Here is a 70,640-nt window from a genome sequence, read left to right as displayed (position 1 = left end):
ACGTCGTTTAAGGGTAAAAAATACATTTTAATATTTAATTAATTAGTTCTAATTAGCAGAGTTATCAGACAAATCACTTTATATGTGAAAGTGTCATATTTATTATGTAACAGTGTAATTTTCTGTTTTTCTTTTAATATCATGGACAATATGAGTACTAAAAGTCTATCATGGATATTAAGAGGGATTAAAGTATAATTCTAAGATTTGAGAAAAAAAAAAAAAAAACCTACTCCTGAACTGGGTGGCTTATACGTAAATATATATAATTAAGCAAACTCGGAAAAAATAAAAAGCTGATAATACTTATTAATCCAAAGTTAAACACTAAGCATAAACTTGTTTGATTAGTCAGTCACGCATACAACAATAGTTCCTTGATCTATCTGAAACTGAATATACACAGGTCATCCAATTGTCTTGACAAAATGCCAACAAATTAATGCATTGTGTCCTGCGAAACCTATGACTTTGGCATGTTCCGTTTGGGATTGTGATGTTGTGACTCAAAACAGTGAAAATTTTGATTATGAAATAACACTTGTCATTAGATTATAGATTATAGCTATTTTTATGGATTAAATCTTATTAGAAAATTGCAAATATTGTCACAAAATTAATCTAATGTGTAAAACATTTTTTATTGTTGACTTATACGAGCAAGGAGCACATAAGTAAGTCGACATAACCGAGATTCAAAGAGTATATTGACTTAAGCGAGGATTGTCGGGATAATCAAGAAGCTGCAAATTGAAACAACAAAGTAAAATTAATATAAAAAATAATGGCCGTGATATTGATCTTGTCAACACTACCAGTTAGAGCTGTACAAAAGATAATTCGACTATCCGCTCAAATAAAAAGCCAAAAATGGCTAAACCTTGCTTTCTTTTTACTTTTATCGTGTCTGCGCCATCAAGCATACCGTAGATTTTGCGGAAACAACTTTGAACAAAATTATTGTAGTTGGCACTTGTCATTTTCTATTTGCTCTATTGTTCAAAGCTGCCGGTTGTTACTAAGAATCAAGTTGAAGATTTGAGGAAAAAAAACTCATTCATTGATAAGTGACTTGCTTGAATTCTTAGAATACATATTACGTGGCAAAGAGAGTGGTAGGAGATGGCTGAAGAGAATAACATGCACAAGAGGTGTTGAATGGTAAAATAAGGACTGACGATGATATAATCTTAGTCCATACAGATGGACAAATAAGGATCAATTGCATCAGTAACTATGCGTGCCAGAAAAATATGATATTTTAATATAATTCCAAGAACTTTATTGGACTATACTTCCCGATCAATGGGATTAGAAATCTTGTCAAAAACGTGCCTTGAATTTACGGTGAAACTCCTTTAGAAATCTCCAGTGCCAGTTTTGATTTTTATTAGTTAGATGATTTTTTTTTGCTGATGTGATTAGTTTTCCTTCCCCGATCCATTTGTCAAATTAGCACTTACAAGATAGCGAAACTATTTTATAGTTAAGATAACTAATTATACATACATACATACATACATACATACATACATACATACATACATACATACATACATATATATATATATATATATATATATATACAATGGCGGCTTTAATACTAGGCGAATTAGGCAGTTGCCTAAGGCCCCGATTTTCGGTATCTATTTATTAATTAATATAATTAATTTTTTTTAAGATTCAAAAAAATTAAGTTACGTATATATTTTTTGTACAGTAAAAAAAGCCTAATTTTTAGGCTTTACCCTATCATTACTCTTATTCATAATTATCTCTCTTATTTAATAATCTTTACCTTAAATATAAGATATATTTTTATGCTATAATAATGATTTTGAATGTTACTTCTTTACTTTCTTTTACTATTTCCCAAAAAACAATCAATGCTTTCCCTTTCCAAAAAAAAAACTCTTATTAAGATTAGTAACGTTAGATTTTTAGAACTAACTTTTGGTATTCTATTAAAATCTATTTAAAAGCTCATTATCTATAAACCGATACACATTGAATCAAAGCTATTTTCAGCAAGAAATTTTTGTGCTCTCTTCTCTTCTCTACAAAATTCATTGCCATCATCATCTTCATCTCAACTAGTCAATTGACTCAAATCCAGGTGCTATCATTCTATTTTTTTTTATTATTGTTCTTATCCTTTTTAAATTTAATTTATTTTTTATTTTTTGTATTGATTTTGGCTTGAATAATCTAGAAAAAAATTGTGTTTGTTTATTTGTTTTTTTATTTGAAAAGCATGTCAACTAGAAAATATGTATCGGGATATGAAAAATTGAAAAAAAAGAGGAGAATATAAAAGTTAGTTCAATCTCAAAAAGGGGTTCTTGATAAATTTGTCACAACTAGTAAAAAAGATATAGATTTAAATGAAGAATTAGTTATTGAACAACCAAGTTTAAATGAATTAAATAATGATGAAACGGTGAATGAAATAAACAACATTGAAGATGATAAAAATAAAAATGCGAACAAAGTTGATGTAGAAAATTTATTTGTTCCAAATAATATTTATGATCCAGGAAGATGGGAAAATGTTGATACAAAGTTAAGAGATCTTTTAGTAGAAAAATGCCCAATTAGAGAGAATAACATAACTTTCCCAAAAGATGAAAATTCTGGGCATTTCTCTACTGCATTTTATGTTAAAATGTTAACAAATGGAGAAAAACATGATAGAAAATGGTTAATATATTCAAAAGATTTTAACAAAGTATATTGTTTTTGTTGCAAATTATTCAATACAAGTTGTAGCAAAAATTAGCTTAGTGATGAAGGAACAAGAGATTGGAAAAATCTTAATTCTAAACTTAAAAGTCATGAAACAACCAATGAACATATAACTAATATGAATGCATGGGTTGATTTAGAAGCAAGACTATCGAAAAGAAAAACAATTGATAAAGATGTTCAAGAAAGAATTGACAAGGAAAAAGAACATTGGCAAAAAGTATTAATACGAATTATTGCTGTTGTAAAAAATCTTGCTAAAAATAATTTAGCATTTCATGGAAAAAATGAGAAGATCTATGAAGAGAGAAATGAGAATTTTTTAAGTTTAATTGAAATGATTGCAGAGTTTGATCCAACAATGCAAGAACATATTCGACGTATTAAAACCGGTGAAATTCATGATCATTATCTTGGACATAACATACAAAATGAACTCATATTAATGCTAGCACTTGAAATAAAAAAATCAATTGTTAACAAAGTTAAGGAAGCAAAGTACTTTTCAGTTATACTTGATTGTACTGCAGATGTAAGCCACCAAGAACAAATGTCTCTTATATTAAGATGTGTGGATATTTCAACAAATCTAGTAAAGATAGAAGAATATTTTTTAGGATTTTTACAAGTTGACAATACCACTGGAAAAGGTCTTTTAATGAACTTGTGGATGTAATTAAAACTCTTGAACTTGATATTAATGATGTAAGAGGACAAGGATATGATAATGGATCTAATATGAAAGGGAAAAATCAAGGTGTACAAAAAAGATTATTAGATATAAATCCTAGAGCATTTTATACACCATGTGGCTGTCATAGTCTTAACTTAGTGCTTTGTGATATGGCTAATTCTTGTCGTAAGGCTATTTCATTTTTTGGAGTTGGTCAACGTGTTTACTCACTATTTTCTTCTTCACCTAAGAGATGAAAAATTTTACAAGATAATATACCTAATTTAACTGTTAAATCATTGTCACAAACACGTTGGGAAAGTCGCATAGAAAGTGTCAAAGCAATAAGCTTTCAAACTCCCCAAATTAGAGATGCTTTACTTGAATTAGCAGAAGTTAGTGAAGATCCTAAAATAAAAAGTGAAGCTAAATGTTTGGCAACATATGAATTGGAAAACTTTGAATTTTTGTTAGGCATGATTATTTGGTATGATATATTATTTGCTGTGAACACTGTTAGTAAAAGCTTACAAAAGGAAGATATGCAAATTGATGTTGCCATAAATCAACTAAAAGGTCTTACATCCTTTTTTGAGAATTACAGAGAAAATGGTTTTGTGTCTGCTATGATTTCAGCTAAAGAGATTGCAAATGAAATGGAAATAGAACCAAAATTTCATCAAAAACGTATAATTCGTAGAAAAAATAAATTTGGCGAGAATAATAATGAAGAGAAAATTCTATCTCCCGAAGATTCTTTTAGAATTGATTACTTTGTATATATAGTAGATCAAGCTATTTCTTCAATCACCAATAGATTTGAGCAGTTTCAATTCTATGAAAATATTTTTGGATTTTTATTTAATTTTGAAAAATTAAAATCATTAGATGATGAAAGCTTAAAAAGTTATTGTATTAATCTTGAAAATATCTTAAAATATGATATGTTTTCTGATATTGATGGATTAGATTTGTTTTCAGAGTTAAAAGTCTTAAAAGAAGTTTTACGCATGGAAAGAAATAGTCCACTTGATATACTTAATTATATTAAAAAAGTAGATTCTTTTCCAATTGCATTTGTTGCTTATAGAATATTATTGACTGTACCTGTAACTGTTGCTTCTGCTGAGAGAAGTTTTTCTAAATTGAAGTTAATAAAATCTTATTTAAGAACTACAATGTCACAAGAAAGATTAAATGGATTAGCTATATTAGCTATTGAAAAAAATTTGTTAGCTAAATTAGAATATAAGATTTTAATTAATAATTTTGCATCTCAAAAAGCAAGAAGAATAAAATTTAATTGATTAGTAATTTGCATTAGTGATGGCTTGTAGCAAGGATCATAGTAGGTAAGATTAATGATTTAAAGTTCACAGGAAGATTATGGTTGTGGCTTATGAAGTTTTAAAGCATCTTAAGGAGATGAAATTTGTGGAAGGCAAAATTAATTAATATTTGTGTGGAAATAAATAGATATCTTTCCGGCTATTATTTTTTTTTGAGATCTTGTTAATAATTGTTGTAATTCAAGATATTATTGAATATAGTTAAAGTTTGAGCTATTTGATGTTGTTGTGAGAATTTTTTGAGCTGTTTAATGTTTTTGTGAGATTTAATATTTTAACATCAAAAGACCTAAAAGAAAATTTCGCCTAAGGCCCCCAATTGGTTAAAGCCGGCCCTGTATATATATGTATGCATATGTATATGTATATGGGTAAAACATTCTATTTTTTAATGGAAAAGTCAGATTTCAGGTTTTTGCATTTCAGCTTGTGCCGTAACTCTTAAAAATGGGAGGCAATTTATGAGTACGTTTTGGCAACACGTAATTTATTTTGTTATAATAATGAAGCCAAGAACTGAAAGATATACATGTCGCTGCTGCACCATGTTCATTATTCTACTACAAGATAACTCATTAATTCACAACGTCTTGTAACAACAAATATGTAAGATCTGATAGAGCCTTAGGGTACTTTAGGAGCATTATTTGATATTCATCCTCGCGCGCGGATAAACCTTTCCCCAAGATCACTCATAATATTTCCGTAAAATCTACTTGAAGAACTCCATGATGTAGAGATTGCAGACACAAGATGCAAAATTAATATGCTTAAACCCAGCAGCAATTGCCAATTCCGTGAATTCTTTCTTCGTTCGCTCCCTTCCTCCCCCGTCTCGAGTCATCAAAAGTACATCCAAAAGTGATGTTTCTCTTGCGGAAGAGCTAACCTCAGGTATCTCTGGAACTATCGAGTTCATTACAATTACCTTCCCGTTATCCGGAATGGCTTTGTAACAATTTTTCAGTATCCTCAAGCAGTGATCATCGTCCCAACAGTGAAGTATCCACTGCAAATTCCCATATTAATTACACGTGTTTAGTAGAATGACTTTAAAAAGGAAGATCAGCGATCACTGATGCCTTCAATTCATATATGTGATTGGTAATTTTCGAAACTACCTACCTTCATTAGAATGGCATCGCCTTCTGGAACGCTATCGAACATGTTACCACCCACATGCTCCACGCCTGCAACATTCACAAATTAATTAACCACTCTGTATATGAGTCTCATAATCATGTAATTGATTCATTAAAACACCAAGAGTAGTCTAAGTAGTTGAAGAACTATATATATACATACCAGCGTAGGATGGAGCATCTTGGACAACATGAGGCAAGTCAAAGTTAACCGCCTTAATTTGGGGATATTTGGAAGTAATCATACTGAGGGTGACACCAAAGCCTCCTCCAACATCGACGAGTCGCTCAACGTTCTGAAAGCCCTCGTAATGTTCCAGGATTCTCTCCATGGCTATGGTTGAGTGGTTGAACATTGCCTTGTGATAAGTTTCATTAAACCCGGGGTTTCCGGAAGCGTACTCAAAGATGTGCATTCCATGCACCCTATTGAATGGTATTCCTCCCTCCATAACTGCATCTCTCAATCCCAACCTACATGCATTTTTAAAATTACTTAAATTGACTACTTTATAGATTTGACCCAAAAAAAGGAAAAAAGAAAAAGAAAAATAATAATGTACCAACTCTCCATGAAGACCTTGTCGAGAGGCAAGGCCATAAAGTGACCCAACGAAACACCATCTTTATTACTAACAAAATATTTGGACACGGGGGTGAGACCATATAGCCTCTCGCCACTAGAAACAGAGCACTCAAGCACACGGTGGCTGACCAGAAGCCTGAGCATTCTGTCTAGCATCATTGGTGCTTTTACGTTTTGCGCTTGTAACTGTGCTGCAATCTCTGGAGCCGAGAGTTTGCCAGCTTTGGCTATGATTTCAAAAACGCCAAGCTGAATAGCTGCCTGGGTTGCCATGGGCAGCACTACGCCCATTGCTAGCTGCATGGCATGTGAATAGCTCTCTTCTTCTTCATATTTATTATTCTGTTTGGGTAACTGTATTTCCGACAACGAACGCATTGTTTCTTATAGTTTTTTTTTTCCCTCCTTTTTGTGTTTTGTGATTGAAGCTTTGCGGGGTGATTTATAGATACAGACCTAACATAGGCTGTGGCTGGCTGCTACCCTTGTCTGCGGTTCTCATTTTACTTGGGGTCAATATCGGCAGTCTAGACAATTCAAGATCGATTAGGATTCGAGTTAAGTTCTTGCGAGCACTGAATCAATGTTAAAATTGTTTTAATTTTTTTTTAAATTTATCTTGTCTAACAACTTTTTATCACTGAATCCTTATCCTTGAAGATCCCACCAAATGCCCCTGCTAATATTATTATTATTTTCTTTTTTTAAAGGAAAGGGGCAAGGAAAATCTAAATTCATTTTTTTAACTCCCTATTTTTGTAAAGTTTCAAACCCTAATGGTTAGTTAAATAAAGTTGGCTAAAAACTACTAGGCCACGTCCATGGAGGCCCTAGTAATATTTGATTACCTGCTCTATAATAATTAATATGACTATTGATATTTACCTAGAAGAATTTTTCATAATGACAGACAAAATCATATGAATTTATCTTTACATTGAGAAAATAATTAAAAAATAAATTAACACATCTCACGAGTTTATTATTATTATTAGGGAAATTATAATTTTACTACCAAAGTTTTACTGACATATCATGTCAGTATCAAGGTTTGCCAAAAAGTACATTTTACTATTAAAGTTTTACACCGTTATCAATTCACTACAATTCCGTTAAGAAAAAGTTAATGTTTAACGGAAATTGAGTTAAAAGTGGATTTTACCCCCAAGAGTTTGGTAGTAAAATGATAATTCCTCTAAAAATTCGGTAGTAAAATGATAATTCCCCTAAAAATTCGGTAGTAAAATGATAATTTTCCCTAAAAATTTGGTAGTAAAATGATAATTTATCAATCAAATTAATAGATAATTTTACTCTTACAGCTGGAAATGTCTTTGACGCCCTTATGACATCAGTAAATTTTTAACGTTGTTAATGGAATGATAGTGAATTGATAACGGCGCAAAACTTTAGTAGTAAAATGCACATTTCGGCAAACCTTGGTACTAACATGATATGTCAGTAAAATTTTAGTAGTAAAATGATAATATCCATGATTATTATTATTATTATTATTATTATAATAATAATAATAATAATAATAATAATAATAATAATAATAATAAAGTCAGTGCAGATATGCTATTAAACTACACAGTTATATAATGCAATGAAAAATAATTCTATTAAACCACATATTTTAATAATAATAATAATAAATAAATAAATAAATAAAGTCAGTGCAGACATACTATTAAACTGCACAGTTATATAATGCATTGAAAAATAATTTTATTAAATCATATATTTTAATAGCGTGTTTGCGTTAAAAAACATTTGGGCGGCTGCATATGAATATATATATATATATATATGATTGGGCTTTCTAAGTGACATGCATTTGTACCATTTTTGGCAAAGCATCTCGTGCTTTATTTGACTTTATTATCATATGGTAAATGTTTTTTCATTCAAAGAGGAAAAGTAAGAATACTTTGTTATCCTCGCCCGGTGGCTTAGTGTGACGGGGGGAAAAAAGAAGGAAAAGAAAAGTCATCCATGCCTGTTCAACAATTCCTTCTACATGTCTCCCACGTATCCGTTCATTTCTTTGATAAAAGGTTTTATCAGTTATCATTGTACTCTTGTTGCTTGTGAAAAAAGAATCAGGAGATCATAGGTTTAAGAAACATGTACATAACTTGAAGGAAACCCTAATTGCATTTTTGTGAACAAATAGGTCATTGATAAGTTCGACCATTAGATTGAGTTCACAGTACAAGGGCACCGTTAAAACTTGAATATTTTTAATCGATCAATATAATGCTTTCACAAATTATGATGGGGGACACTGGCTAAATGTGTGTATATATATATATATATATAGGGTAACACAGATAGCGTTTTATACAATTTTATACATAGTCTTTAGACCATTGTATTATTTTCTACTCGTTAAGATCGTATGGAGGACATACATATGATTTATTTTTTTCTCTCTCTCTCTCTGTCTCTTTAATTACTAGCTATTTAATTTATCTCCTTTCATTTTTTAATTTTACCCTAAGAAAAGTGCTATGCACCCACTAATGAACTCCACACTACAAGAGAAAATATAAAAAATAAAATATTTTTATTGGTACCCTAAAAATTTGAATATTACTCTAAAGATTTTTTTTTTGAATTACAATTATGAAAATTATTGAGATCAATTAACATAATTTTTGTTATGGTGTAGCATAATGTGCTATTCTTATATTAAGGAGAGAATATACTCCCATTTTAGGGAGAATATTACTCTCATAACAGGTCAGATTTGAGTCTTTATTTAATAAGCGAGTGAGTTCTTTACCATAAGATTTATGTTAATAGAATTCATTAACGAGGTATGTATCATTTCTCCCTCTCTAATTATTTAGTATCTATCTCCATTGTCCCTTTTGTATTGTCTTCTCTCTTAATTAATGATCTCTTCTAAAATCTCTAATCAGAATTCCAATCAATTTCACTCTCGAATAATTTTTTATTTTCTTAATCTTGTAAATCTTGAATTAGTATGTGGGGAAAGGGGGGGGGGGGAGCAAATAATCCTAATTTTCGACAAAGAACAGCTCCCTCGAATTCTAATCATCACCAAGATATATTACAGCCACATCTAACAAAAAAAAGAGAAAGAAAAGGTATAATTCATTTCTTTTTTAACTACAGTAATAAAAGTTTACAAATTTTATGAAAGAAAGAGAAGGAAAAAAAAAAGGAGAACAAGATATTGATGAAGTGTACCAGAGAGAAGAGAAAATACGCGGAGAGGAAAAAAATAAGAGTAGGTTAAAAAAAAAAAACCGACATGGAAGGTAGTTGAAAGGAAAAAAAAAAAACAAACTGACCTTCATAAAAATGGCAACCCCTTTTGGAATTCTTTCGAACATATTTCCACTTTTTTGTTCTACGCCTATAGAATACAAAAATGTGATTTAAAGATAATAATAATCATAAGAAAATAGATTTTGTCAAGTAAGGGCGGAACAAGCCAATCTTGGCCGGCGAGGCCAAAATTTTTTTTCAAGCCTATAAAATAGGTATTTTATTAATATATGTTTATTTTAATATAAAATATTGAGTATTAAATTATTTTTTTACAGGGAACATGGCCCATAGCAGTCCCTTAATAGATCCGCCCATGTTGTCAAGTACATATTATACATGCATGCATATATATATAGATATATATATGGGCATCAATTAACACTTTAGTTTTTTTTAAGACCACCACGATGGTGGGCGTTAAGCGAGACTCATATCTGTAATATAAATCATTATATGGTAAAAAAATATGGGGGGAGATATAAGCCAAAACCTTTAAATCCAAGAGAAATATAAGAAGACATAAAAATAAATCAAAGAGCAAGAGTCAATAGCAAACTAGCAAAAAATAAAAGAAAAGAAAAACTATCTCCTAACATGAGGGACCTCCTGCGAATTTAAATGAATGATACTAAACAAACCAACGAGTAAACCCGAAGGACCCAATAAATGCTAACGAATCTTATGACTACAAGCTCAATTAGCCATGAAATTAGCTATAAAAGTAACCTCGCGAAGAACATGCCTTACAATGATAGAGGGAGAAAAAGACAACTCAAACTCGATCGACCAAGAAGATAAATATAATCCTACTGCACAAAAACATTAATTAACACTTCAAGGTTACTAATAATAAAAGAATAATTAAAAATGGTGTAATTTGAAGATTATAAAAACTATATTTTTAATAGAAGTATAATAAAAAAAATTAAAAATGATACATATATAGTATAATGTATAAATAACCCATGCATACCACGATAAGATGGCACGTCTTGTTTTACATAAGGGAAGTTAAAATAAACACTATTGTTGTGGGAGTATTTAGAGATAATCATATTAACTTATTAAGGGTGGCTCCTGGACCACCACCAACATCCCCAAGCTGTTTAATAGACTCTAAGCCTTTGTAAGAGTTGAGAATTCTCTTCATAACAACGGCAGCGTGGTTAAAAATTGACCTATTGAGAACTTCACGGAACTTGTGATCGATGTCGACAAACCCAGAGGGTGGATTCCATGCACCTAATTTAATGGAATTTCTCCATCAAGAATTGCACCTTTAAGTTAAAACCTAATTAAAATACAAAATCTACACACACACACACAAGTGAAAATGAAAAACGTGAGAGAAGAAGGAGACGATGTTGAATAATTAATAGACAAACCACAAGTCAAATAAAACTCTGCCCTGAGCCAAGGCCATGACAGGACACAATGAGATACCATCATGGATCGGCACAAAGTATTTGGTCACGGGGGCAAGACAAAGTAGCCTCTCACCGCCGCAAAAAGAGCAACCTAGAACACATTGACTCGCCAGAAGCCTGAGAATTCAGTCCAGCTCTGCTGCAGAGTTTAGAACATGGAGCTGCTTTGGCTATGATTTCAAAAATGCCAAGCTATATGGCCGTTTAAATGATCATCGGTAGCACTATGCTCTTCGATAATCCCATGGTGTATGAAAAGGTTTCTTCTTCTTCTTCTTTGTTTGGTTTGAATTGGGTTTCTACCAATGAATCCATTTTATTAATTCATTATAGTGTCTGTTTGTGTTGCTCAACTTATAGTTGTCCTTTTGATTTTCTCTATTTATAGAACGACATAAAGTCGTTGTGTAATCTCAGAGAAATGTTTAATTTATTCTTTATACCACAATCTACTGACAAAACATTCATGGAATGAAGCTTTAAAAAAAATTCCAGGATAAGTGACTTAGGCGTTCCTTTTGAACCACTAGGTTGTGGATTAACTGTCTTTTTAGCATCTTAAAGTTTATTAGTTGGGCGGCCTGACCCTTGCTAGTAGATGGTAACATTTATTAGATGATGAAACAAAATTTAAGCTTTAAGCCATTGATTGTTGTATTTCCAAACAAAAACATGCTTGAGAGAGAAATTCAATTTCTCACCTTGGTTAACCATGATCAATGCTGCTACTTAGCTCTTCTTACGGCTTCTAGCTTCTTCAAATCAGCTGTTACTTGCTACAAAACTAAACTCAACACCCGCTGCACACACACGAACTCATGTTTTTGCAAGTAAACCACATAATCATCAGAAATTGAAGATCTCCTAACCCTACTACATAAAAAAATAGATAAGACAACAGTAATTTAACAATACACATATTATGTAAGTTGTAAAATATGACATTTAACAATGTTCGTACGTTGCGCGAGTTAAAAAATACAAAATGCTCTGTAGATTTTGTTTGGTTACTTAGAAAAACAGAGAGAAAATTTTGACTGAGAGAAAATGGAAAACTTCGACAACTTTATTAATTGAGTCACGATACAATTTATAGTAGTGTGAGAATCTTTTCAAGTTTTACAATCTCACAAAACTCGTGAGCACAGATTCTAATATTCATAACAAACTTTTGGAGGGAAGCTTATAAGCTCTCTAACTAACTGCAAAACTAACTTCCAGCGTGGCTTGATGACTCAACAGCTGACTCAGCGTATGTTATTCTTAACATGCCCCCATAAGCTCAAGGTCGTGGGCAGACATTGAGCTTAGTTCGCATATAGGCAAAATGATCAAAACTTAGAGGTTTGGTGAGCACATCAGCTAACTGATCAGAACTAGATACATGTTCAATGAAGAGATCCTTGTTGGCAATGTGCTCTCTGACAAAATGTAAATCCAATTCTATATGTTTAGTTCTTGAATGATATTTAGGATTGCTAGCCAAAGCTTCTGCACTGCTGTTGTCACAGTAAAGAACAGGAGGTTTGGGAAGTGATACTTTGAGCTCTTTCAACAGATATGTAATCCACAGAACCTCAGATGTAGCTAAGGCCAATGCTCTATACTCAGATTCAGCAGATGACCTGGAAACAATGTTCTGTTTCTTAGATGACCAAGACACAAGATTGGACCCAAGATAAACACAATACCCTCCAACAGATCTTCTATCATCTGGATCAGACCCCCAATCTGCATCAGAATATGCTATGAAACTTGGAGAACCTGACTTGAAGAACTGCAGTCCAAAATGTGTTGTGCTTTGTAGATATCGTAATACCCTCTTGCAAGCCTGCCAATGCAAGCTAGTTGGAGCAGCTAAAAACTGACTCAATTTGTTTACAGTGAATGCAATATCTGGTCTGGTCAGAGTCAGATACTGCAGAGAACCAATGATGCTTCTGTAAAGAGAGGGATTTGTAAATGAGCAACCTTTGTCCTTCTGCAACTTATCAGCAACACTGATAGGTGTATTACAGCCTTTACTCTCAAGCATATGAGCTTTTCTTAAGATGTCACCAACATACTTAGTTTGAGATAGATGTAACCCTTCAGCAGATGGAGTCACTTCTACTCCAAGAAAGTAGTTAAAATCTTCTAAATCTTTAAGTGCAAATTCTGAGCTAAGTAGGCTGATAACCTCTGAAATATAAACCTCACTAGAACCTGTTATCAGAATATCATCTACATAAACAAGGATGATGAGAACATTACTGCCAATATGCTTGAAAAACAGTGAAGTATCTGACTTTGAAGATCTGAAACCCCACTGAACTAAAGACCCTTTTAATCTATCATACCAAGCCCTTGGAGCCTGCTTAAGACCATAAAGGGCTTTTTGTAATTTGCATACATGAGTGGGAAACTGAGAGTTGATAAAGCCTTCTGGCTGAGGCATAAACACATCTTCAGTAAGCATGCCATTAAGAAAGGCATTGTTAACATCCAATTGCCGAACTGGCCAACATTGCATGACTGCTAAGCTAAGAACAATACGAACAGTGCAGGGTTTAACAACTTGACTGAAGATTTCAAAGAAATCTACTCCATAGGTTTGATGAAAACCTTTTGCAACCAACCGAGCCTTATACTTGGAAATGCTACCATCTGGGTTATATTTAACTCGAAAAACCCACTTATTTCCAACAAGTTTTGTAGCTGTTTCAGCTGGAACCAATGTCCAGGTGCCATTTTTCTGCAAAGCATTATACTCCTCTGGCATGGCCATTTTCCACTTTGTATCAATCAGGGCTGCTTTAACACTCACTGGTTCAAGGTCTTGGGTAGCTGTAAGATAGGTCTTTGGTTTAAAAATACCAGATTTGGCTCGAGTAACCATTTGATGAGTTGAAATGATAGGTTGAGATGATGATTGTAATTCATCAGAGGGATTGGCTAAAGCATTATGTGATGAAGAATGTGATGATGTTGAGCTGTATGAATCTGAGATTGGTGAGGGACAAGGAAGATGTGAAGCTTGATGAGCATGTTGAGGTGAATGTGAAGTTGGTAACTCTGCTGAAGCAGGAGATGTAGCTGATGACTAATGCAAGCCACTGTCATTGAGGATACAAACAGATGGAGAGTATGATGATAGAGAATTGGAAGAAGACTCGGATGAAGAGAACAACTCTGAATAGGGAAAATCAGACTCATTGAAAACAATATGAGCAGCAACATAAACTTTGCCTGACTTTGTTAGACACCTATATCCTTTGTGAAGAGGGTTGTAACCTAAGAACAAACATTTTTGGGAATGAAAATCAAGCTTGTGGTCATTATAAGGCCTGAGAAAAGGATAGCAAGCACAACTAAAAACTCTGAGAAGTTGATAGTTTGATGGCTGATTATGGAGCTTTTGATAGGGAGATAAGTTGTTCAGTGTAGTGGTAGGCATTCTATTAATGAGATAAGAGGTTGTATGGAAAGCCTCCCACCAGAAAGAAATAGGCATTTTTGCTTGAGCAAGGAGTGTTAATCCAGTTTCTACTAAGTGTCTATGTTTTCTCTCAACAACACCATTTTGATGGTGAGTATAGGGACAACTAAATCTAGCTTGGATACCTTCTTTTTGAAGAAATGACTGAAAAGCTTTGAATTCACCTCCCATGTCAGACTGCAAGGTTTTGATATGCAGATTGAATTGTTTCTCAACTAAGCTCTTGAAGTGTTTGAAAGTAGTAAGGGCATCAGATTTTAAAACTAAGGGAAAAATCCAACAGTATCGGGTGAAGTCATCAACAAAGGAAATATAGTATCTATAACCATCTAGTGATAAAACAAGAGCTGGTCCTCATAAGTCTGTGTGTATTAATTCTAAGGGGTATTTTGTTTTGATTTCAGTAGCAGGGAAGTGTAATTGATGTAACTTTCCAAGTTGACAGGCATCACAGAAAATAAAATTTGATTTACTAACATTGGCTGACATTAAACAATTGTTTCTGAGAATACTTTGTATGACATGCTTACTTGGATGACCAAGTCTATTGTGCAACATATTTGCTGACATAGAACTTGAAGTTTGAAAGCTTACAAGAAATGTAGACTTAAAACAGAAGTCATTATTTGAACTTTGAACAGAAGTAACTACATTATTGCAGGAAAGAGTTGACATCATAGAACTAGGATGAGACACTGGCAGAACAAGAGTGGAAGAAGAGAGAGATTCCTCTTTTGACAGTAGCTTGTATAGGCCATCTCTAGCAATCCCCTGAGCCAACAGAGTGCCCTTCACCTTGTCCTTTAGGAAGCAAACATCAGAGAAAAACTCAATGGTTATATCATTATCAGTGAGAAGTTTGGAAATACTAATGAGGTTCTTGGTAATTTGAGGAACACACAAAATATTCTGTAGTTGTAAACAGGTGCCAAATGAGGTGTGAAGTTGTGTAGTACCTATGTGAGTAATTCTAAGACCTTGGCCATTACCAACAATTAGTAAGTTTGAGCCAAAATAGATCTTACCATCACTCAGATTTTGAACTGTGTTTGTTAAGTGATGAGTTGCACCACTGTCCAGAAACCATCCCTGATCAGCAGCTCCTTCAGATGTTGTTATGAAGGCTGCTCTTGGTCCTTAATACTGATTAGAGAAGTGATTTGGAGCTGGAGCTGGAAAATTTGGGATAAAATTTCTGTTGAACCTGTCTCTGCAGTCAGCTGCTGTATGATTAAACCTGAAGCATATCTGACAAGCAGCACCATTTCCCTGAGCAAAATTCTTTCCAGCACCTCCTGAGTTGAAACCACCTTTGCCATAATTGTTATTGAAGCCACCTGGACCAGGAAATCCACTGTTAAATCCACCAGCAGCACCTCTGAAATTATTATTATTCAAGTTTCCTCTTCCTGGATTGAACCCTTGGTAACCACCTCTTCCATTACCACCAAAACCACCTCTTCCACCAGAGTTATTATTCCAATTGTTTCCTCCAGCCTTCCAGTTGTTTTGATTATTGTTATTACCTTTCTTTGAAAAATTTCCAGCCTGAGCTACATTTGCTGCATAATTGTTCTTGGTTTCCTTACTATCATGAAGCTTGTTATTCTCAAGTCTAGCCTCATGTGTGAGAAGCATAGCATAAGCCTCACTAAGATCCATTTTCAACATGTTTGCCTCAATATAGACTACTACAGGATAATATGACTGATCTAGACCAGTAATAAGATGAGTGATTAAATCCAAATCATGCACAGGACTACCAGCTAAAGCAAGACCATTTGTAACTGACTTAAGCTTTGTAAAATACTCAGACATGGTTAGAGATCCTTTTCGCAGATTACTCAAAAGCATTTTCAGATGAACTTTCTTAGCCATAGATTCAGATCCAAATTGTTTTTCTAGATTTTTCCACAGCTCAAAAGAAGTCTTAGAGCTTACCACAAGACTGAGAATATCTACATTCATGGACGACAGAATCCAACTGAGCAGGAGCTGATCTTGACGTCTCCAGGCTGCATACTCTGGATTCTCTTGACCTTCGATGCTAGAAGAAGAAGAACCTTCAGATCTAGCCTCTGGAGAAAGAAATTGACTAGGACAGATTCTTGATCCATCAATATAGCCTTCAAGACCATTGCCTCGAATTAAAGACAGTACTTGCTGTTTCCAGATCGTATAGTTTGCACGATCAAGCTTAATTGGATTTGTGAAGGTGAAAGAAGTTATGGAAGTGTTGCTCGACTGTTGATTGGAACCGATTAAGGCCATTAGATTCAAGCTCTGATACCAAGTTAAAAAATACAAAATGCTCTGTAGATTTTGTTTGGTTACTTAGAAAAACAGAGAGAAAATTTTGACTGAGAGAAAATGGAAAACTTCGACAACTTTATTAATTGAGTCACGATACAATTTATAGTAGTGTGAGAATCTTTTCAAGTTTTACAATCTCACAAAACTCGTGAGCACAAATTCTAATATTCATAACAAACTTTTGGAGGGAAGCTTATAAGCTCTCTAACTAACTGCAAAACTGACTTCCAGCGTGGCTTGATGACTCAACAGCTGACTCAGCGTATGTTATTCTTAACAGCGCGTCACTAGAGGTTGCTAAAAGTTGACCTACAATTACATGTTTCATGGCACGTTGTGAAATACATTTTCACAAAGGTTTTATAATTGAGGCGAATTTCATTAGTCAAATGTCAACGTGCAATTTAAGCACGTTGTTAAAAGTTTCACTTCAGCAACATTTTAAAAAGCACGTTGTTAATAAGAATTTTATCACAACATTCTCTTATTTGTACGTTGTCATTTGACTGTAAAATACTTTGCCACAACTTATACATGCATGTTAGTTGATTATATTTGTCACCTTTGTTAATTATGTCTACAGAAATAACAAAGCAACTAAATTTAAATAATAATAGAATTTATCAAATCAGGTCATTTATTTATTTTTATATAAAATTTAAATAATTATTTTTTATCAACCAAAAAATGGGACTAAATATGAATTAGTTAAATATTTACTCTATGCACTGATTCAATTAAAGATTTTACTTTCAGCTTAAATTTTAACTAGTAATAATAATAATAATGAAAATTAGTTAATTAAAGTTTGTATATCGAGCATTACATGATACTTATTTTTTTATTAAAATAACATCAATCCAAATAATTTAATTCATAAAAACGAAAATGATTAAATCCTAACCCAACCATATTTCACCATCATTCCGTTCGAAGGTCGAAGGTCGAAGGATGCGATCGCACCAGTAAAATGACTTGACACTGCTATACTCGAAAGCCTTTCAAAATGAAGCTCACGTCGTTCGCTTAATTTTGAAGGTAGCATTACTTTAAAATTTCTTGAATTTCCTAGATGGGTCTTTTTAATCTCATAACAACCGCCATTAATGATGTTCATTCAAAACTAAATCTTTTATATCTATATAGAGTGGAAATCACATGTGTGGGCTATTGATGCTATAGTACCGTTTTCTCTTGCATTGCAGCTGCTCGAAGAAAATCTTGTGAGAGAAACTAAAGACTATGATGATACCAAAACAGGTGGCCTTCTTAGGCGTGATGCTACTATAACTTTTGGAGAATTTTTCACCCTTAATGTGCCTTCCATTATCAATATGGTGTGCACTTCGTCTTGGCAATGAAGTGAAACAGGTAAAAAGCAAAACAAACCTTTTCTCTAGTTCTTAAAAATCTTAAATTTCTCCTATTTATGTTTGCTTGATTGCAATTTATGTTGTTGATTGCTCTCTACATAATTGTTATATTTTTGTTGACTCGAAAGCGATTTTGAATCGGCTCAATTAGACCTAAATGTAGTAAAAATCGATAAGGAAGGATAATGGAAACATTCTTAAAAGTTAAATGGTAGGTCAAGAAGCTGCAACCTTGTCCAAGGCGAGGATTTTTTTATTTTTTATTTATTTTTTAATATGCCTATCAGCTTTTGTATTGTTAGTTGATACATCATTGTTGATATGATCATCACTTCACTCACAAAAATCATGTGACTTGCTACATTTGGTACAATATGAACATTTTAACTTGATTTTGGAATTTATAATAAAATGTTTAATTTCTTATTAGATTAATTTAAATGGTTAAAACTAATATTTGTAGTCTTTTTTTAATGTATCAGTTCCTCTTCAATATTTTGGCACTTTTTTTTTTCTCTTTAAGGACCGGTTATAGTATTGTAACTTGATAATTGATTCATATTCCAGTTGTAGATAGATATAGAATATATGTTTGTTCATTCTTGGGAAAGAGAATCTAATAGTCTTCTTCTTTTTGCTCATATCAGCGATTTTGAGCTTATTTTGTATTGGCATGTAACTTGATATGTTCATTCTTTTATTTATGGTTGGTTGAGGAATAATTTTGTGAGTTTTGTTTCTTTGATTTTGCTCATCAAGTGTTTGTCAAAATGTTTGTTTAGACTTTGTTTGTATAATTAATTCCTATCTCTTTTTAGTGCGTTAATTATTGTTCCATTTTGAAGCTTTGGAAAGTAGTGTTAGCCTAAGAGTTGCATTAAATTTATTTAGACAAGATAATAGTTGCAAGTGATCTTGCTATGATACTTTGTTAATCAACATATACATAAAGTTGATTTTTATTTTTTTTTAGAATGGTTTACTTCATAGACTTAATTTATGTTCTTATAAAATTCTGCTTATTTTCATATCCTGAACTTTGTTGTGACGAATTAATTTTGTTTTGATGGAAGTTTCCTTTGTAGAGTTGAGCTTTGAAGAAATTTATATTTCTATTATTATTATTTTTCTGACTCTAAGATGTTATAACTTGTCTTTTGATTGTTGGTAGTTCATTATGTTGCTATGATAACTAGAACTTCAATATGCATTATGATTTTACTCATCCTTGTGATGTTGGTGCTTTAAATGTTAGAACTTTATGTTTGGATATAATTTTAATAATTAGAATTTATATTTACGAATTTTGTTATTAAGAATGTATAAATACTACATATGTTAATGCAGCAGGATCAAAAAGTTTATATTATTAGAATTAATATATAATAGAGAAAAAGACAAGTACATTTTTGCAATATAACAAAACTGTTGCAAGTTAGCAATAGGGAACGTAAAACTAATGTCAAGTTACATGCATGTGATGTAATTTAGGGTAATTCGGAACGTAATGCATCTTGTCTAAAATTTATAAATAACAAGAAGCACGTACTGTTGGCTGTTGCCACATAAGAACTGACAACATCAAAAAGTTTGAGGTGAAATGTGTCGAAGCGTTGAGAAATCAAGTAATCAACCACGAAAAAAGCACGTGGTTATATGATAAAATGACCACAGTCAGGGTCACATTTAGCTACGCCTTTTGCTCGTTGTCAAATGTCAGGCACATTCGGTAACATCAACATCAACAACGTACAGATTTGTATTGTTTCATGTTATTGATAATGTATTTAAGATGTTGTTGTATCCCCTTTTTCTTGTCATGAGATCTCTAATCTCTTGAGTTGCACATCAGATCAGTTGCATCATTCTCCACAACAACTGGTTCTAAATTATGATGAGGTTCAAGATCAACAGAAGGAACATTAGCATGTGGTAATCCTATCATAGAAGCTGAAAAAGATGGGACAGATAAAACCACACGTTCTTCTCTTTACATAACATTGTGAGGCTCAATACTTCCACTATCATTATCATTCTCAAAATAAATGGAACGATTAGACTTAATGATTTTTGTAGTGTAGGAATGACGATAGAATCTAGAACCCATTGAGCCTATGCAATAGCCAATAAAATGACTAATGATAGTTTTCGGATCAAGATTCCTTAATTTTGGTTTATAAGGCTTTGTTTCAGCTCTACATCCCAAGATATAAAAAATGATGTAAACAGGGTTTCTTCTGTAATCATAATTTATAAGGAGTCTTGGGCACTAACTTGCTGAGAAATTGATTCAAATATAAGCTGCAATTCTCAAAACTTCACCCCACAGAAAAATCTTGCAAGGTGCAGTTACTTAGCATACACCACACTATGTCAATTAGTAAATTTATGAATATGTGAGTAAATTAATTTTGATGAGTTTTAATTATTCCATTTACAAATTTGTATGAGAGAGAAAAGAGAAAAATATTAAATAAAATAAGAAAGAGAATTAAATATTAAAGAGAGGAGAGAGAAAAATATTAATAAAATTAATAACTCATTTAATCTAATCTGACCCTTCATTTCAATTTAATCTAATGATTAAAAAATTGTATTTAAATTAGTGTATAAAAATATGTCTTTTGAACTTGTTCCTATATATATACACATTATCTCTTCTAAGTTTGAACTCGAGTAGCCAGTTATAAAGAAATCCAAAGGAAAACCACTCATTTAAACCCGAAGGCAAAAAATAGTTTTTAAAAAAAAACATGACTAACTTTGATACATTTTAGTTACCATAATAAAATTCCTATTTCCCGAACTTGCTTCGACATCTCACATATAAATTAACTGTTGAAAACTATATTTCATGAGTAAATAATTGTTACCATATGCTAATAATTGATAAGCTTTATTTAATACAAATTAAAAAAACAGAAGTACAGTATTAGATTTTATCTTACTAAAGGAAACACCCCGAGTTCCAAGTGCACGACATGGGCTCTTAGTAGTATTTTAAGATTTTATTTTAAACATGTCCAAACATGTTTCAGTTGTAAGTCCCCGGTTCCAGAATTTCTCGTAGTACTCGCAATATGCAAAGTTCCTGTAGTGGGCAGGATTAACATATCGTTGATCAGATGTGGCGCTGGTCCGATCATAGCATCAGGTGATGGACAATAGATGGTTGGGATTGAAATCCTTTCCTTGTTGCAGTTCACTATTGCACGATGTAGTACGCTTTTGTAGCGATCATTGCTGAGTACCTACACAGCGCAGGCCGGTAAAAATATTTGCATTGCGATGAAGGTTGAAGCGTACAAATTTTGTCAACTCCGCTCAATAAAAAGAAATTGTAGTTTCATATATTTTATTGAAGATACTCATGTAATTTTCAATGGTACAAGCAGTAACTTAGTAACCATATTTCTTGATATTGTCACCTGGATTTGGCCACCAATATTGACAGTGAAGGTCCGTGAGATGGGATTGACAGCAACCCACCTGCCATTTATGAGCACTTGTAAGCCCGGGACATCGTCTTGAAGAAGAATGGTGATAACATTGGGATCAGTCTGGCAGGGTAACCCGTAGGTCAGCTCCGGTTGCGGACATAGGGGACAGTAATTGATGGCCATGTGCTGGCCATGGTTGCCTAATGCTTTGATTGGATAATCTCTTTCCAGGCCTAAACTCTGTGAAATTGCTTCAACTAAGGTCAACACTAATCATCTGGCATCTCTGCGGTAATCAGCGGCATCCTCTCTGTGGAAACGCATTGTAAAATTACAAAAAACAATTTCATTAGAATATATTTTGGTCAAAATTGATATATATGTTTGATTTAGTACCTGAAAGATTGAGGGTTGGTTGCCCACTCATGCATATAGTCCTCTAAAGGGTAGCAATGGAGTCTTACGTAATCTCTCGAGTCGGATACTTATTCAGATTTCAGATTGAAGCTAGTGGAGATTCTTGTTGCTTTCATCGGATCGTCCGAATAATTCTTCAATCTTTCACTCAGGCAAATGGAAAAATTGCCTCGACAAGCATAACATCTTGTCCATCACCTCTTCTGGAATGCCATTGTTTTCAGTCTTCACACAGGCCAGAAGTGAACCAAAATGTTAATTAGAATGTTACTCTCTAATGGATAAGAATCTTGAATATGATGTTTGTGAAATACCCGAAAGAAACCATAATCCTGACAAGCTTGGCCTGTCTGTTTCACAACATCGGAGCGGTTTGAGCCATTGAGATACCGGAGATCAATTTGAGGAATGCAATCATCCAGATAAACACCATCAAGGTTTGGACGATTTGACGCTGGTCGGATGTAGTTTGATGGAATAGAGCTTACGCTAGACGCGACATTGAATACCAGTGAGTTTGGGAAAGCCATTGCACATGACTTACTGCTGATCAAGAAGCTGTAATTATATTGGATAGCCTCTTTAGCAGAGTGAGCTTGTAAATATACAGTACTTTGAATTGAAGGAAAGTGACATCACAAATCTCAATTAATTACATAGCCTCAGAACAAGTAAGACTAAATTAATTACCTGCTGTTTATGAAAAAAAAAAAATGTCAGTTATTATTACATAATGTTAATTTCATCACATTATCATGATATATGTATGTATGTATGTATGTATGTATGTATGTATGTATGTGTGTGTGTAAGTGTGTGTATATATATGTGTTTCACAGGAGGTAAGGACAATCCAAAACTTTGAAAATTGATCAAACAGCTCAATGCAGACGAAAAAGCCATAAGTGTGTAATGGATATGACATAAGCGCTCATTCATAATTCATAAATACTATCTATTGCTTGACAGAGAAGCTCATAACTGCATCTGTGTGGCTTTCACAGAGTGATACGGTAACCTATTCAAAAAGCTGATGTTATTACACCTACGGCACAAAGCTTGGTGTCATCAATCTGCGATAGTTAGCTGTGCAAAGCAAGGATGCGTTGTTGGGGTCGCATAAGTGTAAATGTCTCGTGCGTGTGAGTGTGTGTGTGTGTGTGTGTGTGTGTGTGTGTGTGTGTGTGTGTAGAGTAAGGAGAAAGTTAAAAACTAGATAAATATAAATTCTAATACACTATAAATATATATATATATAGTGTGTGTGTGTGTGTTTTCATTGTCTTTTAATTTGGTTTTTACTTTATTAAAATTTAAGGGGTCTGTTATTGTAAAATCATCAACTTATAAACTAGGTACTGAACGTCAATTGATAATATAGTATTGCTCCAAGACTTGATATGCTTATGGATTCACCTTCTTGATCTTCCACTTTAAATGACTGTTAAAATAATCTGAAAAATCTTTTTTTTTTTAATTCAAGTGTAATTCAAGTTTTATTTTTGTAACTCTACCTAATCCAGATTCAACTCATCCAAGACCCAGTTCTGCTCAAGATGCATGCAATGATAATGAATCAATAAACCTAACCTAAGAAATATCGATCAAGAATAGAACAAAAAAAGATACAAGCACAAGGGAATTAAGTGGTTGAAGACCTGATTATGGTGCCTACATCCACTGAGGAAACAAGCTTCAAGACAATTCAAAGGTTACAGAGATCTGAAGGTGCTTACAGAAAATACAAGCAACTGAGTAACTAACTTTCACTCTCTCTAGCTCTCTATTTCCACGACTAGATCCTTAAAGAATGCACCGGAAACAGCCTTATGTGGTTAGTTTCTGGATTTGTTAGTCACCATCTGTCTTCCCACCAAAAACCAACTGATTTAACAACCTCAACACATGCCATTCACATGTCTTGATAAACTGAGACCAAAACGGCAAGCAAACCAAGTCACTTTGGTTAATAGTAATAAGTTTAACATCGCATGTGTGGCACGTGAATCACTAATGGCTTTAGTTGACATACTCGATCATGTCGGTTTGGCTTTAAAGCTCAGAAGATGATACTTCATACGAACACTTAACCTTGAAAGGACATGTTGACCATTCAAGTTTGAGTTCATATTCATCAATTTTCTAACACTTTACTGCAGTAATTTGTTATTGTTTTAGAACTATACATACACACAATGTTGGGGGATACAAAGTGTAATCCTGATGAAAAATAAGATAAGTAACTCATTTACACAAGAATTCATAAATTCTTCATGTTAAATGCAGGTAACAATGAGGTGGAAAATTTCCTAAGATTTTTGGCGCGTTAATCAGATATTTTGAACGATGAGATGATGGCAACTGCAATCCAAAGATCTTTGTTTCTTGGTGATCATGTCGAATTTGCTGAAGGCTGAAGCTAAGGCCATGAGATTTGGAATTGAGGTGGCAATAGATGCACCAGAAACAACCTTATATGGTTAGTTTATGGATTTGTTAGTCACCATCTGTCGTCCCGCCAAATTCCAACTGATTTAACAATCTCAACACATGCCATTCACATGTCTTCATAAACTGAGACCAAAACGGCAAGCAAACCAAGTCATTTTGCTTAATAGTAATAAGTTTGACATCGCATGTGTGGCACGTGAATCACTAATGGCTTTAGGGTGTGTTTGGGAGTGAGGTGCTGTAACTTTTAAACTGCAGCTGTTGTGGAGTAAAAGCTATAACTATGCAGTAGAAGTTGAGAAAAAAAAAAATTACTAAACTGTCAAAGTCTAGCTACAAGTGTTACCAAACACCTTAATAGCTGCGCTTTGGCAGCCCAACTACCTTACCACACTCCCAAACAGGCTCTTAGTTGACATACTCGATCATGTCGGTTTGGTTTTAAAGCGACATTAAACTTTTCTCAATTCACATGATTGAAGAAAACTAGCTAATTTAATTAAATAACTAGTCTATATTTTTATTGAGGTAATTTGTAATCTAAAATTAGTCGAATCAGGAGACAAATCAACGTAATGTTAATTTTTTTATAGGAATTATTAAATAAACACACTCAGAAACTTAAGTCCTGGTAAAGCTGTCTTCTAATTAGTGGAGTTTGGCCTTGTTCTATAAATAAACTAGGTTGATTTAATTAGTTTTTATATATTATAAATATATAGAATGCATACCATAATAAAAAGGGGTGTGCATCTCACAAAACATGAGACAAATCAAAATTAATGCCCTTCATAGGAGGATATTAAGATAAAATTGGATTGATTAGATTGCATTGAGTCTTGAAAACCCTACTAAAAGGTAACTCCAATGCGGGTAAATTAAGTAGAGTACCTGCCATGATGCAAGGTCAGCAGGGGGCACAATCAACTTGATTACGGGTAAATTAAGAAGTATTTTTTTTCCTAACCAAAAAAAAAAAAAAAGGTATTTGGAAACAGGCGAAAGGCTATCTCCACAAAACGCAGAGCAAGCAATCGAGCACACAGTGGTCGAATAGAAGCCTGAGAATCCGAGCCGGCATCATATTCATGGGTGCTTTTGGATTTTCCGAAGGAATATGAGCTGCAATCATTTTAGCAGAAAGCTTTGCACCAGGACCAGCTTTTGTCTTTAATTTGATCTTAAAACATCAAGCTCAACTGCGCTGTTATTGCTTGCATGACCATGGGTGGCACACTATAACCACTACCAGTTCCTTTGCATATCAATAAATATTTTCTTCATTTTCCTTATTCCATTTCTAGTGAGCACTTCCATTTCTAGTGAGCACACTCTCATTTTTAATGAGGACACTCTTATTTTATTAAAATAAAGATATCAATAAATAATAAAAAAAATAAAATTCAATACATTGACAATTATGTCTTTTTATCTGTTATTATATTAAAATCAGTGTTCTTTTTTAATCTTTTACTAACATTTTCATTTTATTAAAATAAGAATATCCTCAATAGAATCATTACAGATTCACTATTAAACAACATACCTTTATAATGCATTAAAAATTAACTATATTGAGCTGCACGGTGTAACATGTTAGTACTATAAAAAAATAAAAGTGTCCGCACCTGAGAATGATTATACACACACATTCAGCTTTTTAAATGTGGATGCTAAATGTGAATTTCATGACACTAACGTGTTTTTATTTAATTATGTATAACATCATATGATGTTAAAGTGAATCTACATAAAATTCGCATTTAGGCATCCGCACCTGAGATGCTATGTGTGTGTGTCGACACACATTCCAAATAGGTATTCACTTTAATATTATATTGCATTATAGTTTTTCTGTTCAAATAACTATTACGCTATGTGGTGAAATAGTGGATTCGAATGAAATCCTTATTCAAACATATATATAGTCTCACTTAAAACTAGTGTTGGTAGAACGGATCACCGGATCGTGTTCATGTCATATCAAATTTAGGTCAACCCAAACACGGGCCATTTAATAATTGTGTCAAAATATTGAGATCCTAACCCGACACGAAAAATAAATGAGTTACCCAAAATTCGCTTGATGTCTATATATTTAACAAAATTTACATTAAACATTTGTGCGCGCGCACACACATATGTGAAATGCAAGTTATGCAACCCAAGAGGGGGGGTGAATTGGGATTTTAAATTTTATGCAATACAATTCGCACAACAATTTAATCTACCGCCTTAATCAAATCAAAAACAATAAATTCAATCAAGTACAATATTAAAAGAGTAAGGGAAGAGAAAACGAACACAAGGATTTTTACGTGGTTCGGCTATCCCCACCTACGTCCACGCCTCCAAGCTCACCCGGCTTGAGGATTTCACTATCCAAGCCTCCCAAGGCTTCAAATGTTTACAATTGACTTCCAAGGTGTCAATGAACCTTTACAACAAGAGATTATATCCCCAATCTCTTCACCCCAAGTGTTTCCCACACTTGTACACTCACAAATTGATGAGAAATGAAATTCACAACAATAAAACTCTCTTTAAGAGTGAATAACAAATTATAGCTCAATGATGATTCAACAAATGATGATTTACGAAATGGAAGCTCAATATATGTTATATGATCTTATATTTGCTTGTGTTGGTTCTTAAAATGAAGTTTGAGTTGAGTTTTTATAGTGAAAGCCCAAAAACTAGCCGTTATAGGCAAATTCCAGCGCTCAAGCGGTTAGCCGCTTGATTATCCGGCTAGCCGCTCAGGAACAGTAATATTACCGTTATTTTTGAATTTTACTACAGTACTATTGTTCACTAAAATTACACTTTAGCCCAAAACTTTCTATAATTATACTATGGCCCAAAACGTCAGAAAACTTTGCAAATAGGTCCAATTTCAGAACTTCATAAAAATAGATGTCTTTCTCAAACTTTCTGAAATTATGATATGGCCCCAAAGATTTTCTTGTTTCACACAAAGGTCCTTTTCAACATAATACCTATATTTTTCAAAGTTCTCAAAATCTTTCACTTTAGTCCAAAATATTCATAAATTATAGTATGGCCCAAAACATTTCAAATGTTTGTAAAAACGTCCAACTCCGAAATTTAATACTTATTAAAATCAAAGATTTCAAATCTTAGCATTTAAGTCCAAATTACTTAAATTCACAAAATACTTTTCTTTATAAAAACAAAAACTTTTAGTTTATGAAAATTATTTAATTAAATTAATTTCTTGAGCTTCTCAAATGCTAAATCATGCATCAATTAAATCATACCGGCTTTACAAGAATTTGTCGCAATAATTCGTCCGTTGAGCTCTAAGCTTTATTCTTGATTTCGCCGTTGTCCGTTGAGTGTCTTCAATCTTGATTTCACTTGATTCACTTGCATAAATATTATCCTTAAAAAACTAGTAAAAATGTGAAATACAATATTTATTAAATCACTCAATACATATGTTTGTTATCATCAAAATTACATTATGTATAGCCCTTTAGGCTAACAATATGATTTATTGATAATATAAAATATATATCTACCAAAATATTACGCATTCACACTATTGAAATTTTTATTATATATATATATATATATATATATATACCAGAAGGAAATAGGATCGAAGGATGGATGTGTTTTCGAAATAATTCTTTATTGATTGGTTTGTAAAGAAACAAATTGGATCGCGGTTGGCAAATTTTAAACTTGATATGGTACTTAGCGTTGTTATCTGAGGAATCGCTCATGCTCAGTTATTTTAGAGCAGATCTTTAATAGTGCTTTGGACCAGTAGCCCGCATCCTCAAGTATTCCAGCTGATATACCAAATCAATTTTGTTTTACCAAATAATAATTAAATTCTTTAAACGCGGTTAGTCAATTTTTATAATCACTTTACCATATATTTATTAGATTCTTTAGCAAGCCTAGCAACAATCATACATCTAAAGGCTTGGGTGCATACACAGTACCAGATCTGGTTCCCAAAAATGGTGCTCTGAAAGCAGAAGATAGCTCAATAATATCACAACCTAGCAAAGAAACAATCATAAATAATGTTATAGCGCAGCAATATCACAACCTAGCAACTGTCCAGATCAGTCTGCAGAGCATGCTTTAAAAATAAATAAACTGCTGAAATTTAAATGTACATAAAATTAAATTGCAGAAAAGTAAATTGCAGAAATTTAAAGTGCGGAAATTTAAATGTATATGAAATTGAAATTGCTTAAATTTAAATGCTTTACATTTATTTCTTTTGATCTGACAGCTTTATAAATGGAAAATCAGAAAATAGTCTGAAAACAAGGAACTTAGGAAAAATTCCTTGAATACAGAAGATTTTCTTTAATCCCGAGAGAGAGAAGAGAGAGAATTCTAGAGAGAAGGGAGAGAAGAAGAGAGAGAAGTTCTAAACTTTAGAAATGAAAAACCTGAGAAGTCTAAGTCTTCCTTTCGGTTTAAATACAAAAGATTTTTAAACTGTTCACTGTAGCGGAGCTTTGAGTGCACAGTAATCTTTGGAACTCTGCACTATTCACTGTAGCGGAGTTTTGAGTGCACAGTAATCTTTGGAACTCTGTACTGTAGCATGGATGTAGCTTTATACAAAATACAATTTAAATAAAATTTTATAAATGAAATTATGAAACACTATGTATATTTTCATCCTTACTAAAAAAAAAAAAAAGAGAATCATATCCAATATTTGAGCTTTCGTTACAATAACCTACAAATTAATTTAAAATATAACATATAATCGTGTTATTTATTAGGTAAATAAATCAAGAACTTTAATCTTAACTTGACATGAAAAAAAAAATTGTGTTAAATTTGACGATCTATGCTATATATTCGTATCGTGTTCATGTCGAGTGATTGGTTTATGTTAGATTTTGCCAGCTCGACGTATAACTGATGGATTTTATGAGAAAAATTTGAAGGGTGTCAAAAGCTCAACTCCATTAAATATGGAATGTTCTATTAAACGTAAGAAAACGTGGTCAACCATTATCAAGTTGAGTGCTAATAGTAACCCTAATGGTATCCTGACTCTCGGATTGGAGGCCCACTTAAAATTCTAATTTGCATTTTTTGACCTAGTTTTCGCTCGGCCGCCTAGCACTAGCTCTCATCTTCTTTCATGGTTCATACAGCTAAACATTTTTCTAAGAATTACTTCTTACTGCTAAACTTATGAACTATATACATAGAGACAAGTCTAGATGTGTTCTTTCTTAAATTCTCCTTCTGGATCTTCCACTTAAAAATGGGCATTTGCTTGAACTGGTTTCCAAATAACGATTTTACGTCTTTGTGCGCGCATGGAACCTTTGATTATAGATCTTCCACTTAAACCAACTTTTAAAAATATATAATCTTCACAATTACCGCACTGCACTAAAACCGCTCTTTTAACCCAACTTAATTTTTGCACGTTTGATATAAAAATTTATTTATAATTTTCAAAGAAGTAGTAAACACGTTCCATATAAAAGAAAAAAATTATTGAATTGATAAAATCTTATGACATAATTTTTTACCTCATTGTCGAGCATAATTATAGTAATAAACAACCCAACTTCACCCAAAAAAAAAAGGGCGCACAAATAAATAAACCAAGGACAAATGTATGATCGTTTTATTTGACTAACCGGACGAACCGCGCGAGTTGAACTTGAAGACAGTTCTCCTCCTGTGCGTCACAACCTCCCACTTCCACAGAAACCGCCACGTACCAGTCATCACTGCCACGCTGGCTCAACACTGTCCGCTTTTCACACTTGCGTACGAAAATGACCGGATAAATGCAGTAGTCTAACACGAGCCACTTCACAGAAGGGCCCCACTAGTCACAGCTGGAAGCGCTTTTACGGACTTAACCTCACAGTATGGAAACTTGTGGCCGAGATTGGAGGATCAAATAACAGAAGAAGGCCGAAAAATAAATTGGGAAAAAAGTGCAAGGGTGAGCTTTAGGTTAATCGGCTACTAAATATTTGCCACTTGGCACCATCCAGTGATTCACGCTCTTCCGTCTCTCTCTCCTCAGTTACCCTCACTCCTTCTTAGCCTCAAATAAAAATTAGGGAATTTTTTTTTTTTAAAAAAAAATCCTCAAGTAATTATAGTGGCTGAGATTGCTCCTTGGTTTCCCAAACTGTGGCTTCTGGAGTTTTAAGTCTCAGAAGAAAACTCTTTCAGTCCTGCTTCTTTTCTCTTCAACTTCTTCATTTATCTAGATAATTTAAACAAATAGTTTTTTTTTTGTAAACTGTTTCCGATTCAGATCCACCGTTGCCGGTAATCATGATTCCTCCGGCAAGTCGCAGGTGAATTCTGTTCATGCGCTCTATCGATGCAGCCGGGCTTCTAGTACATCATGGCTTTCTCGAAGGGTACTGTCCACATATTTCTGTTTTATCTTTTACTTATAGCTCTCTGTTTGGTTGCCGAGAATATGTGCTAAAATAGCGAAATGATGGAAATTTAAGTTTCACTATTTTACTTCTCTATAAATAATTTTTTTTCTTTATTAAAAAAAAGAAATAAAAAAGTCAATATGAGATTTGAATTAAGTTTCTTGGTTCTTGTCATAGTAGTATACTTCTCAGGCAACCGCAGAGAGAGTTAAAAGTTTTATGCTGTTATTTAAGCTAATTATGTTGATGTATTATTGGGAGGTGTATTAACTGTTGTAGAGATACTTGTTAATGACTGATTGAAGTTTCTGTCTCTCTGTTTGTTTGTTTTTTTTTTTTTCGTATTTCAAAGGTTTTGGCATCTACGGGTTCGTTTTGGTGAGGATTCTGAATAAAGGAATTTTCTTTTAAGAGAAGCGTCTCTGTCTCTGTCTGTCTCTCTCTCTCTGTTCTGGTGGATTCTTAATATTTCACAAAGAACTTGTTATTATTTATTTATTTATTGCCCATTTATTTTACTCCTTAAGCACTCATATAACAACACCTTATGTTATATCTTCAGTGAGTGTGAATTGGAATGCTTATTGTGCTGAAAAGAAACAGAGACGGATCTCTATCGATTGCTGTTGCTTTTTTCTCTTTTGCAGTAGTGTTGCCTTATCAGGTTCTGTCAACCATTACTATAACAACGGCTTTGTCATTTGATACTGTAAGAAGAAATGAAGGGAGGGTTTTGTTTTACCCACTGCTTGTTAGAGAGGATTTGAAGCAGCGCTAGCTGCTAGCTGCCTGACTTTGGTTATGGACACCTACTCCTCTGGCGAAGACTTGGTTCTTAAGGTCACATTTAGTAGAAACCTTTGATTACTTTTTTATTTTCTGTCTCTATCTTCTTCTTCTTCTTCTTATTCTTCTTTTATTTATTATTTGTTTGGTGATATGAAATAGCTGATTAAGGATTGAATATATGAATTCTGAATTTTGCTTGATGGTAGACAAGGAAGCCATATACAATTACGAAGCAACGTGAACGATGGACAGAGGAGGAGCATAATAGGTTTCTAGAAGCGCTGAAGCTTTATGGCCGTGCTTGGCAACGCATAGAAGGTTAAATTTTTCTGACGCCTTTTAACTTTTCTTTTTTTCCTTTGTGAAGGCATGTTCTTGAAGTTCTCCAATTTTATTCAATTTATTGTAATTTGGTTTAATTTTTCCATTAAACAGTTGAATTGGTTGGATGTACCTATTAGGAATCACATGAAATGCTATTATTCAGTATTTTTGACTTAATTGGAGATCTGTCTCGTCTCTTCTTTCTATGTTTTACATGGTTCCGTGCAGAACATATAGGGACAAAGAAAGCTGTGCAGATCAGAAGTCATGCACAAAAATTCTTTTCCAAGGTCAATCCATACCTTATTGTCTCACTCTTACATCAGATATATCTCTGCTTGTTACTGCTATGTTGTAGCTCCAACTGCATCATGAGACAATGTCGATCAATGCAACTTGTATTTATTGTATTTAAATGGAAAACTTTCTGATTACTTGCTTTTCATATAACCAGAGTGTGTAATTCTGTTGATGTGCATTCTCTTCTTGTGCTGTTATTGGTCTCCAAAGTATACAATTGTTGTTATATGCAAGTGGTTTTTTTTCATCTGTGCTCTGACAAGAAGCTTATCACAGATGATTTTACATGTGAACTTAATAAACAAATAACAATCTTAGAAACAAACTATTTAGATCTTGTCTATGCTCAGTTAGTTTTTCCGCTGACTTAGTCAAGATTATGCACTTGACCAGACACTAGTATTTTTACTTTCAGATAATAGTGTGAGAAGCCAGGGAAAGATTAATAATGAATATTGATTCTGAAGGAGTTGAATCCTTCATCGGCTGATTTTACCTTGTCTCCTTGAGGCCTCCCTCAATCCATGAAGAGAATGCTAGAATGCATTGGTTGTGTAACCAGCCAAGGGCCCTTCAGTGCTCAAGCTAGTGTTTTGTTTGAAAAAAGAAAGGGAAATATGATATGTTCTGGAATTTTCTGAATGAATAGTGCCAGTTGGATCAGACACTATTTATAACCAGTTACTTGGGCTAGTCCTCCCTTTCCTAAGCAGGATTTAGCCAATGATCAAATTTGATTACCTTCTTGAATTGATTTTGTAATTAAAGTTGCCTTCATCAAATTTTCAAATTAAATAAGAGTTGCCTGCATGTACGTCTACCGAGGGCACGTTCACTTTGGAAGTTTCAGTTTCTATTTTTCAGAAGATTGCAAGATTTCTTTATGTTCTTTAATTGTTGTTGGCAGTAGTTACAAAGTATTTACAAAATACTAACAAATGGGTCTAAAGTTTAAGTTGCCATGTCAATAGAGCGGGATAATGCAATCCAGCTGTGGTATTATCTGTATTCTTTCTAATGAAAGCTTGCTCGTAAGTAACAGGAATTACATTTAATACATATTACTGCATTTGAGTCATTGTGGTATTATTGGGAGCTCCATCTTAGTTGTCATGCTCTTGATTGCTCAAGTTTACCGTGGAACATGAATATATTAAGTGAAGCAATATTGGCTGCAGTGGTTAAGGTAAAAATATTTTCTTATAGATTTGGACATGTATCTGTGTCTGTTTTAACACGGGGCATGATGTAAATTATTTGCCTCAAAGAGAAGATTTTTCGTAATTTTACAGAGGCAGCCTAACTAGCTGAGAGAGCTGGTGAATTCCTGGAAAGAAAAGAAAGGAAAAATATAATGGAAGGCTTCTCATACTCAGAAGCTTAATATTTACTTGAAGAAGATTTAGAGTCCTAAAGCTTTTCAAATGAAATATCTCTTCATTCACCTTTTTCATGCAAACTTGGACAATTTCACATTGAAATTTATCCTTTTCTCATCTTTCTTGTATTAAATACATATGGTAGAAAAGGGGGGCTGGTTTGGCTTAAGCAATTTGATTGCTCAGCCAAACCAGGCTCCTTTTTTTGTTTTACTGACATTATGCAATATGAAATAACTGAAGTTGCATGCTGTTTAAATTTAGTTTTCACCAAAATTGTATGGGATGCCCAAGTCTTGTGGTTGATTTATCAGATCTGATATCACATTGTTATAAATAAATAACAAGTTAGAATAGAGATAGCATCAGAGGACTTATTTGAGGCTATTTCATAATTCTAAGGCCCTGTTTGAAATTGAGATTGGACAGCTATACCTTAAAAGATACAGCACTAAAATGTTTGGTAAACACTAGCTGCTGGAGGTTGGAAACTAAGTTGATTTGATTTTATACTTCTATGATAAAAAATCTATTACTTTTTTTACTAATTTTTGTCAAAATTATTTAAAAAATATATTTACTGCATATTATTAACTTTTATTTTATAGTTACAGTACTTTTTCCACAATAACTGTAGCTTAAAATTTACAGCACCTCAATACGAAACAGGGCCTAAATTTAAGAAGAAAATTGCTTGATATGTATATTTTTTAAATAGATAAGAAAATTGCTTGACTGTATAGAATAGTTTGATGAGGATTCCACTGCTTGTTTTTTCTCATTTTCTTTTCCATAGCTTTTCTAGACGGCAAGAGAATTTGCATGGACATTATTTGGTTGTTATATTTCAATTAATTAAAGAATCTAAGGATAATTACATTCTAATCTTGTACTAAATATATTAGTTATGCCTGTAAGTTACTGGCAGTGAATGGTTGGGCTGTTGCTCTTTAACAGCTTTTTAAAAAATTCAATTTTAATTTAGAATATTGAAATTACTTTGCTTGCAGTTGGAGAAGGAGGCTCTTTCTAAAGGGGTTCCTATAGGTCAAGCAATTGACATAGACATTCCTCCTCCACGTCCTAAAAGGAAACCACGCAATCCTTATCCTCGAAAGACCTGCACAAATGCTCCTATGTCACAGATAGGAGCAAAGGATGGGAAACTTCGAAGTTCAGTTTCTTCTTTGCGTTGCAATCAAGTGCTGGACTTGGAGAAAGAACCAATTTGTGATGTGAGTTGTATTTTCTTCTCTCGTTAAAACTATTCTTCTTTTAATCCCAATTTCTTCCCTTTGTAATAAACTTATTTCACATATTTAATAGAGGCCTAATGGTGATGAGAAGCCAACTTATACTATCGAAAGTCAGAAGGACAACTGCTCGGAAGTGTTTATACTGCACCAAGAAGCTCACTGTTCCTCTGTTTCTTCTGTGAATAAAAACTCCATGCCAACACCAGTGGGGCTCAGAGACTCTTGCAATCTCAGGGAATTTGTTCCATCACTGAAAGAAGTGGTAAATCAGGATGAAACACGTGAATCTTATGTCACTGTTGAACTTAAAGCAAATGAGAAGTTTGGTAAACCTGATGCCAAACTGGCACTTCAGGATAATGGCTCAAGTAAACCCTTGAACTTGGAGAACGCCTGCCCTTCACATGAGAAGTCAGTTCATGGTGAAAAAAGAGATGATGTGGCCGATGCATTGCCGACGGCTGAGGTGCAAGCTACGCAGAACTATCCAAGGCACGTAAATGTGCACATTCTAGATGGGAGCCTTGGAACAGGTACTCAAAGCCCTTCAGATATGCCTATGCAGGAGTCCATATTTCATCCTATAGGAGAAGTTCATGGAAATCCTAATCTGTTCACAAATCCAGCTGCGTCTGCTACTACTGAAAATGAGAGTAATGTGCCAAAATCTACTCATCAATCATTTCCAACTTTCCATCCTCCCTTTACCCAATTTCGCCATGATCAAGATGACTATCGATCATTTCTACACATCTCATCCGCATTTTCAAGTCTTATAGTGTCTACTCTGTTACAAAACCCTGCGGCCCATGCTGCAGCAAGCTTTGCTGCTACATTTTGGCCCTATACAAATATGGAAACTTCAGCTGATTCTCCTACATGTCCGCAGGGTGGTTTCTTATCTAGACAAATGAGCTCCCCGCCAAGTATGGCAGCTATTGCCGCAGCCACTGTAGCAGCTGCCACTGCATGGTGGGCAGCACATGGACTGCTTCCCTTGTGTGCCCCATTTCATACTCCTTTTACCTGCCCTCCTGCTTGTGCAACTGCAGTTTCATCAATGGATACTGCACAAGTTCCGGCAGCCAAGACAGACAAAAATGACAATACTCCTCCAAATCCTGCCTTAAAGGATCATCAACCAGACCTTGAATATTCTGAAGCTTTGCAAGCTCAAAATTCAGCGTCTAAATCACTCACTGTGTTAACATCAGATTCCGAGGAGAGTGCAAGTGCGAAGCTTAAAATGGAACTGAAAGCTACTGATCATGAGAAGAATTCTGAAGAAAATGAGCTTCATGATTCAAACAAAACAAAAAACAGAAAGCAGGTAGACCGTTCATCATGCGGTTCCAATACACCTTCTAGCAGTGAAGTTGAAACTGATGCATTAGAAAAGCAAGAGAAAGGCAAAGAGGAGTCTAAAGAAATTGATCCGAGTCTTCCTGCCACCGATCCTGGTAACCGTCGTAGTAGAAGCAGCAGTAACATTACCGATTCTTGGAAGGAAGTTTCTGAAGTGGTAATTGCAAAATTCATTTTTGTGATCTTTTTTATTATTGTGTCACAGTCGAATGAAAATGGGTTTTAAACCATAATGTTTGAACAGTCACTGCTTGTCTTCTTATAGTTAGTTATGCATGTCAGGGGCGGCTGGCTTTTCAAGCACTCTTCTCTAGAGAGGTATTGCCTCAAAGCTTTTCACCTCCACATGATCTGAAGGACAAAATGCAGCAGGACAATGTAGAGGATAAGCAAAACGGCAATAAGAAAGATGGAGATAAATCACTTTTCGATCTCAACAGCAAGACATGGGGTTCTTGTTTCGGCCATCAAGAGGTGGAGAAAAGCACGGTGTCCGGAGTCGAGAACAATGGGGGGGAGGGGCTGCTGACAATCGGGCTTGGGCATGGTAAACTGAAGGCCCGTCGAACTGGTTTTAAACCTTACAAAAGGTGTTCTGTGGAGGCCAAAGAAAACAGAATACTCAACACCGGCAACCAAGCCGAAGAGAAATGCCCCAAGAGGATACGCGTGGAAGGAGCAACAACTTGACATTGGTTATTGCATGCAGTTAAGCAAGGGAAACTTTTGTTAATTTGCATGGATTTCTAATTTTCCCACCTATTTCGTTATGTTTATTATGAGGTCTATTTCACGACTCTTCGTGTAGTTGGGTGTTGTACTATATTATACGTCGACATTGACTTATTTGCCTTCCTGAACTTATGCAACTGCACTTAATTCCATTTTCAATAGACGACTTGGACAAAAATCATCAAGTATTAACAGGCCGTGATCTGGCCTCTGCGCGCAGAAAGTATGTTTTCTAGATTTATCATTGTTGCCCGTTCTTTTCTTTTTTTTCTCTCTTGCTCCCAATTATTTTTAAACATTTAGTCTCTTTCCACTGAGGTAATACTGACTCAGCTAAGAATTTATAGTATGAATAGCTAAATCAGACACAAGTGTAGATGGTAACAAATATTGTGACGGTGGCGTCCGTGGCTGCACTATTGGACATGTTCATCGGTGACTACACTGATGCCAATTGCTAAAGAGAGGAAATCTTACGAAGCATGTTCCACCTGTCATTCAAGATTGCTGCCATCGAGAACCATTCTCTATTTCATTAGGCCACACTAATGGTACTAGCTAGATATAGGTTCGACCCAAAATACGAAATATTATTTGCACTTGTTGAAGAAAATGGGCGCTTTACAAGTTACAACTCTATTATTTACAGTCTGACGGAAATTAATATTGTATGATAATTAGTACGAGTTACCTTGCTTAATGCCGCCAGCAGTCGGTTATATACTTGCCTATATACATTATATTTCTATCTGAAGGTATTTGGTTTCTGCATCAATTCTGTTAACTTGTATCCATTTCAAAAACAAGCTCAAATCTCTGTTGCGCGATCATGATTTCCAGGCCGTATAGGTCAGAGGGTAGAAATTCCACAAGAGCTGGAGTTGTAGACCTAGCTTTGCAGCCAATCATGTTTACTTGGGAGCAGAATCTGAGGATAGGTTAGAAGAGGGTTGAAATATTAGAAAGTTCGACTGATGAGACTGCAAATTATTAATATAGCCCTGAATTCGCTTTTTATCAGACGGATTTAGTGAAAATGGAGGGTACAACGACAGAGATGCTGCTTCTCCCACGATAAATGAAAGCAGAAGCATTGCTTTGGAGTACAATGCTGAAGCACTAGCCTTATTCCCCATGTACTCCTCAACCTGCGAAGATGTAGGATCCATTTAGGCAAGAATAATCCATGGCTAATACAGATTATAATGATTTAAGATGAGATTTAACAGCAGATAGTAGGAGTTCACTTACAGCACCGATTTTCCCAACCGAAAGTGCCCTTTGATAAATGATTTCCATGGCATCGGGCATCTCAGCAGCCCCTGCAATATATTTGAGAGCTCCTTGAGTAAAATGCAAACCAAGTTTAGCAAAGGAAGAGCAGCATTATTACAGAACATTGATGAACAGCCTACCATCACTATCTCGAATATTATACGATAATTTCTCTGCACGATCAAAGGCAAGGATAAACCCTTGCTCTGCCCATGTAGAAACAGAGAAAGGACTGCTAAAATCTACATTATTTTCCGAATTTGGATCTGAGGAAATGCCACCTTGAACAGGTGTATGCCCATAAGCTGAACTAGGGCCAGGTAATTCACCATGTGACATGGAGGTCAGCCAGGAGCCACAAATTTGAAGAGCCTTCTTCCATATAGCCAAAACAACCAGTTCAACTGAAAATGATTCTAAAAAGAGTCCTGCATCATACTGCATACAGCAGCAACCACAACTTTTGAGTAAAAGCTAGAGCATCCATGCTGCATTTATGCATCAAACAGCTTAGAAAGAAACAAAATTGAGGCCATCCTAGTTTTGTCTGGTTCGGACAATACAGATTTATTGGTAACTCTATATCCCTTTTTACTTAAATCAGGCGATATGAACGTGACATGAATACATCTCTCCAGAAAACTGCCCTGCAACAATCACCCCATCTCCTCCCCAGATAAAAGTCGGTTATGTTATCCAGTCACAATGTATATATGCCACCAGCTACAACCCACTCTGAAATGGAAGTATACAGAATACTCTATAGAAGAGTAAACTTCAATAGCCCGGTTTCCATGTGTAACCCACTGCAATAAGTCTATAACAGAACTTAACTAAAATCTTGTTGTATATTGAAATGTCTTTTTTATTCCTTTTATTTCTTAAAGCACAAAAACATGAACACAGAATTAAATAACAGACAGACGGCAAAGGACACGTTAGTCTACAGTTTAGTTATACCCCAAACCTCAATATTTCATTAAATTGTTAAGAAACAAGAATCAAAGGTAGGGGGAAAAAAGGAGAAGTGTTCACCTTTGCTTCTGCTAGTTCTGTAAGAGCATGCACGTACTGATGTAACAATTGAAGCCCAGTGGATGGATGTAATACTGTCAGTCCTTGCACTTCTTTCAATATACATAATCTGTTTGATGTTTCTAGTGGAGCTGGTACATGAAATAGTGAATTCTCTGCACCACTAGCAGAATCAGAAGGCATATCCTTTGTTTGCATAGTAATTGCTGAATGGTCATTCTTCTTCGAAGGGCAGATGGAAACTTTGGCCATGGAATTATCTTGCAGGGAAGCATCAAGGTAGAAAGAAAACCCATCCGTTGAAGCAAAATGAGAATTGATAAGAACATATTCTTTCTCAATGGACTCCATTAAATCTGCAAAACTTGATGGGTAAGACAAAAAGATTAATCTCAAAACAATTGGACTTCAACGAGAACATCCTAAACTATAAAACAAACCTTTAAGCTGATCAGATGAGTATTGACTGCCAACAGATTTCTTCATCCTGTCACATGCCATATTTGGTATGAACTCATGCAGATCCCTAGTGCTCAATGAATTGCCTTGATCTCCAGTATTCAATATCACTTTGTCACATGCAGAAGAACATGCTGATTTTGGATTTTTGCTAGATGAGTTCGTAGGATGCTCAGAATGTAATGAATGCCTATCCTCAGGAGTAGAAGAATTCAAGAGCTCCACCATTGGTTTTGTTTCTGGAACTACCGAATGCTGCTCAGCATGCACTGTCTGCCTATAGATCGTAACATTATAAATCATTATAATCAGGTTAAACAGTCTTATCTGTTGAAGGATCAAACAGAAAGGCCGCGAAGGATATAGATTCTGAAATACCTAAGAAACAGCACCACAAAATACCAAACCTTAAAACGTTACCTCAGCTCCCCCAGGAATCTGTGATTAAAGAACTCCTTGAATGTTATTCTCTCAACTGTCAATCAAAAGCAATCGAAGTTAAAAACTAAAATGAAGTTTTCTTGAAAATGATTGTAATAAATTATTCTAAATCAATATTTGATGGATAATACTGATTCTCACAGTTAAGCTATAAAGAGTAGCATACTATTACTCCACACAGACCCAACAGAAAGCAGTACCTGGATTTTGGCGTAAAAGGCATCTGCAGAGATCCACACAATCAGGATGTAGTTCTTCTATAGCACCTGGTGGAAATCGCAGCTCAGTGGATGTCAAAATATTCTGAAAGAGCTGTGAAAACAAGAGGACAATATTTTATTACCCATCAAATAAGTAAAAAGTAGCTCCAAAATTGAGAACAATCACAATATCAACCACCCTTTTTTTAATTTTAAACTTTGATAATGCATAGAAAACAATAGAGTTTATCTTCTCAAAACCTGCAACTGATTACTGCCATCAAAAGGTGGCTTCCCAGTCACCAGTTGAAACAGGATTGCTCCAACACTCCATAAGTCAGCCTGCATACACCATAATATTCATTAAAAATATTTCATAATAATAACACTGCTAAAAATTGTATAAGAAAGAACATGGATGTAAAACTGATAACCTTTGCATCATACTTATGGTTCTGAATAATCTCGGGGGCCATGTACAATGGTGAACCACATAGAGTATCGGCTAGATCTTGAGGTGTCAGGGACCTAGCATACGAATAAATCCAGGAAATGACCACATGCAAAGATAATTTTAATTTTAATTAAAAAAAAAAAGTAAAAAAGATGAAGAAGAAGAAGAAGAAGAATTACCGTGCAAAACCAAAATCCCCTATCTTCAATACGGGGGTCACTTCATTAGTTGACACGAGTAAGTTCTGGCAAGCATTAGCAGAAACAATCATGAAGACATAACACATATAATAAGTGTCTGATTTATTATTACGAACAAGTATACAAGAGATTCTAGTTGGCCACTACATAAAGTTCATGTAAGAATAAATCTTTTCTTCCCTGAAAAGGAGAATCAAAACACCCCAAAATTTTCCAGGTTTGCATGATGTACTCAAAGTTTGCATGGTTCATTAACAAGCTGCTCTAGTAAGCGGTCTACATTTGACCATAAAGTATAGCATAAATACACTCAATAGAGAATCTAACCATAAACATCTAAAAGAGAGCAAGACACAGTACCTGTGGCTTCAAATCCCTGTGAATAAGATGCTTTTCTTGGAGTACTTGCAATCCAGCAGCTGTAAAAATAATCACAAAATTAAACAAACAGAAGCAGTTTGCTTCCACAAGCACCAGTGCAAAAAAAAGAAAAAAATACCCAAAAAAAAAAAATGATATAACCGATTGAAGCTAAACAACCGAATAAAGTTATTTGTAAGGTTCACCTGACACCCAACTGGCCAAGCATCTCAAAAAACTCATTTAACAGTAATTGAGCATTTAACAAGCAGACGGCCAAAGCATATAGAATTTGCCAAAATTGCCTAACTTTAATAACAGGAAATTTGATCAAATATAAATAACCAAAAAGTAAAGATAGATATACCCAATTGTCTCATAAAATGCCTAGCAACAGCCTCTGATACTTTGCCATGTTTGTGAATATAAGCGGCAAGATCACCTCCATCACAATATTCCAAAACCAAATAAATTTTCTCTCTAGTCTGCCACAAACATTATTATAACACATACATTATCGTCAGACTCAAACAACACCATAAGAAAAGACAAGAAGAAAAATACAAGTGGGTAATTTGTGGAGAGACCTCGATAGCTTCAAAGAAACGAATAATGTTGGGGTGACTGATGGTGCTGAGAATGGAGATTTCTTTGAGTAAATTATCACTGACTTTAGGACTAAGCAACTTTTTGTCAATCTCTTTCACTGCTACTTCAATACCCAACTGACGATGCCTGGCTCTCCAGACCACCGCGAACGAACCCGACCCGATTCTCGGCCCCACTATGTACTCTCCTATCAACCGGGTTCGGTTCGGCTCCATCACCCAAAACAAACCTCCACAGCAACGACTAGTATACTTCTTGCTTGTTTCTTTTCTCTTTTTTTTTTTTTCCAATTTTCTTGTTTCTTTCAGTTGTAAAATATCATGTTGTTCTTGTCGTCTTATAATGTGTTGTTGTTTCGCGTCGAGAATTCATGACAATATATGTGTTTTTGTTTGTTGGGTTCTTAATTCTTATGGTTAAAACGAGCCAAAAAAAAAAAAAAAGTGGTTGCGTGTGTGTGTGGAAACGACGCCGATAGATGATGGTAAGCAGGGGCAGAGATGGATAGAGTGCAGAGAATCACTTTTTCGGAGACCTACGAGTGGATTACTCTTGACTTGGAGCCTCTATCAGCTGACTTTTCTCGTTGTTTTTCTTTTAACTGTGCTGACAATTACCTTTTTAACCTGGGTTTAATTTTAATCACATCGAACTCCGACTTCGACTCCGAGATAATCCAACCCATCTGAAGTTCTGAACAGTTTTGTTTTGATGCGAGGTTGTCTGATTAATTCTTTGATATTTTAATTTCATTTAGGTCCCTATTATTTTTATAGTTCTTCAACTAACAGTGGAATTTTTATTTTATTTTCAAATATGTCCCCAATTCAAATCTATTTCTTTTTTCAATTAGAATTAAACACTTATTTTATAAAATAATTAAATTGTATATTTATTGAATAAACTGAAATTATTAGGGGGCTAAAATGTTATTGTTGTTTACTTTATTCTAAAATATGTTATGGTTTGGTTTGATTGATTGGAAAAAAAAAATTATATCAATGTATTATAACATCACCACTAATAGTAGAAAGTTACAAAACAATATAGTAACAATTAACAACATTTTCATAATTTCATAGTTTATTTCTTTTACAATCAAATACTTGTTCTTTTTCTCTTTATTAAATCAAATAATTCAAGTATTTCACATTCTCTATCACTCAAATAAAAATAAATTTCATAAACAATCTTTTTTAGCACAATTTTAATGTTTTATGGTGTAAGCTCATTGTTGTCATGATATATATATACACGCGTATTAAAAATTTTGATGTTTCATTTCTTGATATATATTTTATTTTTTACTTCTTTATATAGATGGACATTCATATAAATATTTACAATAAATTTATAAATTAGCCTGGACAATAAAAATATTTGCTCCACCCTTATATAAAATAATGTTAATTTATGACCAAGTTTTCAACCTGATATACATCAACACATGCATTTCATTATGAACAAAATTATATATATATATATATATATATTAGTCAAATAAAAATAATGCATCGTTAATTCGTTCACGATATTGTCATATTTATGTAGGTGCGGTGGTTACAATATTCCTATCAAACTTTAGCTACGATGAGGAGGAAAAAACCGAGTGGATTAACAAATAATGCATGTATATATTTTTCTTTCTTAAGTTTATTCGATTATGATAATTGAATTTGTCAAAGAAGTCTTGTATTCCACTATCAAGAAACTAACTTCCAAAATTTCTTACATTGTGATAATAGCAAAATGAAGTAAGATACATGAAATTCAATTTTCTTTTGATTATGCTTGTAATGAAACCCGATTCTTATTAAAATGGAGTAACAATTAATATTCGAACCACTAAAATTGCTCATGTTTACTTAATGTTTAAAAGCAACGACTCATAAAATAAATAAATGAAATCAGTAAAAATTGAAAAAAAAAAAAACTATAGAAGATATTAGAAATCTTGAAGGAGTATTGCTGAGTCGTTCAGATTTCTAGTGTCGGTGTTGACTTTGCACAGAAAAAAGAAGAAGAAAAGCATGCTAATCTTCAAATTTTAACCTAAAATTTTTATTGTTGTGATGAGTGTTTGGTAAGGGAGAGATGAAGGAAAGTAGATAGAGGAGAGAGAAAAAAAGTAGAAATTTTAAAAAAACTTAGGGCATGTTTGGTATTATTTTTTATATAGTGTTTTTGATTTTGTTTTATAGAACAAGAATGATTAGTTTTTTATTAAAAAAAAAAACATGTTTGGCAGCTTGTTTTTAAATTGATGTATGGAAATAAGAACTGTGAAAATGCGTTTGGTAACTTGTCTGGAAAAATAAAAATAATAAAATTTATTTGATACATATTTAAAAAAATATTTAAATAATTACATTATAAAAATATAAGCACCTAATTTTAATATGTTTTTAAAATTAAAATTTAGTCAAATTTTAAGAAAAATATCATCTATTTTTATTTTGTAAATTTCCTAAAATTTTAAAGAAATTAATTTTATATTTAATGATTTATGATAATTTTAAAACTTATTTATTGATTGTATATTTATTTTATAGTAATTATGTTAAATTTATTTTTTATTAATAATATAATTATACATATGAAATAGTGTCTAAACCATAACTTTAAACACATGTATAGTATTTTTTTTACTAAAGATTTAGAGTGATGTATCATTACTCAAAGATTTATTATATTATAATAAATTATTAATCTAAGAAACATATAAGACCTACCAAATTTTAGTTGTAATTATTACATTATAGGCGTGAGACCCATAATGGTAGAAAACAAAATGATAAAAAACACCATTTTGTCATTCTCTATCTTTGTGAAGAAAAAGTGAAAAACAATTTTTTTTATTTTTGTATTTTATGTTTATAGTCCAAAAACGCACCCACCAAAAAAATTTTACACTTCTATTTTTTCATAAAATAAAAAATAGCTAACCAAAAACGATACTAAACACACCCATTTTCTGTGGGTATTTTCGATATTTCAAGTTAAAATGAGAAAAATGAAGGATAATGAGATGTACTGAGTGAATATCACTACTAGATTAAAATGCCAAAGCAGATCTACCAGGCCACATTGGACCACAAATATAGACGAGCACATCATGTGGCCGATGGGCCACAAGAAATAGCCCACTCAAATCCGACGAAGATAAAATACGATCCAAAATTTTGTTGGGTCCATACTCCATAATCCACATGCTTTCGGGCAAAAACAAATCTTTTTCAAGTCAAAATGGTTTCAAGATCGTGGCACGTACCAAGCAAAATTTGGCATCCCAACACAAAAGATTTGAACTTCAAAACCGAGAAAGGTCCCCAAAATTTTGCACCAAAATCCAGAATTTATATACCCCAATTGTTTTTCAATCGCCGTATAAGTACAGAAGTCGCCATCTAGTAATCCAAAAAGCGTGTAAGATACCCACAGCGCGTGGCTCTCGGGAAACATTGGAGGTTGAAAATAGTTTTGGTGTATTTACATCTGAATCCCTTAAAGTTTATATATACATGTTCTCAAATAAAAGTGTGTGTGTGCATGGGCGGATCCAATTAAGGCCCAGGAGGTGCTTCAGCTCCCCTGGATCATTAAGTTTTCTTTTAAATGTACCATAAGCCCCTTCTGAAAACGTTAGATAAAATAATTTGGACACATTTTTCATATATTAAAAGACTTGTGGTTCAATGATAAGAGTGTTATTTAATGATTTTAAAACCTTGGTTCAAATCCCATTAGCCACATTATTTTATTTTTTAAAATATTTTGTGGAAACTACTTCGAAAAATAATATTTTCACGCATTTAAAATACTACTTCAAAAAATGATTTTTTCACGCATTTAAAAATAATAATTTATTACTATTATTATTGAGAATTTAAAAAAAATAATAAAATTTGAGTTTATAAGACTTAAAATGTATTCGAGTGAACATTAAAAAAATCTAAGTTAAATAAAATTTTTTGAACTAAGCCCCCCCTCATTTTAGTTTCTGGGTCCGCCACTCTGTGTGTGTGTATATATATTGTCAATTCGTATCAAATCGGTTCCTAATCCTTGTTTAATTGACTAAAATTACCATTTCTAAATTTTAATAATGAATATAATTTCAATAGGGTTCACTAACTATCATACTCTATATTAGGGACCTATTTGATAGAAATGGAAAAGCTACGGGAAACAGATGTTACAATTTCAGTTTCTATATTATTACATATTGTAAAGTAGCTTTTTTAAGATCTGACATTCCGTAATTCTCAAACTACATACATAAAAAAAAAAATAAAAAAAAATGAAGATGTTACATTGTCAATGCTCGAAACCACGTACATATTAAATAATTGTTATCATAAAAAAGAGAAAATGGCAAATGGGGTTATTTATATTAAGAAAAATGATATTACAAGCCACAAATTGAACTGAATTGAAGTGCTAAATGCATATGCCACGCCCCTATAAAGCGCACACAATTCCATAGGTGCGATACGAACGAGCTGTAACCCATTCCAGAGACCAATCGTCCCTTCTTCTCCAACTTCAATGACCTTCAGACCTTGCCACGTGTCCATCTGGGTATACTTAATTGCTACATGGCATAGTAACGACTCTGAAACAAACAAAATGGCCATGAGAAGACCCTTGAACGTATCCTATTCCTCCCTCATGAACACTTTCTTCTTCTTCTTTTAAGACCTTTCCTTCAAATATTCTCTCAACTTTGCAGCGAAAGTCAAGATTTTGACGAGCAATGTTACCGCTGCAGTTAACTTTTTTTATTCTCATTGCACTTGTTCACCAATCAGCCATGTCTAATTCTCTTCTGTGCAATGAGACATGTGGTAACTTTCACAGCATCCCATTTCCATTTCACTTGAACAATTCTTGTGCCTCAGTTTCTAGCAGCGCTTTTCGTCTCTCTTGCTTGAATTCAACTACCCTTTACCTCAAACTCGACACTCTAAGTTATCGAGTTCTTGAATTCTTCTCGGATGGAGTACTAGTTGATTTTCCAGGCGTCACTTCTTGTCGTCAATACAATGATCTGAATGCCTTTGGTTTTGCCAAAACCGACTACTTTGGTCTCTCAGCAGATAATGTCATAGGCTTATACGATTGTGAGGATTCTTCCTTGTGTAAAGCCGGCTGTGAACAAACAACTTGCCTGGCTGTGATGGCAATAGCCAAGGCTCACCTGCATGCTGCTATCCACTTTCTGATCGCAGTACATGGCATTTTGGTGATGGGTTCTCTGTTTTTTCAAAGTTTGGATGCAGGGGATTTTCATCCTGGGTTGTTTCACGTGGAAGCAATACTGGCAAGCGTGGTGTTAAATTGGAATGGGCAGTTCCTGGAAATATATCATCCAACCAAATTTGTGATAGCAATGCTAACATTGTTAATGCTACTGCGGTTGAAGCAGGTGTGAGGTGCTTGTGTCAGGACGGTTTTGTTGGTGATGGATTCGCTAATGGCACTGGATGCATAAAATGTACGTATTTCTTTATTATTATTATTTTTTTTTTAAATGCGTACAAAATTTTGTTTTGACTATCATGATCTTGATCATGTTGTAGTTGACTTCAAGTGAGGCATCAAATGAATACTGTGTTGAGGCGAGTGGTATGCATGAAGATATTAGTTTGTTGTGTGATTAATAAAATGCCCTGATTCACTGAATTAATGATTAATGCGTCTAATTACATGTCATTAAGGTAGCCCTTGCCCTTGCCATTATCTTTTGAAGATAGAATTATCATGACAGTGGCAACAATTACGTAAACTATTATTAGAAAAATAAAGTTCCTACATTTTTCCTTGGGTAATTAATTTGATATTTACGCGACTGGAACATTTTTCTTTAACATTGTTGGGGCGGCTGATCGCTATTGGGCCGATATTTTTATACAATTATGTTTTGTTTTATCACACTTGCTTTTTAATTTTAAAACGATAACTTCTAATTTGTGGTGGGTATTGCATATGTTTTTGGCGACAGCATGCTTCAAGGATGGACAAGAAGTATATGGCAGTGACTGCTTCACCAAAAGAAAAAATGAAAAACAAGGTGTAATTGTAGCAGGTAAGTAATCGTAAATGGGCCTTTTGTGATTTGAGTGATTACAAAATTGCTGTTTACGCACTATCTGTAAAAAATAGAATTGAAGCTTCATTTCGATGCAACTTCATACATATAAATTGCAGGTGTTCTTGCTCCAGCCTTCATCATTGCCTCGTTATTAGCACTATTGTGTCTGCTGAAAAGGCCTGTTAAAGCGCAAGCATTTGACCAATATGACCAGGCTCATTTTAATAGTACAATCTCGTTCCGGAAAGCTTGTAGGACTCGGTTGTTCGCTTACCATGAGCTAGAAGAAGCCACCAGAGGATTCAAGGATTCTCAAAAACTAGCAGATAGCAAGAATGGTTCAATTTATGCTGGCGTCATAGGGGATGGTTCACACGTTGCTGTACAGAAGGTACAATGTGAGAATGAAACGGACCTTATCCAAGTCTTATCCCAAGTTGAACTTCTATCAGCAATTATGCACAGGAATTTGGCCCGTCTCCTTGGATGCTGTATTGATTCCGGATTCATCAACCCAATTGTAGTTTATGAGTATCCTGCAAATGGTACCCTGGAAGAACATTTGCTTAAAAGCAGTGAACAGAAAGCTTGCCTTGATTGGTATAAGAGGCTAATCATTGCTGCTGAAACAGCTAGCGTTCTTGCATTCTTGCAGTTTGAGATTTCTCCCCCGATTTTCCACCATGACCTCAAATCCTGTTACATCTTCCTAGATGAAGACTATTGTGTTAAAGTTGCAGGGTTTGGGATACCAAGCACTAGCCTTGGAGTGGGGTCTAATTCATGCAACAATCAACAAGCCATGTGTGTCAACAAAACCGATGTTTATGACTTTGGCGTGTTACTTCTAGAGCTAATTACAGGCTGCAGACAAGCAGACCAGTCAACAGTGACATTGCAAAAAATCAGAAGTGGGAAAATACAAGAAATTGTGGATCCATCTCTTTATTATCACGAGCAACCAATTTTTCGGAGGGAGCAAATGGAGATGGTAGCGGACATTGCAACAAGGTGTCTGTTATTTGGCAGAGATGGGAAAATCGGTATGATTGATATAGCAAAAGAGCTGGTACATATTGCAAAAGAGAGCATTGATGAAGGAAGTAAGAGGGGACCTCCTGCATCTGCATTGGAAGAAACATTTTCGAATTCAAGTCTTTTGCAGATGATCTCGATGTCACCTGACTCCATTTATGTTCCTTGAATTGCTCTACATAGCAAAGGTGATCAGTCCATTTCGCTTGCCGAAAATTTATTGCAGCTTGTGGGCGCATTATGTGCATTGTATGCAGCATCGTTGTACGTATAGAACATGATGATGGATACTCGTTATTTCTTTTCCATTTTCTACCGAATATGATGACTAGGCAAATTCTTGTTTTCAGACCCAAATGGTCAACACAAGGGGTGGTTGTGTAAGAGTAAGGTGCCCCTTACAACCCACCCACCACTAAAAAAAGGATCAAATGCAAAAAAAAAAGTCATCTTTATGCGTTTTAAATGGATTATTAATTGCAAATATGGTAGTAATTTTGAAAGGAAAAAAAACACTCTTGTAAATTCTTTATTAATATTTTCACGTTTATTTTAGTGGTCACAGACTCACAATGATCGCCGGCCGTGGGTATCACTATTATTTTCATTCGTTAAGAAGTTAACAAAGCTATATATATATCTGTCATCGAATCACATGATATAAAGTTGGAAAATTTGACTACTTGAAGAAGGGTTCTGTGAAAGTGAAAGTTGACCAACCAGCAACCCTTCGATCTCTTGCTAGTAGCTACATTTCCGTGTCTTCATCAACAATCAAAGGTTCGTTTAGCCGTTTCTTCCGTATTGGTATCATCGTCTCAACTTTAGTTGTAAAATCATATAAAAGCACCCCCTTTGATCATTTTATATCATGTAAATGATTAAATTAATCATGCCAAAACATTAATATATTATAGATGGCAATAGATCCATTGCTGTATCACTCTATGAATCTCCTCTCAAGATTACACCTACAGTAAGTGATTATATGTTATGTTGGGGCAGAGATGAGTGAGGAGGCGGCGCATGGAGATGGAAGTGAAGCTGTTGAAGCTCCACAGGGTTCAGTTCCTCGGCTGAACGAGAGGATCCTCTCATCTATGTCGAGGAGATCAGTTGCTGCACATCCTTGGCATGATCTTGAAATTGGTAACATTTGATAATGAATTAATAGAGCCAACCCTTGCTAATTTTTATTTTATTTTATTTTATTTTATTTTATTTTGCATTTAACAATAGTGGGGAAACTAATCAATTTCTTTCAATTGATATTTTGTATGCAGGACCTGGAGCTCCCACCATCTTCAATGTTGTATGTTCTCAAATTCATTTTTTTTTTCCACAGACTTAGAAAGCAATATCAAGTAGCCTTAGGGTTAGAGTGATACAACTTTTTAATAAACAGAATTTGAAAATGAGAGCCTGATTTCTGCAATCTAATTTCAACCATTAGGTGAAGTGTTGCTAACCCTAATTATTACTTCATTTTTTTGGATAACAATAATATATTTCAAGCTTCAACTGTTGGTGTCGAGTATCTGCTTGCGCGTTCAAGTGTTTGTTCAATTTGTTCAGGTTGTTGAGATATCAAAGGGAAGTAAGGTCAAATATGAACTTGACAAGAAAACAGGATTGATTAAGGTATGAACAATTTGTTTTCTCCTCTGTCTGATTCTTATTTCTTGCTTAATGGCTTTTTATTTTTATTTTTCAGTTCTTCTTAATGTTCGAATGAATGCTCAGGTTGATCGAATTCTTTATTCCTCTGTGGTCTATCCTCATAACTATGGTTTCATCCCTCGCACATTATGTGAAGATAATGATCCAATGGATGTTTTGATTCTTATGCAGGTAATGTAGATCTGTCAGTATTGTCAAAGGCAAACTCTTGTTAACTAATCATATAGATATAGTCATGGAAATTTTTACTTTCTCCAATATTGCAGAGATTTTAGAAAATTTTGTTGCAGTTTTTTTATCCGGTTTCCAAAATCTGCTTTTACTCTGTATGCTAGTTTCTCCCATTCACTCTCTCTGTTTTAAGGAAGTCTTATACGAAGATATTGGATAAATTCCACATGTCCCATATTTATTCCTTAATCGTTGCTTCATTGAGCTTCATGCTTAATAATTAATATGATTCAAGATTTATAGACATTTAACTGGATTTGCATAGGAGCCAGTCCTTCCCGGATGTTTCCTGCGGGCCAAGGCTATTGGATTAATGCCCATGATTGATCAGGTGCTCCATAAAACTTTCAAAAAACTGAACCGTAGGTCCTTAAGATCTTATATTTGTTTTATGGATTAACCATTTTTATCTTTTCTTCTTATTCAGGGAGAAAAAGATGATAAGATCATTGCAGTTTGTGCCGATGATCCAGAGTATAAGCACTACAATGACATCAAAGAGCTTCCCCCTCATCGCCTTTCCGAGATCCGTCGTTTCTTTGAAGATTGTATCCTTTTTAATCTTAAATCTAAAAAGCCTAACTGACAACTTTTGTTAAATTTAAATGTTGTTGGATGTTGGTCTGCAATGTGAAGAATATTGGTGTCTTAACACAATGCACAGACAAGAAAAATGAGAACAAGGAGGTAGCAGTTAATGAATTTTTACCTTCTTCTGCTGCTGTTGAAGCCATCCAGTACTCAATGTAAGCACAAAATCGAGTATCTCTTGGATGAATAGAAATATTTATGAAGAATAGGGAAGACAGTCAGAAAGGGATAATTTTGAATGTTGTTATAAAGCATCATATTTGATTGATTGTTTCTCTGTCTGATTAAGTACCAATCTCTATAAACAATCTTCCACATTACTGAGGTGTTCTTTTCTACTTGTTGCAGGGATCTTTATGCCGAGTACATTCTGCACACCCTGAGGCGGTAGGCACTTCCCTTTTTTTTTCTTTGCCCCAACCCTTTGATAATCGAGGGAAATACGTCAATTTGAATAAGTTATTTTCTCAATGTATTTTGAAGGTTAGATAAACTCAATGTTTCTACATTTTGATACTTTTGATGATAATTTGTGCTTGTCTTTTGAACAATTTTATGGAAAGAAATGGCAAATGAATGTCTATCCTCCTGAGATTCTAGATTTTGAGCTGTGTACTGGACTCTAGAGATTTCCTTGTTGATCTTAAAAGATTCATAGCTGGAGTCTCTTGATCAGAGTACTTGGTACTTGGATTTGATTTGTGTGTGGAAAGTGAATTTGCACATTGATACTGAGGAGAAACAATGATCGTGCACATTAGTGATTAGGGTGACTGTTCTAAGTCCGCATCGTCATAAATTAAATTATTATAAGGACATTGGCCAATATCATTATAAAAATATACTTTTATTTATTGGTTTAGGATATCTAGAATTAAAACTACTGGGACATTTAACAACCTTAAACTAGCACGAAGCTACCTTTCTTTGAATGGTGCTTCAGGCTGTCAAGATATTGGTAAAGCAGCTTGAAGATAGGATAGAGGCTGCTTCCTCTGTAAATCCCCGCCACCCCATTCATTCATTCATTCTGCGACCAGGACCGCTTTTTATGCTTGTTTCAATCTCGGTTGCCCCCATGAGTGGCATGCGTTTGCTTGGATCTGCTTTCGCTTTTACCCAAGGTGGACAATATGCGCCCAAAATTTCTTTAAATTGAATTCAGGCGAGTGACAGAGAGACCCTTAGTTAATATAATATAGAATATATAACCAACACAGTGCACTCTGTCAAATTTCATTCCGCGCGGTGTCAAGAATACATATTAAGTATCAAATTAAATATAATTTTCCCCAAATATATATATATATATATAATTTAAAGAAAACTCGATCAAGCGTTCTGAAATTATTAATTTAGCTAAATAATAGGAACAGGATCACGTCGAGACCACAAGAAGTGAACAAAATAAATGAAAATAGTGTTGTGCGTGTATTCTGCAAAATTAACGGTGGAGGTTAAGTGGGAAGCTTCTTTCACTCAACGTCAGACACGAGGGCATTCCCTGGAACTGGAAGAGTTGACCAACCCTTCTTCTCTCATTAACATCAACAATGCTAACTAAAATATTATTTTACATAAACAGTAAGCGCAGATTTAGGATCTTTTGCCTATATATTATCTTCGATATCCCATCTCCTTTCACATTCATTTCTGATTCAAGCAGTATCTTCAAGGTAAGTCGGTCGGTAGTTCCAAATTCCTTGTGATATAACTAGGTGGTGCATACGGTAACATTTCCCAGTCTTTTCACTTTGTTGCCAGATGAGTGAGGAAGCAGCAAATGTAAGCCGTTCAGCTCCAAAACTGAATGAGAGGATCCTCTCGTCTTTGTCAAGGAGATCAGTGGCTGCACATCCTTGGCATGATCTTGAGATTGGTATATGAAAATGAAACTCTCTTAGGCATCCTCATATTGTATTCTGAATAGCTAGATGAAGAGCAATAAAGAAGCTAATAAAAGAGCTATGTTTTGCATGCAGGACCTGGAGCTCCCAACGTGTTCAACTGTGTACGTCTTCAGTCATACATAAGATACTATGAAAATGATGAATGCATTTGGAAGTATCTCATTGATGAATTGTTTGTTGAAATGGTTTCAGGTTGTTGAAATAACAAAGGGAAGTAAGGTCAAATATGAACTGGATAAGAAGACAGGACTGATCAAAGTATGGGGCCCTCTGTTCTGTTTCCAAATTGTCTTGCCTATTTCGCAAGATCTGACTCTTGACAGTTACATTGCACGTAATCTTCAGGTTGATCGGGTGTTGTATTCGTCTGTGGTTTATCCTCACAACTATGGTTTCATCCCTCGCACATTATGTGAAGATAATGATCCGCTGGATGTTTTAGTTCTCATGCAGGTATTTTTGGCCATTACGGGGGCTTTTCAGAAATTTGATTGTTAAATCTGATCTACTCTTTGCGGACGTTAATTATGCTTAACAATTGACATTTTTTTGTACAGGAGCCAGTCCTTCCGGGATGTTTCCTCAGGGCAAGGGCCATTGGACTGATGCCCATGATTGATCAGGTATTCTATAAATACCTAATATCAAAATTTTGAAAGAACTCACATCATCAAAAGAGCTTGTTCATTAGACATATATGATGAAATACCAAATCAATATAATTCAGGGAGAGAAAGATGACAAGATCATTGCAGTATGTGCCGACGATCCAGAGTACAAGCACTACACTGACATCAAAGAACTTCCCCCACATCGTCTTACTGAGATTCGCCGTTTCTTCGAAGATTGTATCCTTGTCAATCTCTATTAACAACTGTAGTTTCATCTAGTATTACAAAGGAAAGGATAATTAATGGTTACTTAACACAATGCACAGACAAGAAAAATGAGAACAAGAAAGTTGCAGTTAACGAGTTTTTGCCTACGTCCACTGCTGTTGAAGCCATTCAGTACTCAATGTGTGTCCGTCCTAAATTATCTTTTAACTTCGAAGCTGATTGGGCAATTTTATTTGTTTACGACAATTTTCAACCTACTGAGTTATTTTTCAATTGGCAGGGACCTTTATGCCGAGTACATTATGCTTTCCCTGAGGCGATAGGCGAGCCATATATTCCACCAATTGTTTTTCAGTTAGGTGGAGGGGGAATGGAAATCCATCACTTAAATAAGTCATTTCATCTATGCTATTTATTATCGACAATGTTCGACGATGATGTAACCTCTATTTTTTGCACTTGCACTCTTTCTGTAAGTTTTGAAAATTGTTTTAAGCTCTTTTCATTTCAGCCTGAACTACTTGGTCTGTAACTTCATTTCAAATAGTTCTTGCTAAAAGTTCAAAAATTAACCGAAATGAGATTTCTGCAATATCGTGTAATAGGACTTCAAAAAGTGCCTGAAATAAGTTGCAGCAAATCAAATGATACTCCTCATCTATAGTCATCATTCAATTCCCCGCAACCACAAAACCCAGTTGTTTTTTGCCAGGTCTTCAATTCATCTCATAGGTGAATCAATAATTAGAGTGAATCAGCCCCCAGTAATTAATTCCCCAATGCAGCTATCTTCATGCAAAATAGAGCTACCCGATCTGGAAAAGGGAGTACCGAGGATAATATTAAGGTGCTTTTGCTTTAACATCTTCTATTGATAGTTTGATAGGTATTTGCCCTAATTCAATTTGATGATACTACGAAGAATTTCATTTGACAGTCAGAACCATTTGTGCCAGACCAAACGAAATCAATGATGATATACTTTAAACACACAAAGTCAATGTTCCATAAATAACTGCTTGCTTTGATGAATGATGACATACCACATTTTAATTTTGCAAGAATTGGTTACAATTTGGTTACAATGTATAAATCTTTTCATTCCCATTATGAGTACCATTTATTCAGAAGTTCCAGAAGAAGAACTGCCGCAGAGTCCTTCGCCTTTTTGACACTAGGCATTGGCTCTCCTACGCACTCATCCGTCCATCCCTTATCAGTGGTATTCACACGAACAGCATAAGTGAACCTCTTTGCATGTGCCGGACCACCCTCACGCACACACCTAAAGGAGCCAAATCAACAGATTATTGATATAGGATGCTATCATGTCAAAGGAGGATATTAGCATAAGTGCTTGGCATCGCTTCTTACCGATACAAAGGCATAGGCCAATTTCTACGCAAACAGATATCATTGAGAGTTTGCCTTGTAAATGTTTGGGTGCCATTTTTCCTCTTCTTCCCATTCTCATCACCTTTCTCCTTGGCTTCAGCTGTTTCCTTCTCCTTCAAAACAGCAAGTGCATTCCTAGCAGCTAGTTTCTGTGCCATTTTCTTTTGTGGATTCTGAGCAACTCCTACCTGGACACCATCAATATAGACTTCAACAGTAGCCAAATTACCACTTCGACTGGCTTTATATTCCAAGCCTTCAGCCTGTTGCTGGCAGCGTTCTTGTAGCTCCCGCACAGGATGCATCGGAAGTGTTTCTGGAGTGACCATAGGATCCAACAAAGGTTGGAAAACCTGGAATGGAGGAAAAAATTGAAAGCAGTCATTTATCAGATCAAATGCAACCTTTCATATGCTTTAAGGGAAGAATAAACAGAAAAATGAATAAATAAATAAGTAAATGAAGGAACAAAACAAAGGTAGATGGTATAGGAATGATGATTGGTTCATCATAAAGAAACTGACCTGCCAGACGACAGAAGTATCTCTGCCACTGTCAAGAAAGATGGCACCGGCAATAGATTCTACAATGTCACCAAGAACTTTTGGAGCTTTGCAATCTCCCAGGCCAAAGGAGTTGAAACCTGGCTTCAACAATTCTTCTAGCACCTCCTTCACAAAATCTCGAATCTGAAAAGTACAAATATAAAAAATTATGTCAGGATGATTCTCACACAACATTTTGCAGAATAAATTGAGATCACAGTTGTGCCAAGGGACACATGTCCAAGCAATTATCAAAATTCAAGAGATTCAAGAGAAGGAATGAGAAAACCAAACCTGCCTATCAAGGGCACTAGAGCCATGCCGAAGGTGCACATGGAGCTTATGTTTAACTGCAACACGAGCAAAGTTTTCGTTGTTTACGGCAGCAGCTCGTAAGTCAGTCAAGCGACCTGGAGGTAGATTAGTATATGAGAAAAATAAGTGCTTAGTGATTAGATGATCTAGGACAGCATCACCAACAAATTCCAACCGCTGGTAACAAGATACTCCAGAAGAGGGTCGGGAAGCATGAGTAATAGCTTCTACCAAGAGCCCACGATCTTTAAACTTAATCTTCAAGGCATCTTCTAAGGCATGAAAATCAACACTTCTAAGTACGCTCTCGGGAACACAGGCTGGTCTACTTGGGCATCCTACCTCTTCAGGATCAGACTCCACCTGAATCCCAATCCATTTCATGAGGTGGTTAGCTGCATCCTTCCCACCTTCAACATAATAAACTCCAATGAGAGCTTCAACGACATCTGCCAATGTCTTGCTAGAGAGGACTCTATAAGAACTTGAATCACCCTCAAGCTCACCATCTTCCATATCATCATCTTCATACTCATTGTAGTTCTTATCAGTTCCCAGTTTATCCTCAGCAACTGATTTCTCCTGGTCAAATAAGGATGAATCTCCATCCTTCGTATCTTCATCAAAGACAGGCAGCACCCCAGGAGCAGCCCATCTAGAAGGTGCAAAGCGATCTGCTTGGATATATGACTGAAGTCCCTTACTCAGTGCATACTGATACAGAACCAAATTACTCACCATTTGTTGTCTCATCCTTGTTAGTTGACCCTCATGTTTCTGAGGGTATTTAAGAAACAGAAATCGACTGACAACCCATTTCAGATAAGCATCTCCCAGAAGCTCTGCTCTCTCATAGCAGAATGTCTCCTGGCATGAGGCAGCAGTCAAGGCCTCCAGTATCTGTAGATGATCAAGGTACACATAAATTAGCAAGTTGTGAACTACTTAAAACTGGTCTGATCACCTCGATTACTAAATCACCTTTGAAGCTGGGACTGGATAATTAATTTTATCCTTCAGTTGAATCGCAAGCAGCATACTCTCAACCCTCCTCATTATTGATGGCAACCTCTGTGCACCTCGAACAAGTGATCCAGGAAGTGGATGTATAAAGCAGAGTTCAGGAGGTAGAAACACATAATATGTCTTGTCAAGAATCTCTTCCCCTTCACCTTCTTGTTCTACATTTACACAAAAACGGCAGATTTAGAAATACATGCAAAATTGTAAAGTAACACTAACTTTAACAGGCAGGTTATGTATATATGTGCGCGTGTCATACCTTCTGAGTGTTCAAATCGAGGGGATAGGAGATTCTTGCAATATGAAACACCACGTCCTCTTATTAAAGGTTGCTTCTTAAATATTAACTCAACTCCATACCTAACAATGATAAATAGAAGAATCAATAGCTGAAGACACCCTTTGTTGTGCAAGAAGATAGAGAAAACTTCTCGAACCCATAAGGATTTATAGAATACTGTCAACAAACTTGAGGAGCAAAGCCTTAAATAAAGCCAATGTACATACACCTGACAATATTAAATTATTTCCCTTGCAGACTGATAGATAAGCTTTTCCCTTTCAAGCACATCTGATGAGCAAGTATTAATGCTTATCCCTTTTTTGTATTACAAGGCATGCACTCCATAAACATGGCTAAAATAAATTTGTATATTTCGATTGTAGCCATGGTGGATAATGATCAATAAAAGGAATAAAAAAATTCTAAAAAAAGAAAAATATAAAAAAGGGGGTGATTAGGCAAGGGGGAGATAATTAGGAATATGGAATCAAATGCTAACTCATCTGTTTTCTTTTTTTCCCTTTTTTGTAGAGTAATCTTGTGCATTTTTTGAAAGATGTTCCTAGAAAACGATTGACTTTAGATTCAAATACTTTGAATCTAAGATATGAATAGTTGGTTTAAGTACTGGAAGAAAGACATGTATATGGGTTTTGATCAGAATATATATCAACGAAAATAAAGGAAATAGTGACTCCCAACCATAAATTGCAAAATAGACCATACTTTTGCTTGTAGTAGTCAGCATATGAGCTGTACTCCAGAGGACCAAGATAGCCCTCTTTCCTCGGGAATGAGCTCTCTGCAGTCATTTCATAGCGAATTGACTCCACATAAAACCTCTTCCCTGAGTGAGCAGCCGTTACAATTCTGCCTTCCAGATCTCCAGCATTTGCACAAGAATCAGCCATCATCAATTTTCCTGTAGGCATATCTGCATTATGAATTTGCATAGCTTCTCGATCAGGAACCAATCCAGAAGCCTTCACAACATCAAACTGTGCTATGGCTCCTCTGATACCATATGTAGGATGGGATTTCTGTCCAAAAGCCATGCCATGACGCAACTTTCCAAATCCATACTCTCTTCTGTCACCGCCTAGCGTCCGTTCGTTCGTGCCAAGATAAACATCTGGTCGAGCTCTCTGAAGGGGATTGGTCCATGCGTCTGTTTTAGTTATCTTCTCAACTAAATCCCAGTCAAGTTCATTCATAGGATCTACAGACTTATCGCTAACCACAGGGACAAACAAATATGCCTTCGCAGGATCCCACGGGGTGGTGTAAGGTTCAACATCCACATCCAATACAATGCTCATTAATCTTACATGGAAGTTTTTAAGGGATGCCAGCTGCACAGGAGCCGGAATTAAAATGACCACCAGAAGCAAAAATTGTAATTAATACTCAAATAATTCAGTAAATATCAACCTGACTTTCAGTAATATCTATTGGGCCCCTAAAGACAAGAGATGCCTTCGTAATTATGGCACGAGCGACAAATAGATCCATCGACATCGATAACACCTATTAAGAATAAATTTTGTCAAGAAAAAACAAGGTTTGATGGTCCTAACTATACCAGCACCGAAAATGTTAATACCTCTGCATCCAGCTCACTGCTGAAAAGTACTGCAAAATCTGAAACTTGAGTTAAGAAAGGATCTTTTGAAATGCCATTGTTCACACATTTGACAGTGTACATGAACAAATGAAACAATTTGGAGCCGGTGCAACCATCTCTTCCCGATAAGATCCATTCTCCCTGAAGGCAGAGAGAGTTTCAGCATGTCTGTGATAGACTAGAAATCAATTTATGACATGGAATCCCCAACTTATTAGCATCAAAAGAGACATGATAAATGTTACGCCAAGATATACTCTTTTCTTTTCCCTTATAAGATATGTAACTCAAACTATATTTTCTTTCATTGTAATTTTCTGAAAAACATATTACTATTATTTCATAATATGCATCCCAATGTTCCAATAAGAATGTTCAACCAAAGTACCATTTGAAAAATATTCAAAGGAATTTTGATTTTCTTTCTTTTTTTTAAAGAAAAAATAAGAGCTAAGAAAAGGAATTTAAAATAAACAAAGTAAAGCATCATATCGGAAAGTAACTATATGTTTCAGCAATTGAACCATACATTATACAAAGTTAGCAAAAACATAAATCCCTGAACTCAGCACCTAGATGGTATGCTGCACTCTGATCATAAATCCCTGAATTCAATACCAAGATGGTACGTTGCACTCTGATCAACAATAGCAATCCGATGCATTTCTACATCGAGTCACGGTGGTACAAGGTTTTTTATATAAAGGTACAAATGGAAACCAGTTGGAAAGTTTAATGATTCAAAAGTTGTCCCCGTGAAATGAAACAATGATTTTCAATACATTTTCAGGGGAAATGATGTGGCCAAATAAGCTTCCTTCCCTATGTTCAAAATACTTTCTACCTACTCTTTCAATTTTTCAACCTTATAATTTCCCTTTTGTATGCCATAACACACGACAAAGTTAAACTGAGAGAATAGGATGCAATTGAGAAATTATCCAAAAAGTCAACCACCAAAGCATTGTGTTGCAGAATTTGAAGATGACATTCATTCATGTAGTAAGTAGTCCATTTATTAGCCAACTGAATTGCCCATGTTATACATAAAACAGAACTAACCTGCAGTATATCAGCAACACCTTCAGGATAGAACTCTCTATGCCTTGCAGTACCAGGAAGTGGTTCTCCTTCATCATTCTGGTCAACCTTCTCTTGCTGTTCCCCACTTCCCTTGTCTGGCAATAGCATATCGGTAAAAGCTCCCATCTCATGAAGCTTCTTGCAAGCAGCCAAACAAACAGCCTACAAAAGAAGCAGATATTAATACAGTACTTGGGCATGAAAGCCTGGTAAAGCTTTGCATAATTAACGTAACATGATGGCATGCCTGTTGAGCAAGGCGCATTGAACTGCACACAGGACCCTCAAGCTTTTCAAATGGTGCATTACAAGGGAGTTGAAGCTTGCATGAGTATTCAGTGGGACCACCCGGCTTCTCATGCCTCTCCATTATAAATTCAGGACGGAGTATTGAATACCTGGTTGATAGGTGCAAAACAAATGAATAAAAATTTAATATTCACTAAAATCTGTAAATTGTCAATCTATTACTGAGAAGCACAGCACCTGTCACTGGGCAGCTGAGAACAGTAAAAATGGATGAGTCCAACAGCAGAATTTAAGCTGACGACAGCACCAGTGGACTCCACTTGGTATACTGTACCAGGCACTGCATCCACTGAAATTAGCCTCGAAGTATCCTTAAGGTGACTAAGGTCTGTTCTCTCAATCGCTTCTTTTCTCAGGGTCTCCTCACTATTTCTAGCATTCCTTAAGAATGTAGCATGAGACAAATTTCCTCTGGCATTAAAACAAAAATTTGAGTTAATTCATATCCAATACAAGTTGCAACTAAAATGCTAAAATAATCAGATACAGCACATGTACCTCTCAATCATCAATATGTAGTCTGACCCAGGCTTTCTAGCACGGCCCCTCGACTGAATGTACGCCAAAACAGTTTTGGCGAGGTCAAAGCGTATAACAACATTGCATTGCCTAATGTCAAGTCCTTCCTCAGCAACACTAGTGGCAACTAACAATGTCACCTACCATACAGACAAGCCTTGATTATATATCTGCAAATGAAAGTTACACTATAACTTGTGATCAAATTGAGTCAGCAAGTACTGCATTTAGACATACACGACCATCCCGGAATTTTGCAATTGTCTCCTGCATTTGAAATGTCCGCATTTCTTGACTATTGTTGTGCCCAATCAAACTTGCAGACTTAACAAAACTCAGAGACGGAAGCTCCGCAAAAACCTGCAAACTTAGTCAGCCATTACAAATTGTTAGGAACTTAAAAGAGGAATCACAATAGTAATTAACCAAAAGAAACATTACGAATTGACAACCTTAGGAAGAACTAGAGCAGCCACAACTCTCTCAACAAAGATGATTGCACGAAAATCCTCTGTGTGCTGATACTTGAGAAGTATTTTGATCAGTGATTGCACCTTCGGGGTCACTTTTCCATCAGCTACAGCTGCCCCTATTATGACATCAACGTGCTCTCCACCAGAGACAACTAAATTAAGCAAGTACGCCAGTTTAGAAGATACTTTTTTCATATTTTTCAAGATAATCACATTCTTAAAGTAGAATGATTAGGAGAGGCAGCATCAACTCAACATAGAGACAAGACTTATGCAAGTTGGTGCACTCAGTGTCTGGGAACCCATTCAAGCTCACTTGGGCTCCAAGCCGAAAATGAAGAAGTTGGATTAGCATGACATTTATCCCAGTAAATTTACAGAGATCATTCTATGAAAAACTAAGTTTGTAATTGTTAGCTACATTTCAACCTTTCCACTCCACATTCTACGCAGATTATCATGTGATCTCTCTTTGTCTCTCTCTCTTTTCTATCCATTTTTTTTAAAAAACCATGAAAATCCATCTCAAACCTACTTAAGAAGTCCAAGAATAAATCACAAATTTGATGATGATAGAACAAGCCAACATCTTAAGTTGCTTAATACTACTACAGCAACAATAAACATAAAACTTACCATGACTGTCGAGTAGCTCTCCCTCCTCAATCTCATTGGTCCCACCTTCAACAAAGCCATTTTCAGAGTCTACAACTTTTGCATCCTTCTTGGATACAGCACCTTCTACTAATTCGCATTGTAAAAGAGACACAACTTTACTGAGGTAGGATTCCTGGAACTTGACATCAAGCTGGTAGTTTGCCCTCTCATCATTTTGCAAGGCTGTCAAAAAAGATTGTGCTACCTATATGATAGATAAATGAATATCATTCCCCAACTATTTATATACTTGACCTTGACTGATAAAACTAACCACCTTGTTCATAAGATTCGATACCTTGTAAGCACACCACTGACCCAGTTCACCAAGAGCATAATTGATAGCCCTCAACTTTTGTATTAAATTAGCAGCTCCGTCACTTTCTGTTCTTTCAGATACACCATAAACTTGGCGCAGCTCTTCCTTGGCCCCAGCATCTCTAGCTCCCATAAATTGCCATTTGCTCCTCCTAGAGCTTGATTGAGCAGCTTCTTCAACAGCCACTTCCATTTGCTTTAATTGTTCATGAAGGGACCACAAGCTTGCAGCTTTGTCATATTCGACCACAACTTCTGAGGGCATAGGTACATGCTTTTCCAGCTCCTTTCGGTCTTTTATCGTACAAACTACAGAGTCTAGTTTACTTTCAAGATTACGGATCTTTATTGCACAATCCACTTGACTTGAAACACCTGAAAAAACCATTAATCCATATACCAATAAAATATCACTTAAAAATATTTTTGTGCAGAAAAGAAGTTTCAAGGAACTAATTGAGAAAAAAAAATTATTAATGATATGCCCCAGCAGAAAAATCAATAACTTAAACAGAAACACAAATGGAATAATAAAAAAGTCCAATTGGCAGCAATGAAACAAATACCCTTCAAATTAACAGGAGAAGCAGTCATGCCAAAAACAGATGGTCTCTTCTCCTTAGATGTTGTATGATAGAATTCAGACATCACTAAAGAATATGGATGTTTCTTCACAGCATGATGACACTCATCAAGAATAAGGAGATTGATTGCTTCCATTTTAATTATGCTGTGCCTCAGAATGTTCAACAGAATTTGAGCTGTCATCACTAAAACCTGTAACAACAATTGCATTGAGTAAATGAAGTAATGAGCAGGCATCACCTCCAGTTACAGAACCAACAAAAAGTGTAACGAAACATTCACTGTTACCAAAAAATAAACTTCAGAAGAGAATAATGAAAGCTACACCAAAGTTTTCAATATATAGCTTCTAAGATACTATGGACAACTGTAAAAGATAATTATAAAACAAAGATGTGGTAGAAATGCACATGCTTATATTGATATGAAATTCATCTAGTACCCAAGCTAATATATGCTGAGCATCTTATTACTGTCAGGTCAGCATCATGAGTTACTACCAACTAAGCATCAGTTAGAATATGTAGCAAAAAGGAAATACATAAGACCAAAGAGAAATACCTCAAGAAACAGGAAAACTATTAGTTAAAGCAAAGAGGTACTCAAAACTACCTGTTTAGTGTCAAACTCACGCTGCCACCTTTGAGCATCCCAGAAATCTTGCCCCATTTCACCACAATAATGGCCCACCACGTAACCGGTTTGCTCACGAATAACTTCAGCTTGCTGGAATTAGAAAAGCAGAATGATAATTTCAGTGTCGCCGTCAATTAACACAGCCAAAACTTAATACTCTAAGGCAGAACACAAAATCCAAATTTACACTACCTGATACACCAGTGGAACTTTAGGAACCAAAAAGACAGCAAGCATTTTCTTGTTTTGCCTTTGCAAATCATTGCAGATACTTCTAATGAGAAGAACAGCTATTAGCGTCTTCCCTGCCCCGGTCTCAAGAAAAGCTATTGTATTTTTCTTCTTAGCCTGTTCAAGAACATCTAATTGATATGGACGTGCTTGCTCCTCCGGCATTTTTTCCTTAGCCTCGGATTTCTTCCCCACCTTTCCATTGCATTCCTGGTTTATCCCATTGGCCTCCTTTCCCGCTCTATTATGATCAGCTTCCCAAGAGCCTAATCGAAAAACCATCCCATTAGACCCCAACCGATCCCTCTCCCAATAACCCCTTGGTTCTCTATCCCTAAAATCCTTATCCCTTACATCTTTCCTACTACTACCATTATAATGTTCCCTTCTCCTCATAGGATCCCTGTCCCTTCTACCAATGTCATCCAAGTCACGCAGCCTCTTCCGACCAAAAACCCTATCCTTGTCTGAAGAGCAGTATTGCCCTCTACTGGAATACTGGCTCTCATTCTTGCAAACACTAACCCGGGCCCTTTTACTGAACCTATCTTCACTATCAAAATCACGAATCCTTGACGCCTCATGATCATTATTCCCATTATCCCTATGCACTCCATTCTCCTTAGTGAAATGATCGGACAACCTACCTCCTGCTTTACCATTAACCAAATATCCATTCACATTTTCACAATTCTCCAACTTTCGTTTTCTGTCAACACCATCTTTATCGCTACCATTATTTGACAGTAAAATCAAGCCTTCAGCCTGATGATTCTCACCACCAGTGGAATCTTCACTACCATTCTTTAATAAATTACCATTACTATTAGGCAAACCACTACCATTCTTAATACTATCAAGAATGTGATCAATCCCTCCAAAAAAATCATTGCTAAGACTATCTTGATTTGAAGTATTATCGACTGAATCTTGAACGACTGAAGTGTCAAAATTGACAAACTCATCAATAAGAATGTCCTCACAGGCATCCAACCAGTAAGATGATTGATTGGACTCACCACCACCTACAGTATCTGAAACCCTAGTCTCTCCCTCCATTTTAAATTTTAAGAATAATTTTAGTATAAGTAAATAAAAATTTCACGCAACAAAAATGATCAAATCTTGAAAAGGAAACTCAGCATCTCAAAGTATAATTAGACAAAAAAAAATAATTAAAAAAGAAGAAGAAGAAAAATTAAATATAAAATAAGATAAACGACTTCGATTCATAGATAGAAAGAATTGAGAACTGGAAAAAAGAGAGGGAGGGAGTGAGTTTACAGATTAGGGAGGATAGACCGTACGAAACACGCGAATAGTTAAGGGTGGGGAATTTTAATTTATAACCCAAAAAAAAAAGAAAAAGAAAACCAATAATTTTAAATAATAATTAAAAATAAACCACCCGTAATGCTGTCTTTGTGTTTGATTCTTTAAGATTCGACGGTCTATCAACGCCCTACTCTGCCACTCTCTCTCTACTTTTCTTTTAACCCTTTTGAATCAAGCTATTGCTTTGCTTGCCGCTGGGTTTTGGCTCTCACTACTGTTCTTAGGACGCACGGGGTCATAAAGAGAGTGTTTTATTTCCAAAAAATGAGCTTTCCTTTTCTTCTTCTTCTTTTTTTTTTTTTGGTTAATTATTTTTAATTTGTTGATTTTTAGACAGAGCAGGGCAGAATCCGGACTAAGGCGGTGTCGGAACAGTTCGAACGCACGCGCTTACCTTGCCGGGTAAGAACTGTGGCTTGAGGGATGAAACAGAGTGACAAAACTGTTACAAAACAATTATAACCCTGAGTTACGTGGAGATATATGATGGGGTAATTTGGTAGCTTATTGGAAACGACACTGTTACGGGAAAGCGTAGCCGCTTTGCACTTTTGTACCAAAGGACAGTGTACACGTGTCGAGTTGACAAAATCACCGCTTGTGGAAAAAGGTATCCACTAATCCGACAGCGGTCAAAGGTCAACGTAGATTGGACCATCTGGGCCGTTTGATTTTATTCTGGATGAGATTAAAAGGAGGTAATTATTCCCAAGATCAGGCTGAATATTTTTATCCTATGAGATCATTTCTCATGGGACCCACACACCAAATGGGGTTAGTGCCGCTGCTGCAGCCCACTGGGGATTCTCTGTTGATCGAGGGGTTGTGTTAAGTGTTAACGCGTGGGCTTTTAATGTATAAATGGATCGGCATTTGTAATCTATCATTCAATGCCATTTATTTAAAAATATTCCATATATCTGGTCGGTGTGAACACATTTTATCATATCTGGGTTGGTTTCAATTGCCCCGTTTGACAAGAGTCTTTGGGTTGGTAGCATTAATGGGGCATTAATCGGGGCTCGGATGGCTGTGGGAATTGCAACATTTTCACATCTTTTTCTTGTGTTGTTGTGCAGTCTGCAGATTCCCTGAACAAGCAACCATCTTTGCAATTGAAGGTATTGTATTTTTTAATTATTTGGTCAAATGGTGAACCGATGTCCTCTCAAAATTAAGCATGATTATGAAGATAGTGGTTTGAATTCTTATGAATTCAATTTTTTTTAATTAAGTATGATTGTATGAAATTTATTTATAAGTGTTTCTCTCTTACGAAATGTGCATATAATAGAGATATTCTTTGTTTGTGAGAGTTATTTATCTGGACATGTACTTCATAAAATTTAATGTAATAATTCTAATTGTAAATATCAGTGTAATAATCTACTATTACAATTGTTGTTATAGCAGTTGTAAATATCTGTGTAATCCGATGTGTATCAGTATTCAAAAAAAGAAAAAAAAGTATTGTATTTTCTAAGAGATAAAGAGTGTGTGTATATAATTATGAAATAAAATTGATACTATATATCAAATGTAATTTTTAAATAATAATTTTAATAAAAATAATAGAGTAGTGAATCAAATTAACTTATTTTTCAAATCCAACAATTAATATTTACTAAACATCTTAACGCTGTAAATTTAAGGTATAGTTGTTAAATCTCAATACTAAACAAAACCTTACTAATTTATACGAAAACAAAGACTAATCTTTATTATTATTATTATCATCATCATCATCATCATCATCATCATCATCATCATCATCATCATCATCATCATCATCATCATCATCATCATCATCATCATCATCATTGCTTTCATTATTGTTAACAATAAGTATTTTTAATAATAATTTTTTGAGTAATAATAATCATGATTATTATAACAAATAATAACAATTAACTAAGGACATTTTAATAACTTGTAATAATTCATTTCGATTCTAAGGCTAAGCAAACATATCAATGGTAATATAGTTCATTCCGATTCTGATTCCTACAACTTAAGTAAATATCTTATTTTGATTCTTATTCCTTATAATGATTCTAGCTCATCCTAATTTCAGTTTATTTTGATTTCAATCTATTCCAATTATTGATTGGTAAGCAAGTAAACACCATCAATGAATAATGAGAATCACTCTCATTCCCTAATTCATTAAGTAAACACACCCTAATAGTAATACTAACAGTGAATATTATTCCAAACACACCATAATAGTAATAGTAATAGCAATTATTGTTATTTTTTATTATTAATTATATTATTATTTAATATTTAAATGGATAAAAAGGAATATTTGCGTCAATTTATTATATATTGCCATTCTTCCATTTTCATATGAAGTTATAAAATCTTGTGCATACAAATTAATATGACATCGTTTATTTAGTTAGATTAAGTAATTTTTTCTTTGTACTATTTATTTTCTTTATTTTGTATATCTATTCAACCAATAAATTTAGATCAAATTAATTTTTGTAAAATAATACAAAAATTTATAACTCTATGATCAAACATTTCTAAATTCTCAGTACACTTCAGAATAAGTAGATAAACTTTTTTAATCGAAATTAACATTTTACACCTATTGTTTATTTAGACAAGTATTAGATACTAAATATGATTAATTTTTAAATAATAAGTGTCCAACTATCATAAGTTGAAGGAAACATAAATTATAATCTAAATAATGTCCAGCATATTTGGCGGGTCAAGTCTGGCACTATTACGTACTAGTAAATGAATCCTTTATTTTATCAATTTATCTCAATAACCCCTCTTTTAATTATCCTTTTCTGTATTGCCCCTAACTAATCAAACTTTAATTTATGCTTTTGTTTTTGTTTTTGTTTTTGTTTTTTTAATGATACCACTAGTGATCTTCATCATCATCAATACCAAGTTTCTAAATCTCCACCGCCGCTCTATGTATTTTCCGTCAAATCACTCTCCAAATTTCAACTCTACGTCTCTAAGTTAATCCTTATCTTAACAGTTAACTCAACTTGTTCCATGAGAAATGATTATGGGGTCTGTTTGGGAAGGAAATATGAGGCCAATGATGAAGCGCCATGTGTCGATATTTAAGAAATTAGCTTACCTCGGGTACTTTGGATACCCCAGGTACCCTAGGTACCCCGACTACCCTAAGTACTCCGGGGGTACCTCGGGTACACTATGTAAGGATACAAAAAACTTTCGTAAAAATGTGAAGGGATATGTGGGCCCCGAATCTCAAAAAGATAGGTTGAATACGTGTCAAAAAATAAAGAATTAGTAAGGAAATCTCATGCAACAAAAGAGGAGACAGCCGTCTGTCACGCCAGCAAATCTGCCAAAAGTTTGATATTATGACAGTTGGGACCACTAGCTTTTCCTCCTACGCCTGCAAAATTATAACGGAATTGCAGAGGTACACAGGACCCCTCCACTACACCTAGCACATGAATACGCTACAAACTTGCTCTCCACGTATATTTTTGAAACGCCTAAGCCTCCATACGCATGAAAATAAGAATATTCCTAACATGACAGTATGGAACGCCACTAAAATAACGCCAGGTGGCACGGTGACCCGGGGTACACCATATAAATACTCATGTTTAATTTTTATCAAGTAAGTTCGCACACACACCACCACCAAAAACTAGAGTTTCTTCAACCTCAAAACCTCTATTACCGAGAGCTTGCAAGCTCTCCAACCTGAGATAACTCAACTCTGACTTGAGTGTCGGAGTGTGGTCGCGGGCCACCCCCGGCTCCACCTCTGACCTATTTTTTGGTTGTTTTGCAGGTTTAAGGCAAGTTTCACTAGCCCTCCGCACCTGAAGTCAGACCCCCTCCATATCCACCACCATCTCAATTCTCCTCCACAAAAAGCCTATACAGCCCACACACGTCGAATAAGCGAGGCATCCCGCTCCCCAACAAAAAATAAATTTATTGCTCTTAGCTTGGTTTTGTGGTTTTTTATTCATTGACCCAAAATCAGCCACAAACAGGGTTTTTAGTCGAAGGCCTATGGCGGCAATGATAATGTCTTAGTCGATGACTTGCGACGATGGAGATGGTTCTTTAAACTCCTGGATCTTGAATTGGGTCTTTGTTTTTGAGTTTGATCGAAAACCGTACCAGCATGTGGGGTTGTAGCGGGATGCGATGAAACTTTTAGGAATTTTCTTATTTCAAAATTACACTTGGGATGTGAGTATTTCAAAATAATTAAAAATCATATGGGTGTTATTGAATGGTGTGTTTGTCAGTGATCAAACTCCTGATTGATGCAATGAAGAATCATGCGGATGTTGTAATAAACACTTTTAAAGTCAAACCAGAGAAGCTAATGTTGAAGGGAGGCGGTGGCCGGTGGTCATCAATACCAGACGAGGATGATGATGATTTTAAACAATGGTAAATAAACTAAATAAAGGAAAATTCTAGAGTTAAATGAAATTAAGTAAAAAAAAACACTGGGGCTGAAGAGATTAATTGGGGGGCATCATACTCCTAGTTGCGTTTCGGTTTGTAACCCCGGTTCCAGATGGGTTGAAAAGCTACTTCTGCTCGGATTCAAATCTTGGTTGATTCAGGTTGTAATTTGGGGTAGAATTA

The 70,640-nt window shown here is 34.9% G+C and overlaps 7 protein-coding genes and 1 pseudogene across 10 annotated transcripts; 4 read left to right on the top strand and 4 right to left on the bottom strand.

The window, feature by feature from the left end:
- Positions 1-5,479: 5,479 nt before the first annotated feature.
- On the bottom strand, positions 5,480-6,873 carry LOC18049231 (anthranilate N-methyltransferase). The gene is made up of 4 exons (XM_006444649.2): positions 6,473-6,873; positions 6,073-6,383; positions 5,893-5,957; positions 5,480-5,776 (listed from the first exon to the last, which is right to left on the bottom strand). Exons 1-4 carry the CDS (start codon positions 6,871-6,873, stop codon positions 5,480-5,482), a joined length of 1,074 nt encoding a protein of 357 aa, XP_006444712.1.
- A 14,519-nt stretch (positions 6,874-21,392) lies between these two features.
- LOC18047566 lies at positions 21,393-22,786 on the bottom strand (annotated as a pseudogene).
- Positions 22,787-30,736: 7,950 nt separating this feature from the next.
- LOC18047565 (protein LHY) lies at positions 30,737-37,451 on the top strand. 3 transcript variants are annotated; one of them, XM_006444643.2, is made up of 8 exons: positions 30,737-31,104; positions 31,481-31,506; positions 31,776-31,968; positions 32,124-32,235; positions 32,470-32,531; positions 34,931-35,155; positions 35,247-36,698; positions 36,824-37,451. In XM_006444643.2, exons 3-8 carry the CDS (start codon positions 31,930-31,932, stop codon positions 37,229-37,231), a joined length of 2,298 nt encoding a protein of 765 aa, XP_006444706.1. In that variant the 5' UTR covers positions 30,737-31,104; positions 31,481-31,506; positions 31,776-31,929; the 3' UTR covers positions 37,232-37,451. The 3 variants fall into 3 exon arrangements, with proteins under 3 accessions (XP_006444706.1, XP_006444708.1, XP_024043758.1); XM_006444645.2 differs by having other exon boundaries at positions 31,691-31,968; XM_024187990.1 differs by having other exon boundaries at positions 31,481-31,968; positions 36,807-36,989.
- A 574-nt stretch (positions 37,452-38,025) lies between these two features.
- LOC18047564 (serine/threonine-protein kinase ATG1a) lies at positions 38,026-42,883 on the bottom strand. 2 transcript variants are annotated; one of them, XM_006444640.2, is made up of 13 exons: positions 42,285-42,883; positions 42,065-42,182; positions 41,698-41,756; positions 41,317-41,381; positions 41,118-41,211; positions 40,945-41,025; positions 40,684-40,795; positions 40,463-40,517; positions 40,024-40,319; positions 39,584-39,939; positions 38,689-38,986; positions 38,525-38,595; positions 38,026-38,421 (listed from the first exon to the last, which is right to left on the bottom strand). In XM_006444640.2, the coding sequence occupies exons 1-13, from the start codon at positions 42,519-42,521 to the stop codon at positions 38,185-38,187; spliced, it is 2,079 nt and encodes a 692-aa protein (XP_006444703.1). In that variant the 5' UTR covers positions 42,522-42,883; the 3' UTR covers positions 38,026-38,184. The 2 variants fall into 2 exon arrangements, with proteins under 2 accessions (XP_006444703.1, XP_024043759.1); XM_024187991.1 differs by lacking the exon at positions 38,689-38,986 and having other exon boundaries at positions 38,201-38,421.
- A 4,236-nt stretch (positions 42,884-47,119) lies between these two features.
- Positions 47,120-49,604, top strand: LOC18047563 (probably inactive receptor-like protein kinase At2g46850). Its single transcript, XM_024187594.1, is given in 4 exon segments — positions 47,120-47,465; positions 47,468-47,803; positions 48,311-48,394; positions 48,517-49,604. Coding segments are annotated over 4 exon segments (1,854 nt in total).
- Positions 49,605-49,953: 349 nt separating this feature from the next.
- LOC18047562 (soluble inorganic pyrophosphatase 1) lies at positions 49,954-52,522 on the top strand. Its single transcript, XM_006444638.2, has 9 exons — positions 49,954-50,215; positions 50,441-50,584; positions 50,719-50,747; positions 51,011-51,076; positions 51,179-51,286; positions 51,612-51,677; positions 51,774-51,894; positions 52,011-52,092; positions 52,286-52,522. Exons 2-9 carry the CDS (start codon positions 50,443-50,445, stop codon positions 52,326-52,328), a joined length of 657 nt encoding a protein of 218 aa, XP_006444701.1. The 5' UTR covers positions 49,954-50,215; positions 50,441-50,442; the 3' UTR covers positions 52,329-52,522.
- A 934-nt stretch (positions 52,523-53,456) lies between these two features.
- On the top strand, positions 53,457-55,203 carry LOC18047561 (soluble inorganic pyrophosphatase 1). The gene is made up of 9 exons (XM_006444637.2): positions 53,457-53,613; positions 53,702-53,816; positions 53,920-53,948; positions 54,040-54,105; positions 54,193-54,300; positions 54,405-54,470; positions 54,575-54,695; positions 54,785-54,866; positions 54,967-55,203. The coding sequence occupies exons 1-9, from the start codon at positions 53,491-53,493 to the stop codon at positions 55,007-55,009; spliced, it is 753 nt and encodes a 250-aa protein (XP_006444700.1). The 5' UTR covers positions 53,457-53,490; the 3' UTR covers positions 55,010-55,203.
- Positions 55,204-55,687: 484 nt separating this feature from the next.
- LOC18047560 (endoribonuclease Dicer homolog 1) lies at positions 55,688-66,481 on the bottom strand. Its single transcript, XM_006444636.2, has 20 exons — positions 64,644-66,481; positions 64,428-64,541; positions 63,797-64,007; positions 63,211-63,605; positions 62,892-63,117; positions 62,235-62,407; positions 62,020-62,142; positions 61,762-61,922; positions 61,441-61,674; positions 61,202-61,352; positions 60,934-61,116; positions 59,851-60,012; positions 59,679-59,774; positions 58,974-59,599; positions 58,224-58,324; positions 57,923-58,122; positions 56,921-57,841; positions 56,606-56,770; positions 56,061-56,434; positions 55,688-55,971 (listed from the first exon to the last, which is right to left on the bottom strand). Exons 1-20 carry the CDS (start codon positions 65,739-65,741, stop codon positions 55,794-55,796), a joined length of 5,892 nt encoding a protein of 1,963 aa, XP_006444699.1. The 5' UTR covers positions 65,742-66,481; the 3' UTR covers positions 55,688-55,793.
- Positions 66,482-70,640: the final 4,159 nt, after the last annotated feature.

This window comes from Citrus clementina, unplaced genomic scaffold (assembly GCF_000493195.1).
Source record: "Citrus clementina cultivar Clemenules unplaced genomic scaffold, Citrus_clementina_v1.0 scaffold_3, whole genome shotgun sequence".
Taxonomy (NCBI): domain Eukaryota; kingdom Viridiplantae; phylum Streptophyta; class Magnoliopsida; order Sapindales; family Rutaceae; genus Citrus; species Citrus x clementina.
The sequence above is the reverse complement of the archived record's forward strand: the minus strand, read 5'-3'. Positions and strand labels throughout refer to the sequence as shown.

What these genes read in the sequence shown, in the direction of transcription:
- LOC18049231 (XM_006444649.2), bottom strand. Translation starts at nt 6,873, where the DNA reads ATGCGTTCGTTGTCGGAAATACAGTTACCCAAACAGAATAATAAATAT. An exon ending in AAGGTCTTCATGGAGAGTTG is followed by an intron (nt 6,384 to 6,472) that starts GTACATTATTAT and finishes AAATGCATGTAG; the next exon opens with GTTGGGATTGAGAGATGCAG. An exon ending in GCGATGCCATTCTAATGAAG is followed by an intron (nt 5,777 to 5,892) that starts GTAGGTAGTTTC and finishes GGGAATTTGCAG; the next exon opens with TGGATACTTCACTGTTGGGA.
- LOC18047565 (XM_006444643.2), top strand. Translation starts at nt 31,930, where the DNA reads ATGGACACCTACTCCTCTGGCGAAGACTTGGTTCTTAAG. An exon ending in TGCTTGGCAACGCATAGAAG is followed by an intron (nt 32,236 to 32,469) that starts GTTAAATTTTTC and finishes GGTTCCGTGCAG; the next exon opens with AACATATAGGGACAAAGAAA. An exon ending in AGAAAGAACCAATTTGTGAT is followed by an intron (nt 35,156 to 35,246) that starts GTGAGTTGTATT and finishes CATATTTAATAG; the next exon opens with AGGCCTAATGGTGATGAGAA.
- LOC18047564 (XM_006444640.2), bottom strand. Translation starts at nt 42,521, where the DNA reads ATGGAGCCGAACCGAACCCGGTTGATAGGAGAGTACATAGTGGGGCCG. An exon ending in GTTTCTTTGAAGCTATCGAG is followed by an intron (nt 42,183 to 42,284) that starts GTCTCTCCACAA and finishes TGTTTGTGGCAG; the next exon opens with ACTAGAGAGAAAATTTATTT. An exon ending in ATGGCAGTAATCAGTTGCAG is followed by an intron (nt 40,796 to 40,944) that starts GTTTTGAGAAGA and finishes TTGTTTTCACAG; the next exon opens with CTCTTTCAGAATATTTTGAC.
- LOC18047562 (XM_006444638.2), top strand. Translation starts at nt 50,443, where the DNA reads ATGAGTGAGGAGGCGGCGCATGGAGATGGAAGTGAAGCTGTTGAAGCT. An exon ending in CCGTCGTTTCTTTGAAGATT is followed by an intron (nt 51,895 to 52,010) that starts GTATCCTTTTTA and finishes CACAATGCACAG; the next exon opens with ACAAGAAAAATGAGAACAAG. An exon ending in GAAGCCATCCAGTACTCAAT is followed by an intron (nt 52,093 to 52,285) that starts GTAAGCACAAAA and finishes TACTTGTTGCAG; the next exon opens with GGATCTTTATGCCGAGTACA.
- LOC18047561 (XM_006444637.2), top strand. Translation starts at nt 53,491, where the DNA reads ATGCTAACTAAAATATTATTTTACATAAACAGTAAGCGCAGATTTAGG. An exon ending in TGATGCCCATGATTGATCAG is followed by an intron (nt 54,471 to 54,574) that starts GTATTCTATAAA and finishes AATATAATTCAG; the next exon opens with GGAGAGAAAGATGACAAGAT. An exon ending in TCGCCGTTTCTTCGAAGATT is followed by an intron (nt 54,696 to 54,784) that starts GTATCCTTGTCA and finishes CACAATGCACAG; the next exon opens with ACAAGAAAAATGAGAACAAG.
- LOC18047560 (XM_006444636.2), bottom strand. Translation starts at nt 65,741, where the DNA reads ATGGAGGGAGAGACTAGGGTTTCAGATACTGTAGGTGGTGGTGAGTCC. An exon ending in ATCCAGTCCCAGCTTCAAAG is followed by an intron (nt 57,842 to 57,922) that starts GTGATTTAGTAA and finishes GATCATCTACAG; the next exon opens with ATACTGGAGGCCTTGACTGC. An exon ending in CTAGTGCCCTTGATAGGCAG is followed by an intron (nt 56,771 to 56,920) that starts GTTTGGTTTTCT and finishes TGTACTTTTCAG; the next exon opens with ATTCGAGATTTTGTGAAGGA.